The sequence below is a fragment of the Arachis hypogaea genome, chromosome 18 (genome assembly GCF_003086295.3).
Source record: "Arachis hypogaea cultivar Tifrunner chromosome 18, arahy.Tifrunner.gnm2.J5K5, whole genome shotgun sequence".
In the NCBI taxonomy this organism is placed as follows: Eukaryota; Viridiplantae; Streptophyta; class Magnoliopsida; order Fabales; family Fabaceae; genus Arachis; species Arachis hypogaea.
Window position 1 is genome coordinate 37,586,978 of NC_092053.1, and position 72,089 is coordinate 37,659,066.

Consider the following 72,089-nt stretch of genomic DNA (forward strand, 5'->3'; position numbering starts at 1 on the left):
ATGCTTTTCTCCTAAAAAAAATTCTGAAGGGAGTTTTAACGAGAGATCACAGTAAGGGCTAGAGATTATAAGAAAATCTTTAGTAGCAAACACATTCATGTAAACCCTTTCTCTCTTATTAATGATAAAGTATTTTTCTATCAGATTTTTCATTTTCAAATGCATTATTTTAAGCTCGAAAAATTGTGAAAATCATTGACCGACAAGGTCGGTAAGATGAAGCAACGAAATAAAAATTAATGTAAGAAGTTATGTAAGCAGTTCGTAAACTGACCTAAAAAATAAGTCGGACCAAAAACAAAATGTAAAAGTAACTTGGCAAAATTCCGATTACACGAAGTCGGAACTCACAAAGAGAAAAACAATACTTGTATACAAAAGTCCAGAAAGGACTGATCTACCTTGCCGATATCTTTTTTAACTTAGCAAAAAATAACATCAGAAGTTGTCAAAATAGTGAAATTTTTTTCAACTAAACAGCTGTACTAAGATATATTTCAGATGACACAATCATTCATACCAAAAACTCACTACTAAAATAATGGAGGAAGGTTCATAACAGAATATAAAAGTTGTTCAAACTACAACTAGGCCGGAAACAGAAAATGTTTAAAGCTAACTATTACAAAGGTTAAAGACCCACAAGTCAAGCCATTCAAACTATGAAAGCCAAAAGTAATCACAAAGGATTGAGCTTCTTTCCTGTGACAACATCCTCGGCTTGATCAGAAGACGTCGGGACATATTTAGACATCGGCACCACGGGAATTGGACGAGTTGGAGAAGGAAGGAGCTCCCCACTCGATTGAGGATCAGGAACTTGAGAAGTCTACCCGAGCTATGCCCCAGGTCTTAGGATCGGGCATAAGGGTATCCTCCTCATCATCATCTGGAGCAGGAATAATTTTTCTATCCACCACTATATTATCCGAGCTCATGAGGAAGAGGTTTGCCTCTGGAGCAACAACTCGAAACTAAGCCTTAAGGTTTGCAACCATCTCGTCCATATCTTCAGCCACAGACTCCTCAAGCTCTGCGTACTTTTCCCGCGCTTTAGTAACCTCATCCACCAAGTCAAGCTTTTCTCCAAAAACCCAGATATAACTCTCTTCGCCTTTCTTCTTCAAACCCTCTGACATGGCCAAAGTAGAGTCCGCCTGTTTCACTTTAGATCGAGCTTTATCAAGGTCGGAGAGTAGCGAGCCCCTCTCTTCCTCCAACTCCTTCTTGGACTCCCTCAAGGAGGCCACCTCAGGCTGCAAGGCCGTCAAGGAGCTCTGAGCGGCATTAAGGGGAGTCTTCTCCAACTCCCTGGCCAAGGACGCACAAATGCCAACCGTCCGAACTCCACCTCGGACCAGGAGCTGAAGGTGGCTTCTGATGGCTACATCATCCATGTTGATATAGCTATGTGGAAGGATGTGCTTTTCACTTCAAGCAAAGCCGTCAAAATCCTGCTCATATATACTCCCCGACTCATAGGCCTTGTGTTTTTTGGGATTCGATTCAGAGGTAGAAGGTGGAGGACGAGCTACTGGTTTAGCCGAGCTGGGAGGAGGAGGAGTCGGACGAGTGGTCGGGTCGGGAATAACCTTTAGAGAGGCTGACGTTCTCGAGTCCGATTTCGAGGGTGAGGACAGGTTGGCGGTTTCGCCAACTTCTTTCAACTGTATGCTCCATGCAACATTTTTCCTAGTAGCCGGGAGCGTCTTCATGGAAGTCGACTTAGGAGCCATCCTTTTTGCAACACCCAAATAAGAGCACATTAATCATCAACACAATTTTACAAGCAAAATCTATAAAAATAAGAGAAAACTACCTAGCTCGAACTAAAGCTGGCTCAGGTTCCCTAAATACCTTTTTATATCCAGATAAGGAGCTTGGCCCCAGAACTCCTGAAACACCCCAGCCATACCATCTTCTACCTTGTCTAAGTCATCTGAGTTATATTTCACTATCAAAAGATTTTCTTCCCAATACAAAGGAAAAAGGGGCTCATCCTCATCATTCAGAAAAAAAGGTCGGACACCCTCTAAAACTCGGACCTTAAAGAAATAATTTTTAAAGTCGTGGAAGGACTCATAAAAAATAGCGACAACTTTCCTACCCTGAATAGCATAGAAAGAGAGCAAACTTTTGTTTTTTAGAGCTAAAAGATTTGGTGAGCACGAAGAGGTAAAAAGAAGACTTTAAGAGAAGGTCGGACATCTAGTTTCTAACAAAGAAGTTGGTATATTTTCAAAAAGCTTCAAGAATTGGGATGCCATTGGGTAGGGGCAACATTGCAAAATTTAAGGACCTCGGACTCAAACTCAGAAAAAGGAAAAGGTAACCCCTAACTTCGTAAAAAAATAATCATAGACATATATATGAAATGCCATTCCGACCTCTCAAGTCAGGAAAAGCAGACCCTCTCCTCAGGGTTAGCAACCACAATCTCATAGTTTCTCTCATCCTCTCGATTTAAATATAATCTATGATATCTACAAAAGGTTTCGGCATATTCGTTACCAATCATAGGGACAGGGGTAAGAATAGTTAAATCTACCCATTTCAAGTCGGACAGAACCTTAGACGACGTGCTGTGAACTACTGAACGAGACATACAAGCTACACTTATAATACAATAAAACAAAAATCTATCAATACAAATCACACAAAATAAGGCAAGCAATTAGAAGGTTGGTTTAATTTTAAAGATCGACACTAACATCCCGAACGTAAAGCAAAAGTAACACAAGCATTCGCAAATTCAAAAGAGGTCACGTCAACGTTGCAAAACCCTCCCAGAGCACAAACAGTTATGCGATATCTCTCATATATAGAAATGAGGCTATATCCTATACAAAAATGGCATCATTTGGGGGCAACATAGAACCCACATTCAGAACCACAACAATAGTAAAAATCTTTCAACAACCAAAATCGGACTTTTAGAACGCAAAATCCCAAAGTCAAAGTTGCAATCACAAGCAACATTTTAAAACTACCATTCATTCAAACACGAATACTACCCAGAATATAGAGAAAACAACAAAAGGGGAATAAAAGCACCAACCTTGAAGGAGCGTGAAAACAAAAGGGCGATACAAACTAAAAAAACCTTAACGATCCTTTCCCAAAGTGCAAACAAAATCCTCTAAAAGTTTCAAGATGGAGAAATCTTTAATGCTGGAACAAAGTGCAAGAAAGAAGGAAGTGAAAGAGGAAAGGATGCTAACGTTTCAGAAGTGGAAAAGGAAAGAAAGAGGGAAGAATGAAGTATTTATAAGACACTAGGGGCAAAAGTGACATTCTGCACCCCTCATTAATGACATGCACGGATTCCAAGAAAACTGCAACATAACGCACGTCATGTCATTAAGCGGCACAATATTTCAAAAACTTTCAAAATACGTCGAGTACCCGACCTCTTGAAGGCGGTATACCCGACGAAGGAAACTAAAGCCACAAATGCTCGAGTCCGACCTCATAAAAGTTCAGACTCAAGTAGAGACACTGTTCATATCCTGACCCAAAAATATAAAGTCCGGCCCAATAAGAATAAAAGCCCACCCAAAAAGGTGGCCTCATCTACTTACCCGACTTTATAGAGATCGGTCACAGCAAGGATGGTTCAATCCTACTTATCTGAAGAAGCAACTACCTCCTGAAATATCTTTTACTATCCCTCTACTTTATCTAGAAGGGAGATCTCAACTAATTTCCAAGATAAAGGGAACAGTCATCTACCATCAAAGGTTGAACTACTCTAAAAGTGGTTATCTTTTTACTATAAATACACTGACAGAGTCTCAGGTATATTCAAAACCCAATCTACTAAAAACCTGCTTAAAGCTCTCGGTAACTTAAGCATCGGAGTCTCATGCAGGTACCACCCCCACCTCCTCACGAGGAACTCAGACGGCGGCATCTTGGCATCGGCATAAGTTAGACGCAGCCTCAAAAGAAGTCTGGACCTCACGTTCAGGTCTAAATTACCGTTTCAGGTAACCCTTAGAACAGGTGTCATATCATTTTATAATGTTGTTTCAGTGAGAGTGTGCATTTAGATGCTTAAGTGGTTTAGACAAATTTATGATATAAATATTTCTGCAGAAATAAAGTATTCAATTTTGTTTTCACTCTGACTCATGATCTCATAGAGTTTATTAAAGATGGACCAATTGGAAATAGACATGTATGAGATCATTTTTGCTTGTAATTTCTGAACTTTCTTATCCAAATTTGATCTATGTCATTGAGTATATTAGTATGGTGATCATCGTGGTTTCGTCGCGACACTAATGTGATAAAAGTTGCGGTAATTCTATAACTAATATATGAGATGGACCAGATTGTTAAAATAATCAGGAAAATAGCATTCAGATGCATACATAAAGTTTATAAGATGTGATTATTTCAGGAAAATATATATGGATAGTCTAAGTGAGAGATTGTTAGAAAATTATTATTTCCTAATCTAATTATGGGCAATAAATATATATTAATTATATAAACAAATTAAGCTATTTCACATTAAATAATTTATATAACGGTGATCTCATTTATTGTTATAAATGTTAATGGAATAAGTCATTATTACTTTTGATTTAGAAATAAATGAGAATAAAACCAAAGATACTATTGTATTTGGATTTTAGGGTTTAATGGATGCCACACTCAAATATAAATAGTGACTTCAGAGTTTTGGTCTCCAACACATCATAGCCACATTCGTAGCTCTTTTCCCATCAGAAGAGTTGCGATTTAGTCTTATTAGAGATACAGAAGACTTTGAATGACAAAGATAAAAAAACCAAACTTTTCTAATCATGCTCACAAATTTAAATATGCTTTTGTACTCAAATATTTTTTTTTTCTTAATAATTTAATATAAATGGTTTTAGAATTAAGAAATTCTAAAAATTTTCAACGACTACTGCTACACATATAAGTCTTTTTTGCATACAAGTTATACAAGTCACTTACATAACGCGCGCGTGAAATCACGTTGTTCTTCTTTGTATCCCGCGTTCCTCCTCCTCCTCCTCTTTCTTCTTCTTCTCCTTCTTCTTTGCATTTCTCCTTCTTTTTCGTTGCGTGTTTCATCTTTATCGTCGCTTTTTTATTACTGTTGTTGTTGCTGCATTTTTTTCCTCCTCCTCTTTCTATTGATTTTGCAACATTATGTATTTTTTTTTCTTCTTTGTTTAATTTTTTCCTCCCAATAAGAATTATGAGAATATGAAAAAAGAAGATGAAGAAAAAGTAGCAATAGATGATGAGGAGGAGGAAAAGAAAGGGTTTTGAATTATGCAGAACTTATCAGCACACATACACCGAAAATTCTTAAATAATACACTCGAATATCTTCGTGTTACACCCAAATTTGCTGCAAATACAAAAAAATATTTCCTCTAATGCTACATTTTTCTTTCTTCTTTTTTTTTTCTTTATTTCTTTCTTTCTTTTAGTTGAATGAATGTAAGTTCATCCTCTTCCAAGTAATTTTGCAGTATTATGTATTTTTTCTTCTTCTTTGTTTGAGTCTTTTAATTTTTATTCTTATTGAAAGAGTAAAATAAGAAAAAACTTAAGAATGTAAAATAAAAAAGAAAAGATGATTAAGAAAAGAAGAAGAAAAAGATAGTGATGATGATGAAAAAAAGAAGAAGCAGCAGAAGATGAGGAGGAGGAAGAGAAATAATTTTAAATTATGCAGAACTTATCAGCACATATACACCAAAAATTCTTAAATAATACACTCAAATATCTTCGTGTTACACCCAAATATCTTCATGTTACACCAAAATTTGCTACAAATACAGAAAAATATTTTCTCTAATACTGTATTTTTTTCTTTTTTTTCCTTATTTCTTTCTTTTTTTAGTTGAATAAATGTAAGTTCATCCTCTTCCAAGTAATTTTGCAGTATTATGTGTTTATTCTTCTTCTTTGTTTGATTTTTTTGTTTTTATTCTTGTTAAATGAGTAAAATAAAAAGAAACTTGAGAAGATAAAACAAGAAAAAAATATGAATAAGAAAAAAAAAGAAGATGATGATGAAAAAGAAGAAGAAGAAGCAGCAGAAGATGATGAGGAGGGAGAAGAAAAGTTTTGAATTATGCAGAATTTATCAGCACACATACACCGCAAATTCTTAAACGATACACTCGAATATCTTTGTGTTACACCCAAATTTGCTGCAAATACAGAAAAATATTTTCTTTAATGCAGAACTTTTACATTACATTCAATTCAAACCATCAATGATGAAATATTATTCACCTACAGAATCATAAACTACTAACGAAAAAATTAAGTAGAATCGAACCACACCTTAGCCACTTGATTGGATTCAAAACAATAATCAATTTTGTTCTTGTTCAATTGACAATACGGACTTGAATTATTTATTATCTTCAACAACGAAATAACTGATGATGGAGGAGAAGGAGGAGAAGAAATTCTAATGAGAAAAGAAGGAGGAAGAGGAGGAGGAGGAGGTGGTGGTGTTGGTGACGAAGATAACGAAAGAGAAAAATAACAAAGAAGAAGAAAAACGTATAGTAACGACACAAAAAAGAACATACACGCGTGAATATAAATAACTTGTATAAACTTGTATAAAAAAATAACTTTTATGTGAAGAATAATTGAATTTCTAGTTACTAGCATCACATTAAATAATTTTTTAACGATAGCATTGTTGCCTTGTAGCAGTGGAAATAATTTACAATTACCATATTTGTGCTTAAATATCGATAATACTAAAAAATAATATCTAAAATTATTTTATATAATATAATATTTATAATTTTATATACATAGTATTTATAATTATATATTTATTATATTTAAAATTATATAATTATTTTAATAAAAATTAATAAATATTAAATAAATTAATTTAAACTATTAAATTAATTTTTTATTATCTTCCATACATTATTGTAGGAAGATAAGGTGTTTCTATAAATCATTAAATTGCATTGTAGTAATATTTTTAATCATTGAAAGCTAGGATTGCATGCACATAAATAATTTTTTCAACAATAGCATTGTAGACTTGTAGTAGTGATATAACTTACAGTTACCATATTTCTGTCACAAAAAATTTACGGTTACCATATTTGTTCGCACAAACATAAGGTGTTTATATAACTGTCCAACTAGAAAAGCCAATATATCTTAGTTAATTATAATCAGTTGATAAAAATTTTTAATATAATTTTCTTTTACCACATAAACGTAAATCTAGTATGGCAAAATAGACATTAACATAAACGAATACCAGATTTTCAATGTTATTTCTTTATAATTTGGTAGCGGTAATGAATATTCTCATAATAAAATAAACTTTATATAAAACGAAAAATAATCTTCATATCAAAGGTGGGAATAGCAAATTTTGATCGTATAATAACATAAGAAACTATATAATTTTAAATTCTTATAATGTTTATATATAAGACTAATGGTTAAGAAGATTTAGAGTTTATCAAAAGCTCAACTTTTAATACTTATCTATCCTTTTTCTTTTGTTGGGAAAAAAGAAAAAGAAAAGCTAAGAAAAAGTGCATGAAGGCAAATCCCAATTCCTATCACTCCAAATTATGAGTTTGAATGTTCAAGGCTATTCAGACAATTTACCTATTGTCTCTGATGAGAAGTAAAATATCTATCCATCGAGTGTTACCCATCATTTTAATACTATTTAGAAATGAAAAATGATATTTGCATAATTATAATTATATCGTATTTTGTGTATATTAAAAATTAATTATTAAATCATCAATTGACAGTAGTATAAAATTTATATTAAAATATAAAATATATTTTAAAAATATATAAAATAATATATATTAACTAATATATATAATATTTTTGTTATTTTATACACATGTTTTGTAGTATAAAAAATATTTTATCTTTTTTTAATCCCTTACTTTTACTTAAAGTAAAAAATATGTGAAGAAACAGAGAAAAACATCATCCCAACTTTGATTTATTTTATGAAAGAACAACTAATTTTTTGTCGATTAGAAAATGATAATTTGACTTCCTAATTATTATTTTCATCAGATAAACAGACCTTTCTATTAATTTTTCTATGATCTCTTAATAGCAAAATCTTAATAGAAATTTAGAATAATCTTACCTAGTACGTTAGCAAAATCTTACCTAGTAGGGTTGTCGGTTTCTTCTGTTCTATTTAAGATGGAGATATCCAAAGATGAGAAGATTATTATTTCTGTTTAATTTTTTCTGTATCTACCAATAAAAAAGAAGGGGGAAAAAAAAAGATGAGGAAGAGAAAAATTAAAAAAGAAGAACTAACATTGTTTTAGTGAAAGAGCTATTTGTCTGAATCAATAGTTGAGCAACATATTAGTATCTAACATGCCACCTAGAATTTTATCGTTAAGATACCACAATAAAATTAGCAAAAAGGCCTACTGCTTGTCTAAAAATATGATAACTAAAAGTTAAATTGTAATTGGGTGAGTTGTCTTTTTGTGAAGTGTCAGATGGAATTTTACTAAAAAATATACATATAAATTTTCTTATAGATCTAAATGTTGTAAGTTGTAACCACATAAATCAAGGGTGGACGGACAAAGTTCCAGAACTTAGCCATATTCTTAATCGGCAAATGTTTAAAATTGTTACTACTTAAAAATATTTAAAAGGAAAATTCAAAATTAATTAATTAAAAAGAAGTGGCAATAAAAAAATTGGAACAAATTCCCTCCAAAGTGATTGGGAGGAGCAAAGCAACTCAACTCTGTCCGCCCCCCCCCCCCCCCCCTCCCCTCCTCTCATCTCTCTCTCAGCCAGCCAGGCCCTCTGTGCCCCGCCAAAAATATTATGCGCCCTCTTTCTTTCTCCTCCTATTTAAACCCATTCGGTTTCTCTCTCGCTCTCATTCTTCATTCAGAACCAACACAACAAACTCTCTCTCTCTCTCTCTCTCTCTCTCTCGCATGCGCTCAAATTTGAACCAGAGAGAACAACACCACTCGCACTTCACGAACTTCACGTCCTTCACACTTCACGAAACTTCACGCCCTTCAGGTTAGCTTTCTCACTCAATTTGGTTTCTCACTCAAATAGCGTAGCTGTAATTTTTCTGTGTTGGTATGTGATGTTATTAATTAGTAGCGACTAGTTGCTTGAATCGGAGTGTTTAGATCTGAGGATGAACCGCTATTGATTGATTTTGCTCGCCTGTTTTTGAGCATTTGAATTTGGGTGATTGTCTTGTTTTTTTATTGCTTTTCTTTTTGTTTAATTTGATTTGGTGTGATAGGTGTTGAATCAATAAGAACGATAATAAGTTCTCTGTTTAGTTGCTGAGAAAAATTCTCTATTAAACGATCTCGTTAAGTTGCTCTTTTCAGTTCGGCTCGAATGGCTCTCGTTTTCCCATGCGTGCCAAATTTTTAGTTATTTGATTTGATTTTTTTTCCTCCTTTTTTTTATATTTTAAAGATTTATCATTAGTACTGTAGTAGTTATATTTAGGTACTATGTCTATGTCCGAAGAAAAAATCCAACCGATTAGAAACACTATTGGCGCGTAATTTTAGCAGCCTTTCTACTGTGGAAATTTGGAATTCAGGAGGAAGTTATGGTCAAAACGCACTGAATTGTTTGTCAGAGATTTTTCAAGATATTTTAATGGAGTCAATGGACATAAGCAGAATGCAAGTTGCTGAAGTGCTTCTGGATTAGAAAAAAGAAGAAAGGAGCTCGTGCTGTCTCGCATCATCTCTTGGCCATAAAAAAAAAAAAAAAAAAAGAAATTATAGTTAAAGTAGGAGAAAATGGCATGGCATATTTAGGTGGTGTACGAGTGCATGACCTTTTTACTTGCTCGGTTGGAATATCTTAAGAATTTCTCTTGCTACTAGTGATGCAACCGTTTTGCGGGTTAGTGGTCCCCCTGCTAGGTGTTTGTTAGTTTTGTTTCTCTGAAAGAGCTCTACGAAAATCCCCTCATTCGTTCCGTGGGGATGCCCTTTGGCAACTTTGAACTTTAATTCAACCTGTGAAATTGGTTTCTAAAGTCCTTTGGCTCATAGTTCGCTCCCTGTCCTTTGTGTGTGTGTGGAGTGGAATGGAAATTCGGAAAGAGAAAACGTCATAAATAATGATATTATTATTAGTATTGTTATAATATATGTAAAGGCCAGGGAAAGAAGCGGTAGAATTGAATTGGGGCCATGGCTTCTTCTAAAGATAGGCTTTTCAGTTAAAGATGGTTCTCATCTCTCTCTATGTGGATCAAAGCAGCACATGTGACTCACTCAGGTACCCATGTGGTTGAGTTTGTGGATACCCGGAATAATGGACCCTGAAACTGTTTTCTCAAAGTTTCTTCTGTTCCTCTCTATACGATAGATTTGCTAGATGTAGTGAGCTTTTCTTAGGGTTCCACAAAATGTCCGGATCAATTTCCATGTGACAATGCTTATTTTACCCATCTAAGCGTAATGGGGACGCCTTTCTAGAACATAATAATTAATAGTTTAGTACGGTATGTCAACTTCAACCTTGTCATTAATTATAGGATGAAGTATAGTAATCAGAATTAGCATTCAGCATAGTCCTCCTGGGAATATGGCGAGGATGAGATAGCCATTCCCATAATTTACTATTAGCCTAATTATCTGATAACCAGAGTTAATTAAGAAGATTATGCTCCTCATTTCTAGTCTCAACGGTTTTGTTAGTGTTTTGCATGACCTAGATATGTAAGACTTGTTGACAGAAATTTGGTCCTCAATTCATTAAGTGAGCTCATTTTTAAGATTTTAGTTAAATTTATTCAATTCTAACATAATTCCAGAGCTTAGTGTATTTGATAGTGGTCATAGCTCTTTCTACATATTGTGAAATGAACTCTGCCTTTTTAGGACCCCTTTTAGTCCGTCTTTTGATTTTTTTTTTAATTTTAGTAATCGACTATACTATTGTATACCAAAATCAGTCACTAATATAATTAAAATATAAATACATATTAAAAATAAATTAAATCACTAATATAATTAAAATATAAATGCAACCACATATATTTATATATAAATACATCCATGACTGATTTTAATAACTGATTTGGTGGACGAATAACATTTTACTTAATAATTGATATTTGGTGGATAGAATACAATCAATACATGCAGAGATAAACTTTTGCGTTTTGTTTTAAATTCACGAGGGCGAGACCATTTATGAGACAATTTCTCCTATGGATTGGCGAAATTATGAAAATGTAAATTTTAATATAAATATACTACGATAATTATGATAATTATGTAAAATTTATTAAAATTAAAGTCATATTTTTTTATATTTTGATAATAGTTTTTTAAGTAATATTTTTTTTAAAAATATTATTTAATAATAAAAAATTATTTTAATTTTAACATTATGAAAATTCTATAACGACTACTCTGTCAATGTTTTGAGTTTTGAGGGATGGGAAAAATCCGCTTGTCAAATAAATTAATTGAAAAATCGGAAAATTACTTTAATATTTTGTTTGGATGGAAGATGGAAAATGAGAAGAAAGAAAATGAAAAGAAAGAAAATAGAAGAAAATAAAATAAAAAAAAGTTGATTTTCTTTTATGTTGTTTGGATGAAGAGAAAATAAATGGAAAGAAAATAGAAGAAAATTTTTCTTGTATTTAGATAAAAAAATAAAAAAAATAAATCATAACCAAATGAAATTACATTAATACCCTTTTTTATATTATATATAAATTATAATATATCAATGTATCTAAATTATTTTTTCTAATAAAAAAATTATCCAAATTATATTTCAAAATTTTAACGTATTTTTTTTATTAAAAACAATATTTTTTTGAATTTATTTTTATAAATTTATTCTTTTCTATTATCTTTTAATGTCATAAATAAAAATATAAATAAATAATCTCACAAAAAAATAATAAAAACTACTCATATTTTACCTCATTAATCTCCTCACATAAAAAGAAAACTCTGAAGTGCTTCTTCGAGTTATTTATGAAGTAAAGGACTAAAATATTGATAAAAAAAACTATATTTTAACAATAAACGATGATTAAGAGTCTTAATTCAATAATTATTGTTTTAATTATTTTTTTATATTTAAATAAATAAAATTTAAATACAAATATTTTTCAAATTATTAAAAAACAAAAAATTCAAAAATATATTTAAAAATTAAAAAGAAATTAAAAAGATTTTCTTTGACAAATTATCAACTACATACTCATCAAAATTGGTATTCATTATATAGTATATATACAAGAGAAATGTAAATGTTTTATAAAAAATATTATATAATACCTGATGGTCCTGACCTTTTCTAAATTTTTTTTCCATAATTTAGTCCAGATTATAATGCATGTATATCCGGATGAAAACTAAATAAAGGAGAGCGGAACTCTATTTTTTCCACCCTTCTTTTTGGCCGTCGTATGCGAAACTTTCTGACTTTGATTATTGTGCAAAAAACTGTCCTGCACTGGTGCTGCGACAGATGCTTGGATTAAATATATTAATTAACAATTCTCACCATGTTTCTCCTAAAAGTCAATCACATATCTTTCCCAAGGAAGCAGCCGCAGCCGCAGCCCCTCTTAATTTTGCCAGCTCACTCTTGTTCTGTTATTCATTTATATGTTGACGTCATTCTTACTTATTATTGGTGAGAGGGACTGAGGGAGCATGGTTGTAAAATTTTCCCAAGAAAACCGCTTTTTCATGCTTGGTGGATAAATCTCCACAAAACCTGTATCGAAATAGGACAGTAGTGGGATTTTATTTTTCATCGTGTGACATTCCTTTTCTTCGGCTAAGTATGCTTGTTAAATGGTTTATACTGTCTTTACCAAAAATGGAATGCTTTATCCCGTACGATGTATTTCATTTATAGTTCAGGCCTGGACACATGCTTTCTATAATTGTGGATATAGATAGCCGTATGCCCGTATATTGTTGACCCCGTTTGAAACTTGAAAGTGAGACATGCTGTCCACTGTTGCATGGGGATTTATCATGAGATATTTTCGACTGGGTAAGCTGGATTACTACACTGGTACCGTCAACACTGTCTTAATATCGATAATCCCCCTCACACCAAAAAGGCAAAAACAAAAGAAACATGAACACCCATAAACACACACCTCGTAGGTTTTCTTTAGTTCGAGTGGAATGTTGTGGAGGGATGGCACTCTCTTCAAAACTAATGTCATCCTAGGGCTGGCAACGAGTTTTTATGGGAACAGAAATATGTACTCCAGAAATACTCTCTGTCCCTATCTCCTATCACGACGGGTAATAGAAATTTCATATTCGTTGGATATTTCAATATCTACAAATATGTACGGGCTTAAAAAAAATAACAAATAAAAAAATTATAAATTATAATACAAAACCAATAACTCATAATTATGTATATTATTTTAATTTGGCATCAAACAGTATTGTAACAAATTCACAACAAACTCAATGTTATAATAAAGTCAGTAATATAACAAAGTTAGCATGATAACAAATTCAGTATTATAACAAATATTTACAATTTTACAATAAACTCAGTATTATAACCTAATATCTCAATTTCAAAGTAATAAAATTTAAACTCTAAACCTAAGTTTAATTTCACATTAACAAAATTCAAACTCTAAATTTAATTTCATAACAATTTTATAGATGAATTAAAAATCAAAATATATATTAAAATCAATTTCATCCATTAACAAAAATATCCAACTTATTGCAAGGTCGCTACGAAAAAGAGTTGTCGTTGTTAGTAGAGGTGGCGCAGAGTCGTCGTGGAGAGAGGCATCGTTGAGCAAAGTCTTGCTGGAGCACAGTTGTGGTCGAGGTTGTGGATTTGAGGCTTCGTCGTGGAGCAAAAGTGCCGTTGCCATCGTGGAGCATAGGCGTTAGTTGCTGGAGCAGAATTGAAGTCGACATTGCAGATACGAGGCTCGTCGCGGAACGGAAGTGGAGGCAATGACGAAGCTGCAGTGAGTGACGCAGCAATAAAAAAAATTGAGCCGCGGCAACAACAACGACGCAAGGGCCTACCAAAGAGGACCTGGTGAGGTAGTGAAAAGGAGGAAGGAGAGACTAGTGAGATTTTGAGAGAGTGTGTGAAGTAACTGAATAAGAGAGGCTGATGAGATCTAATTTGAGAGAATGGAAATATTTTGACATAATATATATATATATAATTATTTTTGTAATTTCATATTTACGGACATTAAACCGATACATACGCAACGAGTACTTATAATATATATATGAAATTATTTTTATAATTTCATATTCACGATTATTTTTATAATTTCATATTCACTAACATTAAACCGATACATACGCAACGAGTACTTATAATATATATATGAAACTATTTTTATAATTTCATATTCACGAACATTAAACCGATACATATGCAACGAGTACTTCTGTCTTTGTTTTCATTCCGTTTATTATACGGATATCCGGTACTTGTCACCTGCAACAAAATGCTTACCAGACTGATCTTCAACGGGTAAATTTTAGATATCCACTCCCGCTGGAGAAATGGCCATCCCAAACATTGGGAAGAAGAAAAGCTTAAATGTGGTAAATTCCATCTTTTCATCGTCAATTAATTTTGTATTCCATGTTTAGTATATTTGTCTGAAAAAAACACCACTTTTAACATAGGTTCTTAAAGATCACATGGTAAGTTAAACCTTAATATATTTATCGGTCATGCTGTGTACATGTCTTTAGGGATGGGGCCCGTGAACATTGTGACACTGGCACCGACCCTAGTTAGCTGCATGTATGACAAATTTATGGTTTTGATGAAACTCCCTGGTTATTGTGTATCTTTCATGGGTCCCAGCTTTGAAAAGTTGAATCTCACGTATCTGTCTGGCTCCAGCAATAATGTAAAAGAAAAAATATTTTAATTTTAATTTTTTTAATTATTTTATAAATAAAATCATTTTAAGTTTTTATATTTTTAAAAATATATTTTTTAATTTTTACTCATTTAGAAATTTAAAATATAACAAAAAATAAATTAAGACTCTCCATTACGCATGGAAAAAATTCCCTCGCAATTTATAAGGAGTGGAAAACAAATAACAAGGATGCAAAAGCCTTTTTATGTTAATTAGTACTAATTTTGTCGCTTTTACGTGGACTTCATTCATTTAGTCACATGCTTTATGCTTCATTATCATGGTTTTCGTATTTTTTGCCTTTATAAATCTTTTCTCTCACTAATTTTTTGGGAGTCATTTAGATAAAGATGTCAAAAATATATTTTTTTAAATAATTTTAAAAAATTAAAATTTAATACATATAATCAATTAAATTATATTATTTTTATTAAAATTAAATCAGATAAATCAGTTTAACAAAAAAAATTAATAAATTAATTTTGAATCGGTATAAATTAATATTTTTTATAAAAAATTACTATAATATTTCTATTATAAAACATAATTAAAATTTTCTTATTTTATATATATATTTTAAAAACTTTAAATTCTAACTCTATAACGATAGAGAAGAAAATGACTAAAAAAATTAATATATATAATAAGAATATTTTAGTTATTTTATATAATAGGAATATTGTAGTCATTTTTTTATAAAAAATAATATTAATTTAGATCAATTTAAAATTTGATTCACTATTTTTTAGTCAAATTAATTTATCTAATCTAATTTTGATAAAAATAACATAATTTAAATGATTATATATATTAAATTTTAATTATTAAAAAATATCTTTAAAAAAAGATGTTTTATGGATCTTGATAGTTGATAGGAACATCCTCCGATATTTATTAGTTTTTTTCTTCTTGTTATTCTTTTTTCCTTTTCCTTTTTGTTCGCTTGTTTGTTTTTTTACTATTGCTGCGAGAAAGGTTTGGTGGCTTGAGGAAAATAAATATGACTTTCATATGTGTGGAGCTTGTTTGTTGCTAAAAGACATCCAATTAAATATTGTCAAGTAATTAAAAAATATTTAATATAATCACTTAATATTTCAAAAGTCATATAATTATAAGCACATGATTGAGTGATTGACTAAGTGGCTTTTATGCTATATTATGAATTTTATAAGTTGGTGATGTAATATATTGTCTCAACTCGGTGTGTGGAGACATTTACAAATTATAAAAAAACAAAGCTTGAATATTAAGAAAACATGTAAAATAATAAAGTAAAAAGTTAACATTTTTAAAAAAGTTCTCTCTATATTAAGCTTTTTCAAAAAATATTAAAAGAAAAAAAAAAAGAAAACAATTATTCTTCTATAAATAATCCAAACAGCCACGACACCATCCACCTCCACCTCCACCAAAAGATCTTTATACCATTCTTCTTTTACTCTATTTGTTATATGTTTTTTTTTTCTTTTGTAAATTATGATTTAAAAGAGAATGTAAGTAACCAAGTTGGGTTGGTCTAGTGGTTAGCTCACTAGTCCGCTTAAGCAAGTGTCGGGGGTTCGAATCCTGCCTTGTGTATGCAGCAACCCATTGGCCAGCGGCAAACCCTTAAATGGAGCTCAGTACCGCGACGGATTAGTCCTTGACTTGTCGGGTTGGGAGATACCGTGGGAAACAAAAAAAAAAGAGTGACATCAAATCTTCAATTTTATTATTAAGAAATAATTTTACTAAAGCAAAAACTAGAGTATCAATTTTTCCTCTTATTTTTAATAAATAAATAGCCCAATCGAAAACGTGAAATTCATTTTTTTTTTGTTTTAGAACAAATAAAAAAAGTAATATTAATTTTCTGATATCCTATTTCGCTAGGTAGACAAGGGATGTGAACTACGAGCTGTACTCCAAGTCTGATAATTATGAAAAAATATCTCAACCTCATTTCACTTTTATCTTTCACTTTTTTTATTGTCTATTTTCATCCACACCAAACCTTAAACCCTATTTTCAACGTAGTCTCCCACTGTCACCTCCTCAGAAACGCAGTCCACCGTCACCGGTCAAGAAGCTGCGATGCGCCGCTGTCGCCACCTCGCCCACGCTGTTCCGTTGTTGCTCCACGCCATATTGCTGTCTTTCCTCCATGCCGCACCGCTGCCTCTCCTCCACGCCGCACCGTCGCATCTCCATCTCCCCTGAAACCTGCAAAGTGCCATCGCTAGCTTCGCCCCTGTTCCCAATGAGCGAAAAGGCTGTCCGTTGCCCCCATTGTGCTGCGCACAGCTGCACCGCCCTACTGCTTCCATGCGACGCACATTTCTGCCGAGGAAGAAGGCCGCTTGTCATACATTCGCACCGTAACGACGCAATGCGTCTCTACTTCGTCCTCGTCTTCATTCACCTAAATGACCCAAATAAATATCCACATCTTAGTGAAAAAAGCATTCACATACATAGTAAAATAAACATCTCGCGGAGCATGTGCAGGTAGAATCAAATAAATCAAGTAAAATACCAATGATATACCCAAATAAATCTCCACTTTAAAATGAAAAAAAACCATTTCATACATAGTAAAATGAACATCCGACTTAGTTGATAAGAAACAAGTAACGAGACAATAGCTGCGGGGCACCAAGGTCACGATACAGCCAAGGACGGATCCAGAAATATTATTCTGGAGGGGTCAATAACATGTATAATATTAAAAAATTATACAAAAAAATTATATAATGTAAAATGTATTACAAAAATATATCGATAGAGAACATATTTTAAAGTACAAAAAATATCTATGTACTTTTTATTAACGAAGTGGTCGATTTTTCGTATCATAAAATTTATTGATAATATAATCTGTATCAAATTTTTCAGCAATTTTCTTTTCAATATAATTAAAAGACAATTAGCAAGAAATTAACTTTTCATTTTGTTTATGAGTTATTCTTCACAATATTCATCGCTAAAAAAGATCTCTCTGTTGTAATAGTTGAAAGAGAGAGAATTAATACCAAATGAATCAAGAAAGACGCTCACAAGAAAAAAAACCCACTTTATGGGATTTGAAAAATTTTATTTAATTAAAAAATATTAGTCAGATTTTTTTAATATTGTTACTTACTTTTTTAGATATTAAAAATCATTAATATTTAGGTTAGGCTGGACTTTTATTTATATTAGACTAAATACTAAATAAATTTTAAAAAAATTAAATCATACTTAATAACTTATTATATTAATCTTTTTTTAAAAAAGTTGGGGCCGAAGCCTCCACTCGCCCCCGATATGTCCGTCCCTAGATACAGCAGCAACAACGATGGCACAGGATTGCGAGAGAATGGTTGCGACAAAAATAAAAAAGAGATTCAAAATTATGATTAAATCTAATTAATTCAAAATTTGATTTTTAAAATTAAAATTAGGTTTCTTTTTTTAATCTGTTAATTACGTTGTTTAGAAAAAGTGTTGTTCCTCTATACTTTCTCTTCTGATATTTCAAACATTCCTGTGAATGAGGACCTCACATCTCAATTCATTTATGAAAAATACTAGGAATCTATCAAAATTTATTATTTTTGGCTATTATTTAGTCATCAATTCAATTTTTTTACTCTAGTTCTTTAATCTAATAATTCAACAATATATTTTATCCCATATTTTTAAACATTGATGGCTAACTGATGATTAAAAATAATAAATTCTAATGACCCTCTAATATTTTTTTTTATTTATAGTGGTGTGAGATGTAGGTAGCCAAAGATAATAAAAAATAGTTATATACAATTTTTATCAATAACATACGAGAGACAATAAAAAATAGCTTAAATAGTCTAAAACTATCTTATTTAGTATTTATTTATTATTGTTAGAATAATTGTGCAATTTTAGATATAATAAATATATAATTACGGATGTTATATATATGAAATTATATATGTTGTTATATAAAATAACTTTAGATATTATCTCTCTAGTAATAGTATTACCAAATTTTAAACCATGAATATACGACACATTTACCACAACACACATATGACGGTTCTAATTAATGCTAATATGATAAATTTATGAAATAATATCAAATTAATTTTAAATTGATGGAGACTTTGATGTATTAAAATACCTCAATTTAGAATTGATTTCATTTAATTTTATAAACTTAAACCAATTAAAATGGTCATATGTGTACTATAGTATTACTTAACTTACCATATTAATAAACTTTGATGCAACAGCAAAAGTAATGAAAAGATTAATGTGACCAAGTTAAAATATTTAAAAAATAATAATTTTTTAAAAACGATTTTGATTATTATCTCTCTAAACCATGCTGTTGAAATTTGATATTTATTTATTTATTTATTTATTATTATTATTATTATTATTATTATTATTATTATTATTATTATTATTATTATTATTATTATTATCTTTTGCCTTTTAACTTTGATTTGATGTCCATAACGACTGGTCGAGTATCTGATTCTCAGCTTGGAGCTTTGGACATAGAAAATTTTTAAAATTTCAAATCATTTTCATGTATCGAAATGTTTACACAAAAAAGAAAATGTTGATATTAAAGATTCTGTGGTGAGAAAAAATAACTTATTCCAGCTCCATTCTCTTATATTCTATCTCCTTTTACCGATCCAAATATATCCTCCAAACAACATCAAAGAAGCATAGAATATTGCAGAAAGCAACAACACTAGCTAAAAGCAACAACAAGAACGAGAAGATAGTAGATTCAAGGAGCTGGGGACCTGAACCTCACATCCTTGGGATATGGCGTATCGCCTTGCTTTGCCCCAAAAGCTGACTCCCACCACACACAATCAGACAATCTCCTAAAGTTGGATCCTTTTCGGTATAAAGATATTTTATATTTATGCATTTAATTATATATTATCTTAATAATAATAATAATAAATATATTATAAAGTTAGTAATTTTCAAATTTTTAAATAAAATATACAATAAAATTTTAAAATTAAAACAAACATTATAGTCCCAGTTCCATTCTGAAATTTTAAACAAAGATTTTATCCCATCTATATCCCAAAGATATTTTTACCCCTATCTTCGGATATCACGATTCACGACTGATATACACGTCAAATTCTCGTTGACATCACTACCACCACTCCTGCTTCTTTCTTTCAATGCTTTTGCACTATCCATGGGTCCTCGTCAAGGTGGCGTAACAAAAGTTATTTTTGGGGTGAACACAACTATAAATAATCCAAGTTTTGATTGAACACTTAGGCGAATAACTTTTTGCGGTGTTTTTTCCCGATCTAATAATTAAGTTGTCCATTTATTTTCCTAACAAATTTAAAAAATCGATCTACCTAAATGTAATCGTAAGCTTTTAACTGGCTTCCGACCACGATCATTGTATAGTTAATTATCAAATTCAATTTTTGAAGCAAGAAGAACAATGCCCTATGACTATGAGGCTATCACGTATTCCAAAAGCACATTTAGGTGCAAAGATAGATGCCATAGATGCCGTAAGTTGTAAAGCAAGAGAATATTTTCTATACAAATTGCTGGCTACATAGACCTCCCAAACCCCATAGGAATCTGCATAAACACTGCAAAACCAGTAGTAGCACAGGCGGAATGAGAATCAAGTGAGTGGAGAAGAGGCTTTTGAAGCCGAATAACAACCATAAATAGTTAGTGTTTATATATAATAATAATAATATTATTGACTGAACGTAATGGAATGGACATAACTTTGGAGAAAAAAGTAATTCGTATCAAAATGTGGCTTGAAATTTAGAGTTATTCTTCTAAGTTTTAACTTTTAAGAATACATCTCATATCATGAGGCCAAAACTATTTTTCAGATAATTATTAATTATTATGTAACGGTCACCTTTAATGTAAGAAAATAATCCTAGCGGCTAGGCCTATGCTTGTTTGCAAATACTACTGGTTATTTGGCAATATTTTCTTTTTACGTTCAAGAAAAAAAAAATTTAATTTGAGTATTCTATTGAATGGAATAAATTAAACTAGAATATGGAGTTTACTCCATAGTATATCAACAAAAACTTTTCACATATTGTTGGAGGACATTTAATATTTATTTTAAAATAAATCGTAACTAAGTTCATTTATATTTATAAAAATTTTGAAGTCTTATACCTGAAATGAAAAAATTGAAACCTTATTTATTTAGCGAAGAGTGTTAGAATATCAACAGATTTTGTAATTTGTAGTTATTGTATTTTTAATTGTGTGAGATTATAACTAATAATATAAAATTATTTATTTTTTTATTAATTAAATACTGATCAAATTTTAATAAAAATACTAATCCTTAAATATTTTCTAATTTAATAACATGGCTAACTATTTTAAAAAAGATTGTCTTGGTCATACAAATCCCGTTATTAAAGGTCTGTCTTTCTTGCGATTTCAATAGAAAGGTTAAAAGAAGCAGGAAAAGGGTTCCAATGGAATGGAACATTATCATTCTTTTGTGTTGTGAATTCACAAAAATATTTTTATGGTGCATATTTTATATTAATCTGTACCAAAGCGAATAGTATTAATATTAAAAATAAGAATAAATTATTTGCAACAGATATGGAGAAAAAAGGCAGAGCAAAGCTATATGTGTTGGAGTTGGAGACCTTGGGGCTTGGGTTGGTTCTGGAATATTTTCAACCCTTTGTTTATGAATTTTTATTTTTAAAGTAAAATGTTTTTCTTTCTGGTTTCAACAAACTCTTGGGTGTCACCTGCATGGCAGTGAGGCCATATGTGCCTTATGAAGCTTACACGAGGATTCCACTGCTACCACTTTTTTTTCTTCTCTCACCATGATAATTCCCTGCCATTCAGATTCTGTAGATTTCCCACTCTCTCTTGGTACCCTCTTCGCTTGTATTTACTCCTCTCACCCTGACCCAGCTGGAGATTGACGTGTTGAACCACAACTGTCTCTTGCTTTCACTTTCAGCTTCTGCTGATTTCGGAGGTGTCTTGTGAGCTGGCCTGTGAACTTGTTCCTGTAATATTTTTTTTTCTTTTCTTTTTTCTCTTCTCTATTCTATTCTATTGACTTCTTGACTAATTTCAATACACCCTCTTCTTTTCTTCGCAATGTGTGTTCTTTCGTCAAACACTTCCCGTGATTTCCACTTCCTTCTCTGTTCCCATTGTTCTCAGCTTTGCTCATATTCCATTCAAATACCAGTCCCAGGGATGCTGATAATTCCATTCCGATGTATAACTTTATGAATCTGATTTTTTCCAACTCATTGGCAAATCCTGTTGCCTTTTGTAATTTTGTAGGTACTAATTTCCCTTCTGATTTTCACTGATTGGAAAATTTTCCTCCTCTTTGGTATTGGAATACTCTGTTTATTTTAACAGCGTTATACTCTGTTCTGCTTGAAACTAAATTTGTTTTTGACAGTGTGTTAATGTTGTTTGAAAACGGAATGCAGGGGAGGCAGTTCAACTGCTCGTGACATTGATTTTGAACGCCAATGGTTGGATTCCAAAGTAGTGAACACATGCCTGGGAGCAAGTGTAACGGTAATTCTAATAATTTTCCAGGTCGAGTTGAACGACTCGTCAGAGGAAGAGAGCTAAGAAAAAGTAATATTTATAATGTTAATGGCGTTGCTGAATATTTTGAGCATGACCTGCGCTTGGGAGAAGAAAATAATTACTGTGTTGAACGTTCCCTAGAAGGGGTAGCAGCATCAAAGTCTCTTTGTGAAAGGGATGATGGGAAACCTTTCAGGCAACGGCTTTTGGTTGTTGCCAACAGGCTGCCAGTCTCAGCTGTTAGGAGAGGTGAGGATTCATGGTCTTTGGAGATAAGTGCCGGTGGCCTTGTTAGCGCTCTCTTAGGTATGTGGTCATGAGGCTCCTAAGTTTTCATATTATTTGATTGAATAAGTTTGTTACCGCTTAGAATATGGTTTTATCTAACACGACTATGATCTTTGACAAAGGTGTGAAGGAATTTGAGGCAAGGTGGATAGGTTGGGCTGGAGTCAACGTGCCTGATGAGATTGGACAGAAGGCACTTACTAAAGCCTTGGCTGAAAAAGTAATGAGCTTCTCATTCACAATGTTTAAAAGAAATTGTGGATTTTATTCTCCTGTTTCTTTAGTACGTTTTATGATATATTCTTTCTCATGCTTCTGACCTGTGTTGCAGAGATGTATCCCAGTGTTTCTTGATGAAGAGATTGTTCATCAATATTATAATGGTTATTGCAATAACATCTTGTGGCCCCTTTTTCATTACCTTGGACTTCCACAAGAAGACCGCCTTGCCACCACGCGTAGTTTCCAGTCTCAATTTACAGCATATCAGAAAGCAAATCAAATGTTTGCTGATGTTGTTAATGAGCACTATGAAGAGGGTGATGTTGTTTGGTGCCATGACTACCATCTTATGTTTCTTCCACAATGCTTAAAGAAATATAATAGCAACATGAAAGTTGGCTGGTTTCTACACACCCCGTTTCCATCTTCTGAAATTCACAGGACTCTGCCATCTCGATCGGAGCTCTTGCATGCAGTTCTGGCAGCTGACCTAGTTGGGTAAGCTCAACTTAATAGTCCATTTAGGGATCACCTTTTTTTGTTTGTTTGTTCATTTATTTATTTTTTACCAGTCATCTAATTTTCCTTGCTTTACTTTTGAATATGTTTGATACAAACATGCTTAGTTATTAAAAAGATTCTCTCATGTCACCATGGGACAGTTTGGGAATGGAAATTGTGCTATGAAACTTAGATATTTGACCTCCATAAGTTGTGTTAGGCCTTCACAGCCAACATAAAACTTTGTCGAGCTGATCGCACCTAGTGGGCTTTGTTAAAGTTAAGGTTTTCTGGGTCTGGAATTCCAGTGATGAATTCACTTCTAGGCCATAGCCAAAACCACTACTTGACCAAACCAAGTGGCAGTAAATAATTTAATGCGAGCATTGATCTTGCTTTCAGAAAACAGAATACTTTATTTGAAAGAAATCAAGTTTTCTGTACTAAAGACAGGGCGTATTGCAATCCCCAAAACACATTTGTTTATCCAATAAATTTGTAAAGAATATAAGGAGTAGTATGCTTTCTTTGTTTTTACTCAATCTACCAAAGTACTTATAACTACAAAATTTTAGTAACATTCAAGAAGCTTATGTAAACAAATTCTACCAAAAATGCAATCAGTGTTAATTGTTTCATTGCTGTGGTCATATAAATGGCCAGAGTGGCCCAAAACCTTTCAGTGTAAAAAGATTGACAGATCTTGTGGTTAAATGGTGGTATGCTGCTCTTCTCTTGTTCCGTTTGACATTCTTTCTCTTCCAGTTTCTTTTAGGTTCTGTGCTATGTGATTCCCCTACTTCATGCTAAATGTTGTCCTTTCATTTTTTGAGATTGTTATTGCTTCTGACCTGGATAAGTATAACTTTTGCTGACAGCTTTCACACCTATGATTATGCACGGCATTTCGTTAGTGCATGTACACGCATCCTTGGACTTGAGGGCACTCCTGAAGGGGTTGAGTATCAAGGGAAGCTGACTCGAGTTGCTGCAGTATGTGCTCACAGAATTTGTCTATATTCACACGCTTTAAATTTTCAGTCAAAATTACTTGTTGACATTTCAACACATGAAACTATTCTTAAATATGATTACTATAAACCTTGAACTCTTTTTTACTTCTGTTTTCCTTGGATGTCAGTTCCCAATTGGTATAGACTCTCACCGATTTAAACGAGCACTTGAACTTCCTGAAGTCCAGAAGCACATCAAAGACTTAGAAGAAAGATTTAAACACAGAAAGGTACATCTTTTACTTTGTGAATCAGCTGCTTTTACTGTTTATATCATATTATATATAATTTATTATTCTTGTTGGCGCTTTTAACTCAGATTGTTTGGATTTACATTTCATACATATTACATCATTCTATAAATTGAGGATCTTAGAGTCGTATTAGTTCCTTGACACTTTTAAGTTTTAAATGTATTGGATTATTTATGTGAAATTGCCTATTATGAAATCGAGTTTCTTGGATTTTGAGGACAAGTAGTTTATCTTGTCCTCGTGCTACAAGGTGGGGTTATCTGCGGGATTAAATGTCATTGTACTCTATGTAAGAACAAAATTTCAGAAAAAAACAAAAAATTAGATCAACGTCTTGTTTAATGAACTCTGCTACACTTTTATGCGCCTTTTAATGGAAACAACAAATAGAAATAGAAGGAATAGAATGAATGACTGAAATCTGTAAGATATGCAGGAACTAACAGTAGTTTCTGAGCAAGTTTAGAGAGCTCAGTACTCGCAAGCGTGAACCTTAATTCTTTCCTGAAATGGATGAAAACACCACCCTTACATAGTTACGTCATATAACCCTAACTCGCCTTTGTTCTTTCCAAGTACTGCAGAAACTTTTGTAGTAAGTTTACAACTAGAGACTACTATGATTGGCTGAATTCCCCTAGGTTCCTATGATCATATCAGCTTTCTCTGCCATTTTTAATCTGACAACTAACCATTTTTCCATATTTATCACTGCTGTTAGTCTTCTCCGTTGTCCTCATTTGACTAAGCACCTTTGGCAGGATTCTTCTATTGATAATATATTTATCTAAAGGAATAATGATTTATGGGGATAACCACGCCTATAACAGACTTTCATTCTTGTCTTTCTTTTTCCAAAGAAAAATTTCTTTTAAAAAAGTATATAAACTATAAGAGGGTTGGAATTGTCTGCTGATAATATTTATCATTTCTTAATCAGATCCTTCTGCCAGTTTGTCACAGAGGAAGCTATCGATGTCAATCTGGCAACTATCTGTCATGATTGTGATTTAACTATGAAATTTCAACTTATGGTGCATTCTTCTAGTAATTAGGCATTAGTAAAGGACTACTGGAGTGCTATTGTTACAGAGTTGCTTTCACTATAAGTTGCATTTGTTTTGCTATGGGATGCCAGCCAGATATTCTTCTTTATCTTGTAGCGTCGTGCTTCTTTAATTTTGATCTAATCTAATTATCACTTTACCACTTTATGCCTTGACAGGTAATGTTAGGTGTTGATCGCCTTGATATGATCAAAGGAATCCCTCAAAAAATTCTGGCATTTGAAAAATTTTTAGAAGAGAATCCTGACTGGCGTGAAAAAGTTGTTCTGCTTCAAATTGCTGTCCCAACAAGAACAGATGTTCCTGAGTGTATGCTGCATAATTATTCCTTTTTTCAACTGTGTTAGTCTATGTTAGAGTAAGCCTGTTGTTTTGATAGGTTGAAGATCATTTTCCTATATCTGAAAGGTTGATCTAATTTTTGTGTGCACTATTGCTATAGCCTACAGTATTATATTGACAAATATATATTCAACATTTAAGGGTCTAGAGATCGAAATAAATAAAAGAAAAGGAAAGAAAAAAAAACTATACATGCAACATGCAACAAGTGTGCCATGTCATTAGCTTTCCATTTTATCTACTTCATGTTTTCATTGCTAGGCATGGTTTCTACTGCTCTCTCACTTTCAATTTTACATTAAGTAATAGCTCTCCTAAAACCTAAATCTGTATTTCTTATTATCTAAATAAACAGAAATGTGAAACATGCACTCATTCTTTTATTTCTTTCGTATTACCAGATCAAAAGCTTACAAGCCAGGTTCATGAAATTGTTGGTCGCATCAATGGAAGATTCGGATCATTGACTGCTGTTCCTATACATCACCTGGTGTGTTCCTTTAATATTCATCTGTTGAAAATTATATTAATGCTGATAGAGTCATCACATATCAACCAGGATTATCTTTTCGGTGAATCTTCCTAAAATCTCACTGGAGTATGTAATTCATCAGTACTGATTGCATATAATTTTCTTAGTTTCTGCCATGTGATGTGTTCATTTTACACCTTTTATTAGGATCGATGAATTTATAATTAATGTTAACTTGTTTGTCGAATTAAAGGGTAAAATATGGGAGGTTGGGCACCTTTGTTGGTTCATTTAATGCACCTGCTCATATGAAACAGTATTATGCATAAAAATTTACTTGTCAATCAATGAAAATGTTCAAACTATATCTTACTCATAGACTGATTGATTAGTAGGCGATAGAAATGTCAATAATTATTGAGATTTTCTTCTTGATGTTATAACATTAAGCTGGTTCTTTATTTTGTTTCTGGACTCTTTCTCCATGTAAGAATAGTTAAGTAGTATGTTGGAAATGTTACTTATCATGCACTCTGAATAGGTACTGCCTTTTTCTCCATTTTCTTTAGCTGTTACCAGTAACTGCCCAGAATGAACCACACATATCAAACTCCTTTTAACTTTAAAGCATTCAAATTGGTTACACTTTTTGTTATTTAACAATTATGTGTGTGTGTCTATATATATATTGTTAGTAGCTCCATATGCTAGATTTTTCTCAGATACAGTACTGTTCTGGTTCTTATTCATAGCCTTGCAAATTAGAGGAATGGCCTGCTTTTAGAGATCTGGAAGTGCTGTGTATAACAGAGTTTCAGCTACCAACCAATTAAAACATGATAAGTCCAATTGGGTAAACAACTAACTATTGGCAACAATACTAAAAGTTATGATTTTCTCATCATTGAAAAAAAATTGGCCTTGGTTAATTTAAATTTTGTACTGATTATCGTGTGCCTTACGAAGTTTGCTTATGAAGCTAACAATGGCCAAGGATAGGGCTGTATTAATTGCGATGAACTTTTAATGTCCACATATCATACCTAAATAACATCAATCATTCTTACATGTGTATTCTGATTATTGACATACATCGTATGTTTAATATTAATTACGTTGCTATAGCTGATTTAATGAATTTTCTATGCCTGCAGGATCGATCTCTTGACTTCTATGCATTATGTGCTTTGTATGCTGTTACAGGTACAATCTATGTGATTTTTTAGATTTTTTTTATTCTGAAGATTTCCTGTGAACAATTTAATGTCAAGTTGTTAGGTGGAAATAGTTAGCCTCAAGAAATGGTCATGTGTTTAGGTACACTATAAATGGAAATTTCAGTGCCCTTTTTGACATGAGTTGATATCATTTAATTGCCATCTGCAATTCCTTTCAAGCTCTTCATGAGAATTGTGTACACCTGTTTCTCTCTTTAAATATGTGTTTATGTGGTGAGAAAATGCTCTAATAAAGTTATAGTTTGAGAAGGCACACTTGCCTCCAAATCCAAAATGTGGTTTGCATATTTACCTTTTATTTTTTATTTTTTTTGCCGATATTCCATTTATTGCAGTAATTTTTTCTGCTAAATAGCATGTTCATACTCTCTCTGTTTCTTTCCCAGATGTTGCACTTGTCACATCATTGAGGGATGGAATGAATCTTGTCAGTTATGAATTTGTCGCTTGCCAAGCTAAAAAAAAAGGAGTTCTCATTCTTAGCGAAGTAATTACAGAAACTTAATGTATTTATATTTTATTATACTTCTTCTTTCCGGGATATTTTAAAGTTGAATTACTTTTTGGCGGAGAATAGATTCTAATGTGAGAAAATGGAAACATCTAGGCTTCTGTACTCTTACATTTTGGGTTATCAAACATTGGTTTCAGTTGGCTTTTAGGCTGTTGCAGATAATCTTTTAACTAGGGAGCAGAGATGATAATATTACCCTGAAAAAAATTTTCAAGCTACATGCTGTGTCCATTTCATATCTTTCCAAGGCCACTTTTTAGTCACCATTACAACTTCAAATGATCTTTAAAATTTTCTCTTATTTAATTTCCTTCTATGAAATACTTTCAATTTTCAATCAGTAGTTACTTTTCCCTGCATCTTTTGAAAAAGCTCTCAAATGGCCTTGCTTAATGAGAGGCAGGGCCATGTTACCGAACACCATTTGCTCCCAAATGCCAAATCTCTTGCAATTTGCAATTGTCTGCAATTTGGATGAACGATATACTAAGTTTCATCTTTGCTTCTTGAAAAACTTGTAGACTATTTGTTTAATCTCTGTTTGTAGAAGGATATTGATGCCTCTCATCTTGGCATTTAAAAGTTTACTTTTGCATATTTGGTGCTCTTATTTAGATGTATATGTGTAGTGGATAAGGTTCAGATTTTTTAAACATGTATGTACACTGTTGATCTAGTAACTGACTGCTGGAATTCTTCCAGTTTGCTGGTGCTGCGCAGTCTCTTGGTGCTGGGGCAATTCTGGTCAACCCCTGGAACATCACAGAAGTTGCCGCTGCAATTGACAAGGCTTTAAATATGGAACCAGTGGAAAGACAGAACAGACACAAACATAACTTTGAGCATGTAACACAGCACACTGCTCAGGAATGGGCAGAAACTTTTGTCAGGTACATTGCATTCTAAATATCTTTTTATCCTTATTATATGTTGGAAGTTTGCAATTTATAATGAGGGTGAAGTTTCTTATCGGAGTCTGTTGTTTTATGCATATTTGTTCAAAATTTAGCCTGCATTTTAGACTCTTGTGCAATAATAACAACAACAATAATATCCTATCTTTGGTTTTGTTCAAAAGCCTCTGTTACTCGGGGAAAGTTATAAAACTCTGCTGATTGGATTATACTTTCTTTTCAACCATTACTTTTCATACCATAGATGTCTGCTTTTAAATTCTGAACTAAAATAATTTAGCAAAGAATAGATGTTATGCTTGGGATTTTATGTTAGATCAAGAGTACCATAATGCACCTCATCTTTTAATATCTGCAGTGAATTGAATGATACTGTTGTTGAGGCACAGCTAAGGACAAAACAAGCTCCACCCCGACTCCCAACCAAGACTGCAATCGAACGTTATCTGCAGTCAAGTAACCGATTGCTCATTTTGGTATGTTGTCTTATGAAGCTTGTGACTTATTTGAATACTGATCTTTCAGGAACCCTTTTAGATCTTCTGGTTTAAAACCAACCATTTTAATTCTTGTTTGAATGTTTCCTTGTTGCTATTTTACAAAGACAGAAAAGCACTTGATTGCAAACTATCAATACATTTATTTTTTCTCTTGAAAACTAGGAAAGTTGCAATGGAGAATAGATCTGAAGCGTTATAACTCGAAGTGAGAATAATTTGCTGAAAAGGAAAAAATTGTGATTTCAAAACAGAAATATTTCAGCAGTTTAAAAATTAAAACCAAATAGGAAAACCAGCAAGATGCTTGGTGGATAAAGGATAACTGTTTTAGCACCTCAATAAGTCAAAACAATAGCCATCCAAATCTTCTAGGGGTTGTTTGTGAGTTAAGTTTCGGAGGGAGTCGGAGGGGAAGAGAAAGCAACAAGTCCTCCAAATCCTCCCATCCCCTCCAAACTTTTAACTCTCGAACAAAGACTAAAGGTTGTAAAGAAATGAAGAGGCAAGTTGAGGAAATAAACCATCCAGTCAAGACTAGAATTTGATTAAATGGTCTCTGGCCAAGTGTGCTGTGCTTCGATAAATTTTCTCATTTGAGGAATGTACACAATTTTTTATTAATAATAAATCATGAAAAGTTTCATTCATTTTGTATTTAAGCATGTTATCTTGACATGGTCATACCGACTGTAGGGGTTTAATGGAACTTTAACTGAACCTGTTGAGAAAAGAGGTGACCAGTTTAAAGAAATGGAGCTCACTGTTCATCCAGAACTGAAACAACCCTTGAAAGAACTTTGCAGTGACCCAAAGACCACAATTGTTGTGCTAAGTGGAAGTGGTCGAGCAGTTCTAGATCAAGTAATTCTCGTCACATTACGCCCTTTGCAAAATACTCGATCAAGTTTTAACTTATTGTTGTTACAGAACTTCAAAGAGTATGACATGTGGCTGGCAGCAGAGAATGGGATGTTTCTAAACCCTTCAAAGGGAGAATGGATGACAACAATGCCAGAACAGCTGAATATGGAATGGGTTGACAGTTTGAAGGTTCTCATTTTGAAGCTTCAATTCTTTGGAGTGTGCCTCTTCATGATATTGACTTACTCTGGTGATCCTGTGTTTCCAGCATGTTTTTTTGTACTTCAGGGAGAGAACACCGCGGTCGTGTTTCGAAGAAAGGGAAGCTTCACTTGTATGGAATTACAAACATGCAGGTTGTTTTTAGTTGTGTTTGAGGGGACCTTTTATGTTCTGTTCTGCCTCTTTTTTTTTTCACTTGCTAACTCCTCACAACCATCATAGATGTTGAGTTTGGAAGAGTTCAAGCAAGGGACATGCTGCAGCATCTTTGGACAGGCCCAATTTCTAATGCGTCAGTTGAAGTTGTTCAAGGTAGCAGATCTGTTGAGGTGCGAGCTGCTGGAGTTACAAAGGTGAATTCTTCTTTCTGTTAATTGACTTCTCTGTTATGTTTTCACCTTAAAATTCTCAAGATGATTAATCTCAAAGCTCTGTACCTATTACCTGATTAATCAGGGAGCAGCTATTGACCGCATCCTGGGTGAGATAGTCCACAGCAAATCCATGACAACACCGATTGATTATGTCCTCTGTATAGGACATTTTCTTGCAAAGGTGGGTTTGATTTTCATTATTAAGTACAATTATTTGTTTACTTCTATCAGCATATGCATGTATGTTTAATGTTGTTTACTCATATGCAAAGAAAATCTTACAAACTCTAGGTGATTTTCATTATGTATTTTTGGTTTAAAATGTGTTTCAAACCCTGTTGTTGTGATCCATTTTTCGTACTTTACAATTAACTGATGACCATTTGAAAGAAACCGCAGATAAATTCTTTACTACTGTAAATCCAAACATTATAAAAGTCACTACACATTTGTTTGGGAGCTGGGAAAAATAAGTCTGATCCGTCAATAATCCTATATATTCAATCTCTCTTACTTTAATTTTGATGAATAAACTTGCTCTTAAACTGAGTGGTGAACACAATGGTAGGAACTGAACTTAACATTACTGATTGCAGCAGGATGAAGACATATATGCGTTTTTTGAGCCCGAGCTTCCTTCTTCCGGTGCGGCTCATTCACGAAGCAAGGTAACAGATGGAATCAAGTTTCCAGGTGAGAAGATGACATCTTTGAAGATCCCTGCTAACAAAAATGGAACAAAGTCATCTCAAAATAAGGCACAACGGCCTGCTCCAAATTCTGAGAAGAAACCAACCAACCATGTCTGCCGTGCACCACGCCGGCCGGCTCCTGAAAAGATCTCTTGGAATGTGCTTGACCTGAAGAAGGAGAATTACTTCTCTTGCGCCGTTGGACGAACGCAAACGAATGCTCGGTATACACTTGGCTCTTCAGATGACGTTGTTGCATTTCTGAAGGAACTAGCTGGTGCTTCCTCAAACTCTCTATTTCAGAGTACCTGAGTTTAGATTCTGTGGTTTTTGTACATGACCTCAGAACTTGGCATATCCCTGGAACCTACTTCCTTGTCCCAGGCCCCAATGAGAAAAAGGAATGCAAAGGAAAGAAATTAAAGTCTTTCTTATGGGAGGACGAAAAGGAACATTGACATTCTCAAATTCAATAGATAAAGAATGTAGGTATCATAGTCTCAGAATTCCTTGTATATGTTCTGCTGCCTTCAATTTAGTCATGCTCATTTCTCTATTGTAGTCTTGTAGCCTTCTCAGAATCCATCTCTAACGAGTAGTTTAATAAGGGTTTACACTCTTATATATCCTAAATTCCGAACATTCAATTCTTTTCTCTTTCTTAAACATTAGGAAGATCTTTTGGAGAATGTTTTAAGTGGGTATATCATTATCGACTTATTAACAATAGTCGCCAAGTTATGACCTAATTGCTAGTCAGAGACTACTTTCTTGAATTGAAAACATGGTGCATGTTATTACCGATTGCTCTTTCCTTCACTTGACAGCTGGATTTGTCTTCAGCTTGACCTTTTTATGTAACCTTCTATTGAATAAACTAATGTAGACATAAAAATGAATATTTGTGTTTGGTGCATATTCAAAGTTGTCTTTAATGTCATTTTACACCGTTTATATCGTAGAACACTTCTGCGTAATTTGGATTAGCTATGATGTTTGATCAATAATTGAGCGTATAATTAACATATATATTATTTAACGAATGAAGGATAAAATTGCCTAAATAAGGACTTCAATCTGTTTTTATATTCTTTCCAAATCATATAATTGGATTCAAATTTCAATAGGAATTAAGTCCCGTCTATAACATCATTTTATTACAAAACACCTATATGTTTTCCGAAATTTTCAATTAGATAGATGTTTAGAGAAACATTTAGAAGGCCATATCATTATTCTTAAACAATTCCAAACTTGCATCTGATGAATCTGCTCAAAGAAAATGAAAAATCACACTTGTCATCTGAGTGATACCTAATAAATGATACCATTTTCCCCTCTAATTGTGTTCCGAAGTAACTTACCTGTATACTTTTCATATTTTGTAATATAAAAATGTTATTTAAATATAAAAATGGATAAAACCATTCACCAACCAAAAATGACGGGGGAGTGGGATTTTTTTTAAATAAATAAGAAAATATTTTATATACTAAAATATACATTTTGTAGTATTTTTATCAAAATTTATCACCTTTTTTTGTCTCGTTTACCGTTGTAAACGAAATAAGATTGCACGTAAACGAGATAAGGTACAAAACGACGTGGCCGTATCACGTTTATACACGTGCTGTGTAACGACCTTATTTCATTTACAGTGTAAACAAGTTATGTGCAATCTTATTTCGTTTACACTGTAAATGAGATAAAACTAAACCCGTTTGGATTTATTTTTCACCTATTTTTTCAACTTTTTTTCAATTTTTACCTTCTTCTAATCATATTATTGACTTACTCGATGCAGATGCACATGATTCGAACATCAACCGACTGGACAGGACATGACACATCGTGAGGACAACCGACTTCGAGGTTAGTGTTTTTTATTTCTATTTATGTTAGAGCATATATATGTAGCCATACTTAGGGTACTATTAGCCAGTGTTTGGATAGTGTCCATGTTTAATAGAGACATGGACATAGTGACACATGTACATTGTTTGTTTGTTTTTTTTTTTTTGAAACAAAAAAAGCTCAACACACTAAAGTGGAGTGACGAAATTAAACAAAAAGAACAAAGACAACACAATAAAAAATCAATCTAATATCATCTCTAGCATTGTCATCAACAACCAAAAGGATCAATACCACTCCACTCTTTGTAACTCAAAAACGCCTTTCTTTAAATGCTCTCAACACCTGTCTCTTTAATGTTGAAAATTCTGTCATTACGTTCCAACCAAATATTCTAAATCACTGCAAATGTTCCAAAGAAAATCTGACACAACCCCACAATATAACTCAACTCTTCCCACACCACTACCTTCTCATCCCGTACATGCGCCCTATATACCAAACAAAAAGCACACTTAAAATTACTTTTTGCACTATACATCGTTTGTTTATTGAGACACAAAATGTGGATGAACACAGGAGTACATAATATACATGTATTTTGTGTATCCCTTTAAAGTTATGACACATGAGACACAACCTATAAGACAAAAAATTTTACTCGTTTATCCTGATTATTTTTCAAAATTCCACCTTTGTGCTCAACCTAAACCTAATCCCTCTTACCCCTCTTTCCTTCTCCATTCTCCTGTTCCTCTTATTTTCACCCTCGTATACCTCCCTCAGCTGGTGTAAGTCCCTCCACCATCGACATTACTGCCATGGACTTCCTCCTTTGTGTGCCTCGCCATCCTCTCTTCTACTGTGTGTCTATCTGTCTTCATCACGTACTCTTCCTCCTTCACGTTTTGCCTCCTTTTGTCTTCGTCCTTCGTGTCGTGCCTCTCTCTCCCCAGTTTTACTGTCGTTGTCATTTGTCTCGTCTCTGCCTCTGTCTTTATCGGCCTCTCCTTCTTTAGATCTGTCTCATCTAAGTCGTCTCCGCATTCTTCTCCATCGTGTTTCACAGCAGGCCAAACCTTCATCGCCTCCTTCTCAGCATTTCAATCTCTTTGATTTCTGTTTTATCTTTTTTTTTCCTTTTTAGAAAAAAATTGATTAATTGATTATTGATTTTAGTTTTTTTCTTAAAAATTAATTGTTGAATTGATAATTGAATTAAAATCATTGATAATAGTATTTTAGGATGAGATTGAAAATCAGTGATGGTAATGGTGGAAAGGAATGAGAGTGGTAATGAACTGGTGATTATGGTGGTGAAGTAGTGATTACAATTTGAAAAGTAAAATTGATATTTTGTTTATACTATTGTGTCTTGTGTAACATTACCAAACATAATAAAAAAAAGTTTGTGTATCTTTGTGTCTGTGTATAATTATGTATTGAGAAAGTATTGGGAGCCAATCTAATTAGTGTACAATAGAAATATTTTTGTAATTAAAATCAAATAATAATTAAATTAATTAATTATTATTTATTTCCAATTTGAAATACAACCCAAATAAGGATTTGACAGTGAACAACACAAAACTGCATCCCTCTCCCCCGTTTGAACTAAATTGCTTCTTGCCCAGTCTCATCTTCTCTCAACGGTGCCACGCCACCACCCACAACAGCCGCTGTCGTCCATAGCTTCGAGGGACGCCACCGCGCGCACCGCGGACGACCGAGCAGCACCGTCGTGAAGGTTGCGTCGTTCGCATAACCCTGAACGTGCCAGTCGAAAAAGGAGAATGGATCCTCTCAATTGTTAAAAAAAATTGAGAGTGTAAAGTGTGATCTCTAACCCTTCATTGTTTTCTCTCTCATATTTATTTTTGATCCCACTTATAAAATTCATGGTGGGAGATCACACTTTACTCCCTCAATTGTTAAAAAAAATTGAGAGGATCCAGTCCCGTCGGAAAAGCCCCTCCCCCCAGCCGGCGACGTTTCACCCTCCGACGTCTTCATTCGTGTCACATAGGGGACATACTAGTGTGACGTTTTCATACATCCACCCTCCGCTGCCCAACCTCTTTGCGAACGTCCGATTGCGCCACACCAACTCTGGACAGCCTCTTTCACGCTGCCCACCCACCGCCGGCCGTGCAGCCTCCCCCGCAGCCAGTTTGATCATGGTTGCTTCTTTTGTTCATTCATTTCCTTCTTCTACTTCAATGGCCAGTTTAGGATGGTCATTTTAGTAGGTATGCGGATGATTATTTTAATTTCTATGTGGATGATTATTTTTATTGGATTGGGTTTAATTATATATAATTAAAATATGTTGAATGTTCAATTTATTAGGTATGAGGATGATTATTTTTATCCTTAAGTGGATGGTTATTTTTACTAAGAATGAAGTGGGATGATTATTGATGAAGGTGGGGGTGGCAGCCGGTTGAGAAAGAAGATGGTATTGAAGTGAAATGCTTTAGTAAATTAGGATTTGCGATGGTTATTTTTTTGAAATAACTAACTGGATTTTTTAAAAATTTGAAATTTGATGTGAAATAACTAAATGAGAATAGTTTTCATTATTTATTCTAATTGGACTAAATAACTAGCCCATTGTACACATTGTCAAAATTTCTCATTGTCTCCCTAGCAGAATTCCTATGTATTTGTGTATTAAGTCTAAAAGACACTAACCAAACACTACCTATAAAACTAGTGTACAACACATGTTAGGTAGATGAATGTATTATTAGAAAGCGTTATTTAGTAAATGTTATTCATTTTGTTTGCTGTGAGATTAAGTTATTAATTACATAAGTAAATATCATTATTTAAGTTAATTTATTAATTAGATGTTTAATAATTTATTTATTAATTAACTATTTAATTATTAATTATTTAAGTCAATCTTTTTATTTAAATTATTTATTATCTACATGTTTACTAATTTAGTTATTAATTAATTAAATAAATATTTTTACTTAAGTTAATTTATTAAGTAAATATTTCTATTTATTTGTTAAATTTATTTTTACTTATTTATTAATTTAGTTATTAATTAACTATATATCTATTAATTTAGTTATTAATTATTTAATACAATTCTTTATTTAAATTAATTTGGTAAATGTTCTTATTTAAGTTAATTTATTAAGTAAATGTTTCAACTTATTCATTAAATTTGTTTCTAATTATCAGCTAAATTAATTTGTCTCATGAATGTTTATTGATTTTGATAGCTTTATAGATTTCTTATTCAGTTTTTTATTTTTTATTAGAGGCCTCACCTTCTCCCTAAACGAGTGAATCACATACTTGTCCTATTGGACACCATTAACCTCCTATTTGAGGGAGGCTGGCTTCAGCGACACGGTGACTTTCAAGGACTTCGTATTTGACAACTCCCTGATCACGGCATTCGTGGAACATTGGCGTCCTGAGACGCATACTTTCCATCTGTCATAGGGTGTATAACACCCTAACTTTTAGCACCTCATTATCGTACTAAAAGTCCAAGCGTTACCAAACTCCGTTCCTTTAATTTAATACTATATTTATTTAATATTGAGCCTTCACGAATACAAATCGGATTTTAATTACAAAAAAGGAAAGTCTTTACTTTAAACCACATAATCACATACTTATATCCACATAATTATAAATACATAGACTTAATCAAAACTCCTAAAAAATACAAGTCCTACCTCTCTAAAAACCAAAACAATAGTCATCGAGGGAAAAATATAATAAACTAAACCAAATTCATAAAATACAATCACACATAATAAGCTGGTAGTTCAATCGCGGCTTCACGTTAAAGCTTCCTGAACCTGTCACTGAAAAAGAAATCTGTAGGGGAGTGAGAACATCGTCCTCGCAGGTTCTCAGTAGGGGCAAAAATACTATCAAAGAAAAGAGATACTTGAAAAAAAGAATTAGTTTCATTAAAAAGATAGTTTATCCTTGAAATAACCCTTAAAAAAATGCTTTACAGAAAGTATTAGTTTGAAAAGCCGTAAGGAAACTTCTTTAGTTTACAAAATAGTACGGTGAATAGTTTAAAATTTAAAAGGACCACAAGCGTTTCTAAAGGACTTTCTACCCAATAACTTACCCCGAAACCGGGTATAACTACAACATACATTCTCAAGCTTTTGTCCAATACTCCACTCAGCCAATCTCTTTCCATTACCACAGTCTATCAGCATATAATTCAACAATTCATTATTAAAAACTCAGTTTTCAGCAACATTCCATCATTAACATCAAGTACAACCCTCAGCATCACCACCTCCAGCATAAGGGATCTCTCGGTTGTACAAACACAAGCAATGCAGACAAGTAATACACAAGTAAATTCAAGTAAGGCAAATAGCACATAATTACATAGAATGACATATACAATTAGGCAAACCAATACAAATAAGCAATCCTAAACAAGTCCAACATATGCAAATGATGTATGCCTATCATATGGTTGATGATATCATCTTTCAGTTATATAGCCAACCCGACACGTCCTGCTAGCTAACCATGGACTGAAACACCCATTGTGGAGCAAGTGGGTTTGAGCTACAATTCCCTTGCTACTACCCGCTCAACCCAGAGCCAGTGGAATAATCGCTACTGCGGCTACTACCTAGGCGGGTGTTTAAAAGCTCAACCTGGAGCAAGTGGAATAACCACTACTACTGCTACTATCCAGGCGTCACAATCACTAACCTAGAACAAGTGGGACGAACCACCATCCTTGCTACTGCCCAGAGTCTCAAACATACATTCATTCAGTTTAAATCAAGCATCATCGTTATCAAATCTCAAACATTAATCTGGAACAAGCGGGACGAACCACAATCCTTGCTACTACCTAGGTATCACAAACATACATTCATTCAAAACTCCATAATCAAATTCATTTTTCATAATTTTTCTTCCCTATCTCATACCTGGAGCAAGTGGACATCGCCACTGCCTACTACCCGGGCAGGTGTATCACAATCAAAATCATAATCATAATCATCCTCATCATTAATCTCATCATCGATCTCATTCTCAATCTCGTATTCAATATCATCCTCAATCTCATATTCAATAGTATTTAAACTCGCTCATCATCATCCTTCATCATCATATTTAATTACCATTCATCATCACAATCACTCTCAATCTCAAGCATAATCTTCAGACTCACACTCCTAATCCCAGACCCTTGAATTTATATTCAAATTGTTGTTTTAAAGTCTTTGACTAGTTAATAAAATCTCTTTTTCGGTATTATTAAAATCAAATAAGTTAAAATCATAAATCAGCTTAAGCATAAAAATTCGATTCTCTTTCAAATCCTTTAAAACATTTAAAACTTGTCTCTCTTGGCAAATAATTCAAATCAAACTCGATTTTGAAATCATAACCGAATCAACTCCAAATTCTTAGAAAAATTTCGGCAACATCTCCCCTAAAAACCAGAGTTTGCCACCCATCACGGGTCCCCTCTTTTCAATCCTCAACAAAACCAAAACCAGCCTTTCAATTTAACAATTCCAAATCTGTTATTTAAAACCATTTATTATCAATTTCTATCTAAAATCCAAAATCGGTGCATTCAATCAATTTTTACGATAAATTCAAGAATCAATCAATTCAATAACAAATACAACATATCAATCTCATCAGAAAATCATTTATATCACAAGCATTTATCCATTTGCATTAATCTACTAAACTTATCAGGTATTCAAACTCCAAAATATTTTCTTGTTAACACAAACCCCTACCTCAAAGTCGAACCCCTTAAAGGTTAACGCGTCAAGAGTCATCTTTCTATTCTTAACTCGCGGCAGCAACCTCATTGATTCCCAAGCAATATCAACAGCGACAATCAAAGTTCACAACAACGACGACTTATCATGAGAAACGAATCAAGACAACATCGCAGCAACTTTTGTTTTAATTATACAATTTCCGAAACTCAACCCTGGGATATTAACATCGCGAAATTCTTAATAATTTATAACAGAATACTAATGCCGAGGGTTCGAAATAAAATATACTTACGGTAACAGCAGAACAGAGCAGTCGCAATCCCAAACTGACCTGGCAACAGCTCCGATAGTAGCCATAAGCTCCGGTAGCTCAACTGTAACGACCACGCAACGTCAAAAATCTTCCAGAATCCAAAAGAACAGAAACTAAACTTAAAACCCTTACCGGCAGTGTTTCTCGGTAGCGGCAGCGGCGTTTTCTAGCGGCAGAGGCTCGGCCACCCACCTCCAGCAGCAGCGACGGAGCACGCAACGGCGGCTGGGCATGGCGGCGACTCCAAATGCGACGGTGATAGCGATGGCTCGCCTACTCTCACGCACGTCAATCTCCCATTCGTCTCTCTCTCACTCTTCGCGAACTCTCTCTCTCTTCGGCTTTACTGGCGACGACGACGACCTCAGTAGTGACGGCGACGACAGGATACGACGACAGTGGCGGCTTCTACTCCTCTACGCGCGCCCTGCTTCTCCCTTCCATGGCTCTGGTTCGCGCTCCTCCTTCAACGGCAACACACGATATCGGCGACTGGTGGTGAGTTGGACGCGGCTGGGCGGTGATTCGACGGAGCATGAATGGCGAACCCACGGCCGGCGGTGGTGGCGTAACTCCTTCCTCTTCTCTTTTTTCCTCACCGATCTCCCTTCCCCTCTGCTCTCCCCGTTCCCTCTTTTCCATTTCTTTCTTTGTTTCTTTTACTAGGAGTGGGTTTCGAAGGGGGTGAGGGATTTTGTGTGTGAGGGATTTGTGGGTGGTGGCTGGGAAGGATAGTTAGGGTTAGAGTTGTGTTAAAATTAGGGTTTGTATAGAGTAAAAATATTAATAAAATAACTGGGTAGAGTAATCATTCAAATTAAAATAACTGGGTAGAGTAATAAAATAATTAGTTTGGCAACTTTTTCACCATCCCAACAAGCTATGGGTTCAACTGTTGACGGAGAAATACCATTCTTCTAAGGATGATTGTTTTAGTCGGTCTCGAGGAAGTGGATCTTATGTTTGGAAGAGTATATGTCGAGCTTGGGATATCCTAAAGGAAGGTTTTAGTTGGTGCATTGGGGATTTGGAATAGAACTTTTGGTTTTCTAAATGGAGAAGAGAGGGGCGACTGTGTCAGGAGATGGATTATGTTCACATTTCTAATTCGGATCTCAGGATCTTGGACCTTTGGTCATCTGGACAGTGGAACCTTGAGAATATCTATTCTCCTCTGAATCAGTCTCTGTAGAGCAACATTAATTCTTACAACCCAGATGTTCAAGCTGGTTCAGAGGTCGGTTGGTGTTGGACTGGTGCGGCCTCAAAGGTTTATGATGCTCATAGTGGTTATTTATGGCTCAGTAAGAAGATGTTTAGTTGGGAGGATAGGGGTAATTGGCTTTGGCTTTGGCGTCAACATGTTCCGGAAAAGCACAAATTTTTGGCCTGGCTATGTCTTCGGGAGGCTCTTCCTACTGCTGCATTTCGTTTTAGAAGGGGCATTTCGCACACGGATAGCTGTCCACGATGTTTCTCAAATCAGGAGTCGGTTTTACATTGTATTCGGGATTGTCCAAAAGCCCAACTTGTTTGGCACGCTTTAGGGATCTCCGATCAACCAGTGGATTTGATGAGTTGGTTCTTACATAATAGCAAACAGCGCCCCTTTAGATTCTTTTCTGGTCTCTGGTGGATTTGGTGTTCGAGAAACAACGAGATCTTTCATCCTCACGAGCATTGGACCACAGATAAGGTGATTGGTATGGCTTTGTCCTTAGAAAAGGAGCTCCGAAATATTTTTGAGTTGCAACGACTATCTATCCCCTCAACCATTAGTGGCTCTTGGATTCCCCCCTCAGTGGGTACCTTTAAGATTAATTGTGATGCTAGCTATCCTGGCAGTGGTGCTCGAGTTGGTTTTGCTTGTGTTAGCAGAGATTGGAAGGGAAGGTGGCAACGAGGCTGTCTGGGAACAATTGAGAGTCGTAGCATTTTGCAAGGAGAGTTGTTTGCTATTTGGAGAGGCTTTCTTTTAGCATGGGACTCGGGACAAAGAGACATTATATGTGAGACAGACTGTGTGAAGGCTTTTACTATTGTCAATAATTTACAAGATTGCTCTGGGTTTACTGATCCTTTGGTGTTAAAAATCCGAGATATCATGTCTTGGAAATGGCGTGCTGATCTTCGGTTGATCTTGAGAGATGCAAATACAGTAGCAGACATCATGGCAAAGACTGCAATGAGGACTATTTCTCCCCAAGTGGAGCTTCCATTGCCTTGGAAGGAGTTTGAGAGTAGTATTCAGCGGGACTGCCTTTCTTAAGCAGTTTCTTGTTTTTTTTTCTTTCTTAGTTTTTGTTTATTTTTCTTTTAAGTCACCAAAAAAAAATCATTCAAATTAAAAATTAAATATAAAATAATTAATTTTGAAATACCATTTTATCATCTACTTGCAAATTATTTTCAAGTATACTCTAATTCAATAATTTGAGATAACATGATTAATTCTCTTTATTCATAAAAATAAAAGCATTAAACTTCAAATCTCAATTATTTAAATCAGATCATATAAAATCTTTATTAATTTATAACTACTAACTATAATTTTAAATATAGAAAATAACTCAAATTATAAAATTATAATAAGAATCTTAATTCATTTCAAATTCAATTAATTAAAACTTGCTTTAATTATTTTTAATAAAATACTTTCTAAAATTAAAACTGTAGATAAAAATATGATTTGAAATTAGTTCATAATAAGACTTTTCAAAAATTTTGGGTCTTACAAGATGAGTGCACCATCACCCTCTAGGATGTTACGTACTACCTCGGGTTACGCATGTATGGAGAGTCAGTTGGTGGGTGCTTCCGTGATTTCCCCTTATGATACGTGACTAAGACCTGTGAGTTGGTGGAGCGACTATATGATGCCAGGCCTCCTGCAGTTCAACATCAGGGTGCACAAAGGAAAAAGGTCTTTCTCCCTTAATAAATAGCTACAACAAATATTGCAGGATGCATTCTTCTGCTAGCCTCTTGGATATACCAGTGATTTCTCCATCAGTGTCTACCCGAGCGACGGGTTTATACTTATCCCATGGCTGCGAGGTAACTATTATTTATAGTTTTTTTCATCTTCGTTTATGTAATTTGATATGATATGCAATAACTCGAGTCTTTGTTACTTACGAATGTCCACAGGTTGATAGGTATGGTGCAATAGAGCAGGGACCAACACGAGTAGAAAGTCCTATGCTAGCATCAGGAGTTGGATCCGTTACGGTTGGATGAGGTAAGTGAGCTTATTTTCTTCAGTTACCAATATATGAATTACTATCCTGTGTTAACACCTATTATTGATGATTATCTTACATATTACGTTGCAGTTCTTGTGGACGCTGTATGACGACCTTGCACTGCAAGATCTCTGCCCGCTGTGGCTGAAGGATAAGGCAGAGCAGGGACATGGATGTCTATTGTTCCCCTCGTCTGCTTCAACATAGTTGAGTTTCACCACGTAGACCGGGTTAAATATCCAGTTTAGAGGTGAGCAGCTAGTGCCAGGGGCCCTAGTTAACGTCGACAGGTTCCTGACCACCACAGGACGGGGGCGAGGACATGTGGTGGCCTACCAGGCTGTGGGAGTGGTATAATTATTTTAGGGCTTGGTTTGAGGAGGGCATCTGATCTCCATTTAGTCATTCACAGATTTTCGGCATACACAGGAGTATTAGGATTGGTACCGGCAGGCCTACCGCGTTAAACACCTGTCCGGACAGCAAGTGCTTGATGACCCCAGGTTGTTGGACTTACCAGGTGACGTCTAGCCTACTACCAGCCAGCCGAGGGACTTCCTTCACCTTCCCCAGAAAGTCTGATCGTTGTTGGCATGCTAGGGAGGTTCGGGAGGACACCCGAAGGCCTACTAGGAGAGAGATGGGTGCCAGAGAGCGCGGAGGGGGCATAGAGGGACATGGTCAAGCCTCATAGGGAGCACTTGGATGTGGAGTCTGAGGAGGAGGCTGAGTATCACCGACAGGAAGAGCACGATGATATCCCAAACAACCAGGATGACTCATCGCCTCCTCCGTCACCACTGCCCCCTCCTCCTCACCACCACCTCCACCATCAGGGTCAGGTGCACATGATGCTCAAGACGATTGGGATACTACCCCCTGGATGGCATGACGTCAGGGCATCTAGCAGTCGTCACGAGGCATCAATGGTGGAGGAGATCTAGTTTGAGGAGGCATTCCAGATTCATACCGCCAACTATCCCACGATGTAGCACATCGTGGATCAGTTCCGCACAGGAAAGGAGCAGAGCATAGGGCATGGACATTAGCCTTCATCTACTCCTATGTCTACTACAATTTGGTTGCCGTACACATCACTATGGTCTGGCACTTCATACAGCACATATGTCGACCCGGTGCCCAGTATGCAACACCGCCATCGGTGGACTATAGTTTCTTAGCACCCGCAGCCTCCTCTAGACCCACGTCCTTGTAGGCCTCACCTACAATAATAGGCACAACCTCTTCCTTGTGGCACCAGACAGCGCCTGCATTATCCAGGGGATCACCACCGATGTGTTATCAATGTTGTATTTTGTTATCTCATAGTTTATTAGTGTTGTATTTATGTTTGTATGCATGTGTTATGTAAACAGTGCTGTCTCTGGTCTTTAGTTCGTGACATACTATGTTTGTTATTTGTATGCATGTTTATGTAATTGTCTTACCTTCTTGGAATTTCGGTTTTATAATTCAAGTTCAATGCAAACGACGTAAACAAAGAAAGCAGCATTCACCTATATAAATTGACCGAACTAATGACAGATGTCTTACATCCAAGTATAATATAAACAATGTAAACAAAGAAAACAGCATCCATGCACAAAAGTGACCATACTAAAGATACATCACGTTACATTCATGTACAATTAAGGGAACTACATAAACAACAATAGAAAATAAAGACGAACAAAGATACGACACTAAGCTAAGCCTCGTTTGTAGGTTAGTTTGGACAGTCTTTTTGGGTATGCCCGGTTTGCCTACATAGAACACATCTCTTCTCTTGGCACTCTCCCTCATCTATCTAATTACAGAACCTGGTGGATACAGGTCTGTCAGTAGACTTAATGCGCATGGCTAGATTAGGACACAGTCGTGTCCTATACCACTCCAGCCAAAACTTCTCGTCTAGTATCGGTGGAAATTTCATCTTATACACCTTGAACACAGCGTCCTGCCTGTACACCGAGTGCACATAAGGACCCCATTTGACACTTGCAGGGGCACAGGTAAAGCGCATGACGACATGGAAAATGGAGTGACTGGAAAAGGCCACAGTCACACGTGCCTGCCGTCAATCGAACACAGAACAAACCTTGCGACCAACCCTCGAAAGGCTCTAACTCCTCAACCACAAATATTGAAGCCCGTCTGTCGCAGTGAGTAACGCGCATCTTCAAGATCCCCTATTTGTTCTTCTCAATAGCAGCTATCAGCCATTGGGAAATTTGATTCCCCGCCCCCAGTTGTGATTGTGCCTCCCTTCCCTTCCTGATGAACAACAGCTGCAGCCTCTTGTAGGTGCAATGCACAATGGCTGAAATTGGTAAATAACGTGTACCCTTAAGTACTGCATTCATGTACTCGGAGAGGTTCGTTGTCATGTGCCCAAATTGGTGACCACCGTTGCAGTATTGTAGCCAGATCTCTTTGTTGAACCTACTAGTCTAGTCCGCCATCTCTCGCGACAAACCTCTCAAGGCATCCATGTACCACTCGTACACAGCCTTTCTTGGACTATAAGCAGTATTTATCTATCACTTTCCCTTGGCAGACTTGAAACGCGACATGAAGTTCACTACCATGAGCCTGACACAATAAGCATGAAACACTTTAGAAGGTTGCTAACCACTACGCTCGGCTCTCAGTGCAGCCTTGACAGCCTGGGATCTATAAGAAATAATAAACAGGCCATCCTGTGGGGTCACATGTCGTCTTAGATTGGTGAGGAAGAAAGACCAAGACCCTGTGGTCTCAGACTCAACAATTATAAAGGCTACAGGAAGGATATTACTATTACCATTTTGTGCCACTACAATAAGCAAAACACCACTATATTTGCCATATAGATGGGTGCCATCGACAGAGACGAATGGCTTGCAATACTTGAAAGCCTCCACACAGGTAGGGAAGGCCCAGAATACTTTATCAAACATGCTACAGTCAAGCACCATAAGGTGCTCATCATAGTACGGTACAACCCTGAACTCACATATTGTTCCGGGATAACAACTCTGTAATGCTTGCAATAATCTCGACACGTTATTGTTTGACTCTTTTCAATCACCATATATCTATGCAATAGCTTTTTGCTTCACCATCCAGACTTTTCTGTATGAGAATTTGAAGTGATAGCTTTGCCTAACTGCACCTTGTAGAACAGGGATGCTGACGAATTGGCTGGATTGTATCAACGGCAAGATGACACTGCAGATGATACTGTTGTCCAACTCTCGGTGGTCTTGGGACATGGTAAGTGTTAAACACGTGTGCGCTCCTCCAACCCTACACACCTCCCAAACAAAATTACACATACATGGTTGGCATTTAATCCAAATTTAATAATCATAAATAAGAAAATACACCACGCATAAACTTGAACTCACCAATAACTGAGATTCTGATGGAAGGCAATACGGAGACTCCAAGGATAGCCTGCTGCATATTGTCGGCAATGCACATGGTACTTTAATCGATTTGACTCCACAACTCGGCACTCTGCACTTTTGTGAATGCTGTAATTCTTGACACCCTGCATTACTGCATCTCTACTTTTGAACATGTGGCCAACCCGAAACTCCACACCACTGCCTAAGTTGTAATCATCTTCACCTGTATCGAAAAATAGAGTTTACTCGTGCATCGCGTCCAGATCCAATGTATGATAGTGATTGGATACATCTGATAAGACTGGAATCGGGTGCGGGGTGGGCAGAAGATACCGAAATGGTGGCTTCACCGGTGTCTCTGTACAAACTCCTCCTCATCATCATCTTCAGAAGAACCATTGTCATTACTATCCACAACATACTCCTTGTCGGAGTCCTCATCTTCAACATCTATATCTTCCACCGAACTAGCAACGTGTAGCGGTGGTGGTGCGAGAGGGGGGTTGTCTTGCACAAATCCTACTGTACAGATTCACTGCCACCGGCATCACCTACCTCCACAAAAAGCTCCATCACTTATTTCGCCATGGATCCAAAACAGACGAAACTGAAAAACTCCATTTTCCATCGGTGCTAGCAACCGATACCTTACCCTTTCATTCTCTTTTCTCTTGCTATCACCAATGCTACCCAATATCAGACTCTTCATTTCTGACAAAGAACTTACTCGCTGGGTATGCAACAGAATGGGATTGTCGCTCTAGAAAATCACACCAGTATCATTGTTTCTCATATGGCAATTGGGATGCACACTTACAACCACATATCCACTACTACGAAATATTTGTGGAGAATACAAAGGGTTACACATTCTTTTATAGCTGCTAAAAATTTGTCATAACATATCTCATTTACACTGGCATATATCTCTTTTTATCTCGTTTATAGTGTAAACGAAATAATATTGTACGTATCTCATTTATACTGTAAACAAAATTTACACGGCTACCCTCTTGCACCTTATCTCGTAGTGTAAACGAGATAAGAGATGTGATAGATTTTGGTAAAAATGCTACAAAATATATATTTCGCTAAATAAAATATTTTTTTATTTATTTTAAAAAAAATCCTGGGGGAGTGGGGTAGAGAGCAGGTGATAGGTTTTGAGGGAGAGACACTATGAGCTGGATATCTAAGGATATTAATGGAAAATAATTTTAAAAAATTCTAAAAAAATAAATATAAAACAATACCAATACTATTTAACTTAATAGATAAAAGCACATAATTCATTTATTTTAAAATACAATATGAAGTTAAAATATAAGATTTTTTCTATAATTAATTGAAAAAATACATTATTTCCCAAAATAAAAACAATTAGACATTATTTATTGCAGTTTGCCTAGACATTAGGCAAACTGCAATAAACTCAAACAATTTTCCTAGTGATGCGGTGAATTGCACCTCACCCAGACTCTATAAATACGAGTGTGCGGTGAAAATTCACTCGTACCAAATCTTATCTCTTACTTTTTTTTACCTTTTTCACTTATTTCTCTTACTTTTTTAATTTTAAAATGTTTTGGACACCGTTATTAGCAATTCATTCAAATGGAAAAATTTTATTAGATTATAATATATCTGTTATGTTAAATTTTGCTCAATCGATATTTATTGACATGCCATTGGATGTGAGATGTCTAGTGACGCTGAGTAATTTTGTTTTGCATACTACCGATCAGTAACACAAAAAGTGGGTGGAAAAAATTTATTGTAGATATCCAATGAAAGTAAATGACACTTTTTATTACAAAAGATATTATTTTAATAAGTATGAATTAATTTGTAATTTTTTTGTGTTGGACTGTTTGATAGCATTATTCTGTCTTATTTAACATAGGTATTGGTTACTGATGAACGGATTTTTGCTAGTAAAGAATTCACAATAAATTCTCGTTGCAAGTATAGTTTCTAAACTAACAAAGAATCATTTCGTACAAAAACTTGTTTGTCACTAAAGCAAATCCAATAAAAATAAAAATAAATCGAAGTATTTAAACCTCGGGTCGTCTCTCAAGGAATTGCAGGGAGGTGTGTTACTTATAATTGGTTAGGAGTTTTCTGAGAAATTTTAGAGTTGGAGAATAGAAAAATAAATAATTATAAATTAAAGCAATGAAAATTAACAAGAGGTTTTATGTAATTAAAATAAAAGCCTTGACCGGGAGAAGATTAATTGGAAGTTCTATCCTTGTTGGATTTTTCCAAGTGTAATAGTAAAAGGTTGTTGTTCTACTTAGTCATCCCTTACTGAATAAAGGAAAGTCAAGTAACTAACTAACCAACTATATCTCAAGTCCTAATCCTCTCCCAAGGAAGGATTAGAGTCAGAGACTAAAGAGCCAACTAACAACTTCCAATTAAAATTAACACTTGAGTATTCCAACTCAAGGGTCTCCTTTTAATCAACTCCCAAGTCAAGTTGGGAGTTTACTCTATTGACATGAATATAAATTTCATAGAATTATAAGAAGAAGACATGATAAATTAAATAAAATAGGAACAGAAAATTAATTAATAATAAAAATAGTACTTTGCATTAATAAATCCCAAATTCATAAACATACTTATCCAAACAGGGTTAATGGGCAATAAAAGAGTAAAGGAATAAGAAAACAAACTAGAATAATGAATTTTCACGGAGGTACTGACTCTTCTCAATATCCAAAGCCAAAAGCAATAAACTCTAAAACTATGAATGTAAAGAAACCCTAGAGGAATGCATAATGTGAATGTGTGTTCAGTCTCTGTTGTCCCCTGGCTCTAATATGTGTTTCTGGGCCGAAAACTGGGTCCAAACTCAGCCCAAAATTGCCCCCAGCATTTTCTACGATTTCTGCGGATCGCGCATGGAACGCGTATGCGTCAGTCCCGCATACGCGTTGCTTGTCAACTTCGCGTGTCATGCGTACACGTCAGGCACGCGCACGCGCCACCGTGCAAACTCCAATCCACGCGTACGCGTCAGGTACGAGCACGCGTCACTGTAAATTTCTCCAAATCGCGCGCACGCATGAGCCATGCGTGCGCGTCGCTTCTCGCTGGTTGTCTCCTTTGTTTTTTGTGTTCCTTCCATTTTTGCAAGCTTCCTTTCCATCCTCTAAGCCATTCCTATCTTGTAAAGCCTGAAAATACTAAACACACAGATCACGGCATCAAATGGTATGAAAGGACATTAAAAATACACAATTTAAAGGCTTAGGAAGCAAGTTTTCAATCATAGAACATAATTAGGAAGGAATTGTAAAATCATGCAAATCATATGAATAAGTGAGTAGAGAGTTGATAAAAACCACTCAAATTAGCACAAGATAAACCATAAAATAGTAGTTTATCAAGCTCCCCACACTTAAATATTAGCATGTCCTCATGCTAAGCTCAAGGATACAAAGGGAATGAATAGGAAAAAGTAAGACTCATGAAATGCAACCTATATATGAATGCAACTATATGCTGAGATGATTCCGTCTACTTGGTTAAAAGTAAATAAGTTCTCCAAGACAAACATAATTCAGATTCTACTATTTCAAATCATTCAGTAAAGACAAGTAAACTTGTGAGAAGACAGTTCATGAAAGCAGGGAACATAAAATCAAGCACTGAACCCTCACTGGTAGTGTATATCACTCTAACTCTCAAGTGTCTGGGGTTAATCGTTCTACTCTTCTCTAGTCATGCTTTCTAACCTTTGTTCTTTATCTAACTAATCAACAAATATTTAGTATACCAATGCAAACATCATGAGGTCTTTTCAAGGTTGTAATGGGGCTAAGGTAAAGGTGAGGATATATGTATGGCCAAGTGAGCTATAATATGAATCTTTGACTAACCTAAGCTCTCACCTAACATACACACACTCTATGTAATTCTAAATTCATGCTTAGCTACCCAAAATTCTCACTTTTGTATAATTCACATACTCATGTACCAAATTTTTCTTTAACTTTATCACATATGCATTGATCTTTTATTAAACTTAACAATTGGGGTAATTTTGTCCCCTTATTCACTTATTTACTTAATTAATCAAATATTTTTGGTTTTTCTCTCTCTTTTTTTTCGAAAGCAAATATAACATATCAATGCACATGAGTTTTTAATTTTTCTAGTCTCACATGAGTAGGTACCCAAATTCCCAATATTTTGTCAATGCAACATTGTATACTTTCATCAACCCAAGTTCCCACAGTTTTTCCACACTTAATTAATACACAATCTAACTTAAGCTAACCAAAGATTCATTTGGGATAATTAATTATTTTTTCGCTTAAGGCTAGTGATTGGTAAAATATAGAATAAATGGGGATTAAAAGGCTCAAGGTGGCTAATAAAGGTGATTGAAAAGGTAGGCTATTTGGGATAAGTGAGCTACAACAAATGATGGCCTCAGTCATATGCAAGCATGTAAATACACTAAACAATGGACATATAGAATGGAACAAAGCATAGATTGCAATCATAGAGAAGAAAACACACAAGAAAGAAAAAAATATTATGGTTAAATAGTGTAACCATGCAATTAAGCTCAAGTTTCACAGGTTGTGTGTTCTTTGCTATAATTTATGTTCCAAATTATAATCCTCAGACAAGTTTAACAGAAATTTTCAATTTAAATTAGTGAAATATCATAAAACAGGGTATTGAAAGGAAACTCATTACTTTAACCAAGCAAAACATACATGCAAACAATGACTACCATGCAATCTATCCTATCTAACAAAGAAAAACTAAATATGTTGGTGTTAAGAGAGAGAAGTTACCTCCGGAAGTCAAGGACTGACCTCCCCACACTTAAGGCTTGGCACGGTCCTCCGTGCCATCAGTAAGGAGCAAGGGAGGGCTTGAAGCGTCGCCTCCAGTGTCTGGTTTGCCTTGGCTACCTATGCTATTGGATGAAGGGGGAGTCTAGGGTGTCCATTGGTTCTGGAGGTGGGTGTGTACCAAGTATGAGTTCCTTCAGGTAGTCGTATCGGCGCTTGTTACAGCGCTCCATTTGCTCCATTCACCGGTCTTGTCGGTCAAGCCTCTCAAGGATCTGAAGGAGCATCTGATGGGTAGATGGTGCTTGGGGTGTAGAAGATGGTGGAGTGGAGGAGGGAGGAGGATCGAAAGATGGATCTGCAGGCCGGCTTGTAGAGGGAACTGACGGCCTGATGTACTTTCCATTCAGGACATACTGGTCAGCTCTAGGGATCATGACCTTCGTGTCGCCTGCCTGAGAGGACACACCTGCTGCAGAGACTAAATCTGAAACCAAGGTGGGGAAAGGCAGGTTACCCGCTATCTGTACGTGTCCCATGGCAGCCTGGATGTGTCGAGGCAGGTTGAGGGGTTGCTCTGTCAGGATGCACCAGATGAGGACAGCCATGTCTGCTGTGAAGGTCGACTCGTGAGTGCTCAGAAAGACATAGTGGGACATGATTTGTACCCACACGCGAGCCTCCAGGGTGAGTGACTGGGCTGAGATACTCTTAGGTCGAGTCCTATGCTGTCCGTAGATCCACTTGCTGCCAGGTTGTGCTATGACACCAAGGATGCTATTCCAGTCGAACTGGTATGTCTGGCGCTTGAAAGAGGCCTCTTGATAGGCGTCCCATCCCTCTGGACTAGGTGAAAGGTCCAATGCTCTCTGTATGGCACTCTTGGAGACAGGGACCTGCTGCTGACGGACGAAGACAGTCTACAGAGTAGGCGAGTAGAAGTTTGAGTAGAACTCAACAACCCATGATAAGTTGGCCTCTTATGGCTATCTCCTATAAAATCTCCACTGTCTTCTCTCTATGTGGGGCTCCACAAAATCAACAACGTGTGTTGGGACAATGAGTAGATGCTCATTGTTGTAGTTTCTCTCAGCAAGGATGGAGAAAATTTGTCCGCAATAACGGTTAGTGAACTGCGTGGAGTCTTGGGCGGGAAAGGCTTTCTCGGATTCATCAACCTTAATGATCCTCTTTATCCGCTTTGTTGGTGGCTTTACACTGGTAGATGGAAGTGCTTTTGCCAGTGTTCTCTTAGTTTCTTTCCTTGCTAGTGTCTTGTTAGTGGCCTTCTCTTTCCCTTTCTTGGTACCTATGTCTAAAGAAGAAAGAAAAAGAAGAGTGTGAAATATAGATAACTAAGACCGGAAGGGAAAAAATTTCAAGTGATAATGAATGCCAAAGGAAAGATGATAGCCCAACTACATGGTAGCTACAACATGTATGTAAGACATCAATAAAGATCAAAAAGGCAATTCATAATAATCAGATGCAAGAGGGTAAAAACATGCAAATAACAGGCATGAGAAGCATAGCTCAAGCATCAGGTAATAAATGTGCCAAATAACAGAGCATTTGTAATGATGACAATTGTGAAAGATAATATCAAACACATGTAGAGTACAAGTGTTGTGAAAAAGAGGCATTCAAGTAAAAGAGTAAAAGAAATTAGGATTCAAAGTACCATAAAAGCTTTTTCACAAACACATGATGTGAAAGGTATAATAAGAATGAAAATAATGTAATCCAAATGTATAAGAGAGCCAAATAAAAATATCAATTGTCAAATCACTCTTCATAATATTCACAAGCTTTATTATAGTAAGGTAAGACCCAAATAAAATTCCAACACTAACAAAAAAATGCAAGAAGGAAGAAAAAAAAAGAAACCATAGATAATGAAAGTAAAAGAAAAAGAAGAGGGAAACATAAATTAAAGTAATAATAAAAGAGTAAAAGGGGAAGAAGAAAAGAACCTTGATGAAGAAGATGAAGAAGGAAGGGAGAAAGTAATAGAAAGTAAGAAAGAATAGGGAAGAAGAAAGAAAGAAGAAAGAAGAAATTATTAGGATTGAAAAGATTAGGATTTGAAGGGTGGAAGGTGTGAAATCAGGCGCTGAGGTGTTTTAGTTGTGCGTCACATGCGACGCGTACGCGTGCATCACGCGTATGTGTGGATCGCATTATTTTCAAGAGATGCGTACGCGTGACATGACTTGTGCAAATGGCGCGGAGGCAGCCTCGCACACACACAACTCTCTGTCCAATACGCACATTTGCCAAAACTTCAAACGACGCGTGCGCATCAGGGACGCGCACACGTGGATGGCCTGAATGGGAAAACAACGCGTACGCATGATATCTTGTGCTCCCAGCATAGTTCCAGCCCCACACCATCACAACTCACTGCCCAAATGCTCATTTACGCCGATTTCATCATCAACGTGTGCGCGTGCTGGACGCGTACGCGTGGAGTGCCAAAATTTCAAATGGCGCGCACGCGTCAGGGATGCGTACGCGTAAGTTTGTGCGCAAGGCACCCTTCCTGCGCCACTCCCGCGCGACTCTCTGTTCAACCCTTATTTGTCACGCACACACATATGAAGCGTACGCGCCAGTGACGCTTGCGCGTCGTGTGCGTTTTTTTATGCAGAATGTAGTATGCAGCTAATTTATGCAGAGATGATGAATGGATACTGAGAGAAACAAAATAAAATAAAGTTAAGAAGAAAACTGAAAGGTCGTACCATGATGGGTTGTCTCCCACCTAGCACTTTTCTTTAACATCCTTAAGTTGGACGGTTCACTAGCTCAGTCCTCTGCTGTTGGTGGATCCTCCAAGAGGAAGATCTCCATCTTCTTGTTTTTCTTCATCTTCTCACCATGATATAGCTTTAAGCGATGTCCATTGAACTTGATGAATTTGGAGCTTGAAGGATGACTCAGGTGAAAGACTCCGTATGGCTCTGCCTTCTCTACTCTGTAGGGACCTTCCCATCTGCATCTCAGCTTGCCTGGCATGAGCCTCAGTCTGGAGTTGTAAAGGAGAACTAACTCCCCAGGTCTGAACTCTCTTCTCTTGATATGCTTGTCATGCACAGCCTTCACCTTCTCCTTATATAGCCTGGAGTTGTCATATGCTTCCAGCCGAAGGGTCTCCAGTTCTGCTAGTTGCATCTTCCTTTCAGCACCAGCCTTCTCAAATCCCATGTTGATCTCTCTTACCGCCCAGAATGCTTTATGTTCTATGTCTACTGGGAGGTGACAGGTTTTTCCATAAACTAGGCGGAAGGGGCTCATCCCTATAGGTGTCTTGTATGCTGTCCGATATGCCCAAAGCGCATCTTGTAGCCTGGTGCTCCAGACCTTCCTATGAGGCTTGACTATCTTCTCCAGGATAAACTTTATCTCTCTGTTAAACACCTCTGCTTTTCCATTAGTCTGGGGATGGTAGGCTGTTGCTACCTTGTGAATAACGCCATGCTTCTTCAGTAGAGTGGTCAATCTCCTGTTGCAAAAATGGGTGCCTTGATCACTCACGATTGCTCGTGGTGATCCAAAGCGACAGATAATATGATTTCTAACAAAAGACACAACAATATTAGCATCATCAGTACAGGCAGAAATTGCTTCCACCCATTTAGAAACATAATCTACAGCTAACAATATATATAAGAAACCGCTAGAGTTTGGAAACGGACCCATGAAGTCAATGTCCCAAACATAAAAAATTTCACAGAATAGCATAATTTGCTGGGGCATCTCATCCCTCTTGGATATATTCCTAAACCTTTGGCATGGGGGACAAGATTTACAGAAGGTAGTAGCATCTTTGAAAAGAGTAGGCCACCAGAATCCACAGTCTAAAATGTTTCTAGCTGTCATTTGAGGATCAAAATGGCCACCACTCTCAAAGGAGTGGCAGGCCTCTAAAATAGACTGGAATTCTGATTGAGGCACACACCTTCTAATTATCTAGTCAGTACCATACCTCCACAAATATGGGTAATCCCATATATAATATTTGGACTCGCTTTTCAGCTTGTCCCTTTGATGTTTAGTAAAATTGGGAGGGAAGGTATGACTAACTAGGTAATTAGCTATAGGCGCATACCAAGGGACTACTTCAGATACTGCATGCAAGCTATCAAATAGAAAAGCATCATTGATAGGAGTGGAGTCACCCTTTATGTGCTCAAGGTGACTCAAGTGGTCTGCCACTAAATTCTGGGAACCACTCCTATCCTTAATTTCTAAATCAAATTCTTGCAGTAGTAGTATCCAATGTATTAGCCTTGGTTTGGACTCTTTTTTAGCTAATAAATACTTTAGAGCTGCATGGTCTGAGTACACTGCCACCTTAGTACCAAGTAAGTAGGCTCGGAATTTATCCAGAGTAAAAACAATAGCTAGAAGCTCTTTTTCAGTGGTAGTGTAATTAGACTGTGCAGCGTCTAAGGTCTTTGAAGCATATGCAATTACAAAAGGATCATTACCTGTGCGCTGGGCCAGCGCCGCTCCTACAGCATGGTTGGAGGCATCACACATAATCTCAAAAGGCTGGCTCCAGTCTGGTCCTCTCACGATTGGAGCTTGAGTCAAGGCGATCTTCAGCTTATCAAACGCTTCTATACAATTTTCACTCAGCTCAAATTCAACATCCTTCTACAGCAGTCTGGATAAAGGTAGTGCTACCTTACTGAAGTCCTTGATGAATGATAAACCCATATTTCATGAATTCTTTTGTGCTTAATTAGAGTGATTTATTCAACTCTTCACCTACTTATTCACATTAATTGCATGGTTTTACTTTCTCTTCCTTATTATGTCATATTGTGAAAAACATGTTTCCTAAGCTTTAAAATCAATTAATTTAATTACCTTTATTTCCATTCAATGCCGTGATTAGTGTGTTGAGTAGATTCAGATTTTCTAAGGCAGAATGACTTAAAGGATGAAAAAGGAAACATACTAAAATGGAAGGAGGAAGCAAAACGGAGCTTTAAGGAAACTGGTATCCACGCGATCGCATGGATGACGCGATCGCGTGCCAAGCACGAATCAGCAGCGACGCGGCCGCATGACTGACGCGACCGCGCGCCTTAAGCAGAACGCATATGACGTGGTCGCATGACTGATGCGACCGCGTGGCAAGGAAAGTCTCCAAATGACGCGACCGCGTGACCCATGCAGACGCGTGACAGGGGCCACGTATCAGAATTTACAAAATGCGCCCCCAGCGAATTCTGAAGCCCTTTTTGGCCCAAATCCAAGTACAGACAGCATAGACCAGAGGTTATAAAGTGTGGGAATGCATCCATTCAAAGGAGAGCTCGCATATTTTACTTTTCAATGATTTAGATTTAGTTAAGAGGGAGATCTTCTCTCTCTCTCTTTTAGGATTTAGGATTTCTTCTTGTTTTAAGAGTAACTCTGGATCCCAGGTTTAATGTTCTTTTATTTTTAGTTTTATTTATTTCAACATTTGAATTGATTATTATAATTTGATTTATGAATTATTCCATGTCACAGATTGTTCTTTGAATTAATGATAATTGAGGAATTTTCAGTTTATGATTGTTCTCTTTGATTTAAGTTACCATTGCTTCCCATCCAAGGATATTTTTATTATTCTATCAATTTTACTTTTTCCCCTTTTGGTTCTGGTTAAGGATTCAGTAACTCAACAGTTATTAAACTCAACATAATTGATAATCGTTATCTTGCTAATTGAGCTGAACTTAAATAATCCCAACCTTTTCTTAGGAAATAAATAGGATTCAAAGGCCAGATTAATTAGTCCATTGACTTTCCTTTGCCCTAGTAAAGGTTGACCAAGTGGAGTCTAGATTCAACCTTCATTATAGTTGAGAGAGATAACTACGTTGGACCTCCAACTTCTCTTACCTTGCCAAAAGTTGTTTTACAGTTATTATTTATTTTTAATTGCCATTTAATTCACTCGTCATTTAAATTACTTGCCTCTCACCTTCTAAACCTCGATTACAACCTTTATAACCAATAATAAGAACATACTTCCCCGCAGTTCCTTGAGAAGACGACCCGAGGTTTAAATACTCGGTTATCAATTTTAAAAAGGGATTTGTTACTTGTGACAACCAAAACGTTTGTATGAAAGGACTTTGAAGGTTTAGAAACTATACTTGCAATGAGGATTTATCCGCAAATTTCTAGACCATGCAAAAGTTCTCTCATCAAAATGGCGCCGTTGCCGGGGAACTGCTAACGTGTGCCTTATTATTGGTTATTGTAAATATTTTTCTTTTGCTTGTTTATTTATTTTTGTTTTTCCTTTTTATCTTTATTTGCTACTATGAACTCTCATCCCTTCGCTTTGAGTTTGGTTCTAATATTGTTAAAGGAAATAGAAGTTACAGCAGGAATGTGCATCAAGGTCAGACCAATCAAGGATGGATGGAACCAAGAAGATCTAATCAACCCTTTTGGCAGCAACACCCTCCGAGATATCCTGGACAAAGACCATTCTACCGTGCATACCCAGCTGAAAGACATGGTGGACAACCTTGTAACTACCAACAAGCCCCACCCCGTGCATATGAACCATCCTTTCAACATAACCTCGAACCACCACACTCACAAGGTTCTCTTCACCATTCGCCATCATATGATCCTTCCTTACCCCAATACCAATCCAATCGTTCCCAATCATCACCATTTTCCTTTGTATCATGTCCAAGTCCGGCAAACCGCGAAGCAAAGGATTGCCTAAAAGAAACAGTAATTAAATTTCAAACAACCATTCAACAACTGGAGCAAGCACTAATTCAATGGGCCACTAGGCGCTCAAATATACAAGGATCAACCACAGCTCCATGTGGACAGCCCGATGAAGAGCGTAGCATGAAAGAAATACTAGAGACTCCAGTGGACAAGACAAAGAATGAATTCGTACTAGAACAAGTGGAAGAAGCTGTCATTGTTCAAGAAGAAGAGTTGGTTGAAGATCTAGGAGATGCTGAACTTCCTTGGGAATCCAGAATTGAGGAAAACTCCGTCCAAGATGCTACAGTTAATGCTAAGGAGGATACCGTACAATCTCCAAGGCAAATCGTTTACGAAGAATCAGACAGAATAATCCAAGAAGCAATTTTCCTTGATGATGATAGTCACAAGTCTAGTTTTCCTAGTGATGAACTTGTGTCCGCAAGTGAATTCTCTGAAATCGAAGAATCTTCCCCAAGTGAATATGGAGATGATGCGGAGGTAGATTTCTCTCAACCTCCAATCTACGACTCAAGTGATGAGGAAGACACCGAAGACTTTGACCAGGACACAGATACAATTGAAGATCTTTGCAAAGAAGTGGAAGAATTCACAGAAGAGCACAAGGAAACGGAACTTGCAGAACCACCAAAAACACCTATCCCAAGGCCATTACCACCTAATACAAGCTTCAAGTGGGTACAATCCTTAACTTATAATTTTACTTATTCACTTGAATATGGTTTGCTCGAAACAGATGGCCAACTTAGAGCTCTCTGCGGCTTTACGAGTAAGAGGGAATTGGCTCGTACTCAGAGCTGGTGCACCAGGTTCAATAAGGTTCCACGCTTCACCTCGAAGTACACGGATTGGTATCATGCTCAATTGCATGGATCACGGAAAATGTTTGGTCACCATGGTGAGATTCTACTTTTTAACCTGCCCGAATGGAAACTTACAAATCAAAACGGAGGCGGATCTAAAAACAAAGCTTGGGATCATGGATTATATTCTGACATTCGTCATTCCGGGAGGCTGAATATCTGTTTGAAGTTGCTCAGAAGCTTTACATGCCTAGTTTGGGACCCCGGAGGCTATTGGCATTCCAAGCACTGGTGGAAATTTTTGGACGAATTTAAACATAAGCCACCATAACAGGATACTCTTCCAATGTCCAACTTAAGGACTTTAACTAAAAGTGCTAGGTGGGAGACAACCCACCATGGTATGGTCGCTTCTTTCTCAATCTATTTCTTGTTTATTATTTTCAATTTACCTTTTTTTATTTTATTTTAACATTAAACCTGGAATCATGCATAGCATTCATGTTAATCACTGCATCCTGCATTTTTCAGTTTAAAGAAAAAGGTTGCACGACGCGACCGCATACCTCATGCGATCGCGTCATATTGCAAAAAACACCACCCATGCGACCGCGTCACCCACGCGGCCGCGTGATATATATACCGGCGTAAGGATCCAACGAACAGAAAGTTGGGCTGGAATCGTGCGGCTCTTGTGCGTTTCGCACAAATTAGCCCACGTGATCGCATGCCTCATGCGATCGCGTCACTTACCCAATACCAATCCCACACGACCGTGTGAGCGACGCGATCGCGTCGCATGGATTGCATATCACCCCAAAAGGAGACAGAGAGTTGCGCTGAAACGGCGCTGGAGTCGTGCGTTTAGCACGAATTCCAGCGACGCGATCGTGCGACCCACGCGATCGCGTCACCCCTCTTTCCCCCCTCTCATGCGATCGCGCGACCCACGCGATCGCGTTCCCCCCATTTTCACTCCAACCACGCGACCGCGTGCCCCACGCGGCTGCGTGGATTCGAAAATATAACCCCCAGCCCACGAACCCTATCAGTCGCGCAGCCCCCCTTCACCCCCAACCCTCTTCTCTCTCTCTGTTCTTCCTCCCCCAGCCACCGCCGGCCAGCCACCACGCCACCACCCCGACGCCGCCGCCGCCCAGACGTCACCGCCGTACCACCCCCTCCCCTTCTCTCTTCTTCCTTCTTCCTCTCTCCTCCCCTCTCCACCACAGCCACCTCCGCGAGCACCGCCCAACCACCGCCGGCCATCCAGCCGTAACCCCCTCTCCGCCACCCACCCCCTTCAGCCAGCAACAACCACCGCCCTCCCTTCCCCTATCCTCTTCCTCTCTCACTAACCCTAATACCTCCCTCCACCACTGCCCCCTCAGCCGCCACCGCGACGCCGTGCACCACCACCGCGCCGGACGCCGCCGCAGCCACCTTCTTCCCTGTTCCACCCCTTCCGCTTACCAGGTTCCACAACACGCAATCCTTTTTATCCGTTCGTCACTTTTCTGTATTTTTTATTCCGTTTATGTTCATGATTAGGATAGCTAGACTTGCATGTTGTAGTGGATTTTTAGGTTGTTAGGTAGCTTAGGCTGTGGTTAGTGGATCTAGGTCTGTTTACTTGCACTGTTCTTACTTCTGTTTTATCCTATGTGCAAATATGTTGCTGCTATAATCATGTTTCATATGCTGCTTTCTTGTATGTTGCTGCTGTTTACATTGAGTTTTTATGTTTATTTTATATCTATGTACATGCAGCTTGATTTTTTTTAATTCATATGAACTGATATGATTGCTGTTTATTTTCCGGGACAATCCAATTTTAGCCGGAATGCTGCCCAATTTTTTTTTTAAATTGTTTTCATTCATGTTTTGGTTTGGCATTTCTGAAATCTGTTTTACTCTGCTTTACCCAAACCATTGCATGAATGCTATGGCAGACTTTCTTATCCTCTTTGATTTCCTCGTTCATAACCTGCATTTGTGATTCACTGATTCCAATTTCTGATTTCTTTATTTCTATTCGAATCAGCATCACCCTGTTTTCTTTATTCGATTATGAGTACTTCTATTTTTACCTGTGAATCCTTGTTATATGGAATTTTTTCTATGCCACTTACTTTCCTAACTCACTAATTTTAATTTACTAATTTCTTTTTACCATACTAACCCTCTTGATCTCTTTTCTGATTACTTTTACTTCCTCTAACTTTCTCACTATGGCATATTGATTTTTTCTTTCCATTTAACATTAATTCAATCACATTTCAATTGCTCATTTTCCTTATTCTATTTCTCCCTTACCGCTTTGAGTTTCCTTTGTTTAATTGCCTATTTGCTTTCCTATTTTTTTATCCATTCCTGGTTTTCTGTTTTTCAGGATGTCTGCCTCACAGAGGAAAGGCAAAGGCAAGGCTACTGGCAAGCGCAAGAGAGGAGATTCCTCCCAGTCCATCATTGCTCTAATGCACGATTCCTCATGGCGGGAGAAGAACTTTACACAGCAGGAAAAAGCTGACCAGCTGCTCCCTTCGACTGATCCTATAAAATTTGCAAACCGGTACTGTGAGCTGAAGTACCCGACTTTTGCAAATCCCAGAAATCTATACCTGGAACGTACCTTGAAGATTCCAGAAGCCCTCCAGCAATACACTACTGAGGTCAATGCATCTTGGGTCCGGGAATTCTATTGCAACTACTACCTTACTACCCTAGATGCAGTGAACCTGAGGGGAAAGCAAAATTCTGGTCACTGAGGAGGCCATAGAGACCATTCTCCAGCTCCCAGCCAAGTCCGATCAGCCAGATGGTTTTGCACAGGCTGAGGAGGACATGGGCCAGATGCAGTTTGACTGGGACACCGTGAAGGCACGGATAGCTCTCGACCCTGCTATTCCTTGAAAGATGGGTCAGAATACCACTATGCCTAGAGGGATCAAGAGAGTGTACTTGAATGATGAGGCTCGACTATGGCATCAGATCTTGAGTAATTTTGTGATGCCGAGTACTCACGAGACGGAGATCCCAGCTACCATGATCACCCTCCTTTGGTGTGTGCTGGAGGGTAAGGACCTTTATCTGCCACGTTTCATTCGGCACTATATGGCCAGGGTCCACGTCTGCGGCACCCTCCCTTTTCCGTATCTGATTACACAGCTAGGCCATCGAGCTGACGTGCCATGGGAGGATGCCGATGAGAGACCACCAGCGGCGGATTGCAGGAAGATCATTCCTCACAGCAGGAACTTCCTTGCTTTGGGCTACAGACCACCACCTGTCACTGCTACTGATGAGACAGCCCCTCCGTCTGCTGGACCCTCTTCATCTACAGCTGCCACAGCTGCCCCTGCTGCCACCACTGCACCTCTACCCACCTCTGAGCCGGTTTATCGCCTCGTGCACCGTCTATTCCGCCAGCTTGATCAGATGGAGCGCCGTAACAGGTGCCGGTATGAGAGATTGGAGCGCCGCAGCAGGCGACACTATTCCCATCTGAAGCTGATGATCAGACAGGGCGCCGACATCCCCTCCGAGCCCGACACACCATCAGAGCCATCAGAGGAGGAGGAGGATGAGCACGAGGAGGAGCCTCATTCCCAGGCGGAGACTCATCAGCAGGCAGGCACAGAGCACGCCACACCACAGCAGGAGGCCCCTGGTGCACGAAATTGTGATCTCTGGTAATGGCTCCAAAAACTTGGTGCTCTAATCTCAATTCATAATTTGTCACAACTTCGATACAACTAACCAGCAAGTGCACTGGGTCGTCCAAGTAATACCTTACGTGAGTAAGGGTCGAATCCCACGGAGATTGTTGGTATGAAGCAAGCTATGGTCACCTTGTAAATCTCAGTCAGGCGGATATAAAATAGTTATGAAGTTTTCGAAATGTAGTAATAAAAGAAGGATAGAAATACTTATGTAAATCACTGGTGAGAATTTCAGATAAGCGTGTAGAGATGCTTTCGTTCCTCTGAATCTCTGCTTTTCTGCTGTCTTCATCCAATCAGTCTAACTCCTTTCCATGGCTGGCTTTATGCAAGGGCATCACCGTTGTTAGTGGCTACATCCCCTCCTCTTGTGAAAATGGTCCAAGATGCCCTGTCACGGCACGACTAATCATCTGAGGTTCCCGATCATGCTGGAATAGGATTCACCCTCCTTTTGCGTCTGTCACTACGCCCAGCACTCGCGAGTTTGAAGATCGTCACAGTCATTTAATCATTGAATCCTACTCGGAATACCACAGACAAGGTTTAGACTTTCCGGATTCTCTTGAATGCCGCCATCATTCTAGCTTACACCACGAAGATTCCGATTAAGAGATCTAAGAGACACTCATTCAATCTAAGGTAGAACGGAAGTGGTTGTCAGGCACGCGTTCATAAGGAATGATGATGACTGTCACGTTCATCACATTCAGGTTGAAGTGCGAATGAATATCTTAGAAGCAAAATAAGATGAATTGAATAGAAAACAGTAGTACTTTGCATTAATCTTTGAGGAACAGCAGAGCTCCACACCTTAATCTATGGAGTGTAGAAACTCTACCGTTAAAAATACATAAGTGAAAGGTCCAGGCATGGCCGAATGGCCAGCCCCCTAAAACGTGATCACAGGATTAGAATACAATCCAGGATGTCTAATACAATAGTAAAAGGTCCTATTTATAATAAACTAGCTACTAGGGTTTACAGAAGTAAGTAATTGATGCATAAATCCACTTCCGGGGCCCACTTGGTGTGTGCTTGGGCTGAGCTTGAAGTCTACACGTGGAGAGGTCATTCTTGGAGTTGAACGCCAGCTTTTGTGCCAGTTTGGGCGTTGAACTCCACTTTGCAACTTGTTTCTGGCGCTGGACGCCAGAATTGGGCAGAGAGCTGGCGTTGAACGCCAGTTTGCGTCATCTAAACTTGCGCAAAGTATGGACTATTATATATTGCTGAAAAGCCCTGGATGTCTACTTTCCAATGCAATTAGAAGCGCGCCATGTTGAGTTCTGTAGCTCTAGAAAATATATTTTGAGTGCAGGGAGGTCAGAATCCAACAGCATCAGCAGTCCTTCTTCAACCTCTGAATCTGATTTTTGCTCAAGTCCCTCAATTTCAGCCAGAAAATACCTGAAATCACAGAAAAACACACAAACTCATAGTAAAGTCCGGAAATATGAATTTAACATAAAAACTAATGAAAACATCCCTAAAAGTAACTAGATTCTACTAAAAATATACTAAAAATAATGCCAAAAAGTGTATAAATTATCCGCTCATCACAACACCAAACTTAAATTGTTGCTTGTCCCCAAGCAACTGAAAATCAAATAGGATAAAAAGAAGAGAATATACTATAAATTCCAAACTATCAATGAAACATAGCTCCAATCAAATGAGCGGGACTTATAGCTTTTTGCCTCTTGAATAGTTTTGGCATCTCACTTTATCCATTGAGGTTCAGAATGATTGGCATCTATAGGAACTCAGAGTTCAGATAGTGTTATTGATTCTCCTAGTTCAGTATGATGATTCTTGAACACAGCTTCTTTATGAGTCTTGGCCGTGGCCCTAAGCACTTTGTTTTCCAGTATTACCACCGGATACATAAATGCCACAGACACATAATTGGGTGAACCTTTTCAGATTGTGACTCAGCTTTGCTAAAGTCCCCAATTAGAGGTGTCCAGGGTTCTTAAGCACACTCATTTTTTGCTTTGGACCTTGACTTTAACCTCTCAGTCTCAAGTTTTCACTTGACACCTTCACGCCACAAGCACATGGTTAGGGACAGCTTGGTTTAGCCGCTTAGGCCAGGATTTTATTCCTTTAGGCCCTCCTATCCACTGATGCTCAAAGCCTTGGGATCCTTTTTATTTACCCTTGCCTTTTGGTTTTAAGGGTTATTGGCTTTTTGCTCTTGCCTCTTGGTTTTAAGAGCTTTTGGCTTTTTCTGCTTGCTTTTTCTTTTTCTTTCTATTTTTTTTGCCTATTTTTTTTCTTCTGCAAGCTTTGTTCTTTGCTGCTTTTTCTTGCTTCAAGAATCATTTTTATGATTTTTCAGATTATCAAATAACATGTCTCCTTGTCATCATTCTTTCAAGAGCCAACATATTTAACATTCTTAAACAACAACTTCAAAAGACATATGCACTGTTCAAGCATACATTCAGAAAACAAGAAGCATTGTCACCACATCAATATAATTAAACTAAGTTCAAGGATAAATTCGAAACTCATGTACTTCTTGTTCTTTTGAATTAAAACATTTTTTTATTTAAGAGAGGTGATGGATTCATAGGACATTCATAACTTTTAAGACATGGTTACTAACAAATAATGATCATGTAATGAAGACACAAACATGGATAAACACTTAACATAGAAAACGAAAAACAGAGAAAGTAAGAACAAGGAATGAGTCCACCTTAGTGATGATGGCATTTCCTTCTTGAGGAACCAATGATGTTCTTGAGCTCTTCTATGTCTCTTCCTTGCCTTTGTGGCTTGATTCCTAGTGATTTTTGGTATTTCTATCCTCAGTTGCTTCCAATAACTATGTGGAGGGAAGTGCATCCCCTGAGGTATCTCAGGGATCTCTTGATTTGCAGCCACATGTTCTACCACTGAGCTATAGATCCTTTACATAATTATTTTACCACACCAAACTTAGAATGTTGCTCGCCCTCGAGCAAAAGAAGAAGGAATAGATGAAGAAGAAGATGTGGAAAAAAAAAACTAGGATTATGAGGAAGGAAGGTGGGGATCCTGTGGGGTCCACAGATCCTGAGATGATCCTGTGAGGTCCACAGATCTTGAGGTGTCAAGGCATTTACATCCCTGCACCAATTTAGGCATGAAAAATGCCCTTGCACACAACTCTGGGCGTTCAGCACCAGGTTGGTGCCCATTTTGGGCGTTCAACGCCCATTTGTTGCCCATTTCTGGCGTTGAACGCCAGAACCATGCTTGTTCTGGGTGTTCAGCGCCAGCTCTTCTCCAGGGTGCAATTCTAGCGTTCAGCGCCCAGATGCTGCCCATTTTGGGCGTTCAGCGCCAGAACCATGCTCTGTTCTGGCGTTGAACGCCAGACAGGTGCTTCCTCCAGGGTGTGATTTTTCTTCCGCTGTTTTTGATTCTGTTTCTAAATTTTTCGTTTATTTTGTGACTCCACATGATCATGAACCTAAGAAAACATGAAAAACAAAAATAAAATTAGAGAAATAAACATTGGGTTGCCTCCCAACAAGCGCTTCTTTAATGTCAATAGCTTGACAGTGGGCTCTCATGGAGCCTCACAGATGTGTAGAGCTTTGTTGAGACCTCCCAACACCAAACTTAGAGTTTGGATATGGGGGTTTGACACCAAACTTAGAGTTTGGTTGTGGCCTCCCAACACCAAACTTAGATTTTGACTGTGGGGGCTTTGGTTGACTCTGCTTTGAGAGAAGCTTTTTCTACTTCCTCTCCATGGATGCAGGGAGAGATCCTTGAGTTGTAAACACAAGGTTGTCCTTATTTAATTGAAGGATCAATTCTCCTCTGTCCACATCAATCACAGTTTTTGCTGTGGCTAGGAAAGGTCTTCCTAGGATGATGGATTCATCCTCTTCCTTTCCAGTATCCAGGACTATGAAATCAGCAGGGATGTAAAGGCTTTCAACCTTTACTAACACGTCCTCTACTTGTCCATAAGCCTGTTTTCTTGAATTGTCTGCCATCTCTAATGAGATTTTAGCAGCTTGCACCCCATAGATTCCCAGTTTCTCTATTACAGAGAGGGGCATGAGGTTTATTCCTGAACCAAGGTCACACAGAGCCTTAAAGATCATGGTGCCTATGGTACAAGGTATTATGAACTTTCCAGGATCCTGTCTCTTCTGAGGCAATGTCAGTTGATCCAGATCACTTAGTTCATTGGTGAACAAGGGAGGTTTATCTTCCCAAGTCTCAATACCAAATAATTTGGCATTTAGCTTCATGATTGCACCAAGGAACTTGGCAGCTTGCTCTTCAGTAACATCCTCATTCTCTTCAGAAGAGGAATACTCATCAGAGCTCATGAATGGCATAAGGAGGTTCAATGGAATCTCTATGGTCTCTAGATGAGCCTCAGAGTCCTTTGGTTCCTCAGAGGGAAGCTCCTTATTGATCACTGGACGTCCCAGGGGGTCTTCCTCCTTGGGATTCACGTCCTCTCCTTCCCTTACAGGTTCGGCCATGGTGATCAATTCAATGGCCTTGCACTCTCCTTTTGGATTCTCTTCTGTATTGCTTGGGAGAGTACTAAGAGGAATTTCAGTGATCCTTTTACTCAGCTGGCCCACTTGTGCTTCCAAATTTCTAATGGAGGACCTTGTTTCATTCATGAAACTCACAGTGGCCTTAGATAGATCAGAGACTAAATTTGCTAAGCTAGATGGATTCTGCTCAGAATTCTCTGTCTATTGCTGAGTGGATGATGGAAAAGGCTTGCTATTGCTAAACCTGTTTCTTCCACCATTATTAAAGCCTTGTTGAGGCTTTTGATCCTTCCATGAGAGATTTGGGTGATTTCTCCATGATAGATTGTAGGTGTTTCCATATGGTTCACCCATGTAATTTAACTCTGCTATTGCAGGGTTCTCAGGATCATAAGCTTCTTCTTCAGAAGATGCCTCTTGAGTACTGTTGGATGCAGCTTGCATTCCATTCAGACTCTGAGAAATCATATTGACTTGCTGAGTCAATATTTTGTTCTGAGCCAATATGGCATTCAGAGTATCAATTTCAAGAACTCCCTTCTTCATAGGCGTCCCAGTACTCACAGGGTTCCTCTCAGAAGCGTACATGAACTGGTTATTAGTAACCATGTCAATGAGTTCTTGAGCTTCTGCAGGCGTTTTCTTTAGGTGAATGGATCCACCTGCAGAAGTATCCAATGACATCTTTGATAGCTCAGATAAACCATCATAGAATATATCCAGGATGGTCCATTCTGAAAGCATGTCAGAAGGACACTTTTTGGTCAGCTGCTTGTATCTTTCCCAAGCTTCATAGAGGGATTCACCTTCTTTCTGTCTGAAGGTTTGAACATCAGCTCTAAGCTTGCTCAGCTTTTGAGGAGGAAAGAACTTGGCTAAGAAAGCTGTGACCAGCTTATCCCAAGAGTTCAGGCTGTTTTTGGGTTGAGAGTCCAACCATATTCTAGCTCTGTCTCTTACAGCAAAAGGGAAAAGCATGAGCCTGTAGACTTCAGGATCTACTCCATTAGTCTTAACAGTATCATAGATCTGCAAGAATTCAGTTAAGAACTGAAAAGGATCTTCAGATGGAAGTCCATGAAACTTGTAGTTCTGCTGCATCAGAGAAACTAGCTGAGGTTTCAGCTCAAAATTGTTTGCTCCAATGGTAGGAATGGAGATGCTTCTTCCATGTAAATTGGAATTAGGTGCAGTAAAGTCACCAAGCATTCTCCTTGCATTATTGTTGTTGGGTTCGGCTGCCATCTACTTTACTTGTTCGAAATTTTCAATAAGGTTGTCTCTGGATTGTTGTAATTTAGCTTCTCTTAGTTTTCTCTTCAGAGTCCTTTCAGGTTCTGGATCAGCTTCAACAAGAATGCCTTTTTCTTTGTCCCTGCTCATAAGAAAGAGAAGAGAAAAAGAAAAGAAGGGGAATCCTCTATTTCACAGTAAAGAGGTTCCTTATTGTTAGTAGAAAAAGAACAGAAGAAAAAAAATTCGAACACAGATAGAAGAGGGGGTTCGAATTTGGTGAGTGATGTGAGGAAGAGATGTTAGTAGATGAATAAATAAATAGACTAAGATGAGAGAGGAAGAGAATTTTCGAAAATTATTTTTAAAAAGAGTTAGTGATTTTCGAAAATAGTTTTTGAAAAAGGTTAGTAATTTTCAAAAATTAAAATAAAAAATTAAAATAATTAGTTAATTAAAAGAAATTTTGAAAAAGAGGGGAGATATTTTCGAAAATTAGAGAGAGAGAGTTAGTTAGGTAGTTTTGAAAAAGATAGGAAACAAACAAAAAGTTAGTTAGGTAGTTGAAACAAATTTTGAAAATCAATTTTGAAAGGATAAGAAGATAGGAAGTTAGAAAAGATATTTTGAAATCAAATTTTTGAAAAAGATAAGATAAGAAGATATTTTTGAAAAGATATGATTGAAATTAGTTTTGAAAAAGATTTGATTTTTAAAATCATAATTAATGACTTGATTCACAAGAAATCACAAGATATGATTCTAGAACTCAAAGTTTGAATCTTTCTTAACAAGCAAGTAACAAACTTGAAATTTTTGAATCAAAACATTAATTGATGATGTTATTTTCGAAAATTATGAGATAAAATTAAGAAAAAGATTTTTGAAAAATATTTTTATAATTTCGAAAATAACTAAAAAAAAAATGAAAAAGATTTGATTTTTGAAAAAGATTTTGAAAAAGATAAGATTTTTAAATTGAAAATTTGATTTGACTCATAAAAACAACTAGATTTTAAAAATTTTTGAAAAAGTCAAATCTAATTTTCGAAATTTTAAGAGAGAAAAAGGGAAAGATATTTTTTGATTTTTGAATTTTTTTGATGAGAGAGAAAAACAAGAAAAATTATGCAATGCATGAAAGTTATGGATCAAAACAATGAATGCATGCAAGAATGCTATGAATGTCAAGATGAACACCAAGAACACTATGAAGATCATGATGAACATCAAGAACACATTTTTGAGAAATTTTTTAATGCAAGGAAAACATGCAAGACACCAAACTTAGAAATCTTTAATGCTTAGGCACTAAGAATTCAAGAATGCATATGAAAAACAAGAAAAGACACAAAACATGCAAATGCACAGATCAAACAAGAAGACTTACCAAGAACAACTTGAAGATCATAAAGAACACTATGAATGCATGAATTTTTTCGAAAAATGCAAGATGAGTATGCAATTGACGCCAAACTTATAACATGACACATGACTCAAACAAGAAACACAAAAAATATTTTTTTTGATTTTTATGATTTTATGATTTTTTTTGTATTTTCTTTTAATTTTTTCGAAAATCATTTTGAAAAAGAAAAATAAGGATTCCAAAATTTTTAATATGAATTCCAGGAATGTCATGCTCTTTAGTCTAAAGCTCTAATCAAAGGGTCAGACATGGCTTAATAGCCAGCCAAGCTTTAGTATGTAACTCAGACATGACACGCCTAACATGCCCTACAGTCGTGGCTTTACAGCCAACCAGGCTTCAACATGCTTTATGAAACACTAGAATTCATTCTTAAAAATTCTGAAGAAAAATATATTTTTTAAAAACATTTTTTTTTGAAAACTGATGAGAAATTTTTGAAAGATTTTTGAAAAATTTTTGAAAATAAAATAAAAAGAAAATTACCTAATCTGAGCAACAAGATGAACCGTCAGTTGTTCGAACTCGAACAATCCCCGGCAACGGCGCCAAAAACTTGGTGCACAAAATTGTGATCTCTGGTAATGGCTCCAAAAACTTGGTGCTCTAATCTCAATTCATAATTTGTCACAACTTCGATACAACTAACCAGCAAGTGCACTGGGTCGTCCAAGTAATACCTTACGTGAGTAAGGGTCGAATCCCACGGAGATTGTTGGTATGAAGCAAGCTATGGTCACCTTGTAAATCTCAGTCAGGCGGATATAAAATAGTTATGTAGTTTTCGAAATGTAGTAATAAAAGAAGGATAGAAATACTTATGTAAATCATTGGTGAGAATTTCAGATAAGCGTGTAGAGATGCTTTCGTTCCTCTGAATCTCTGCTTTCCTACTGTCTTCATCCAATCAGTCTTACTCCTTTCCATGGCTGGCTTTATACAAGGGCATCACCGTTGTCAGTGGCTACATCCCCTCCTCTTGTGAAAATGGTCCAAGATGCCCTGTCACGGCACGGCTAATCATCTGAGGTTCCCGATCATGCTGGAATAGGATTCACCCTCCTTTTGCGTCTGTCACTACGCCCAACACTCGCGAGTTTGAAGATCGTCACAGTCATTCAATCATTGAATCCTACTCGGAATACCACAGACAAGGTTTAGACTTTCCGGATTCTCTTGAATGCCGCCATCATTCTAGCTTACACCACGAAGATTCCGATTAAGAGATATAAGAGATACTCATTCAATCTAAGGTAGAACGGAAGTGGTTGTCAGGCACGCGTTCATAAGGAATGATGATGATTGTCACGTTCATCACATTCAGGTTGAAGTGCGAATGAATATCTTAGAGGCGAAATAAGATGAATTGAATAGAAAACAGTAGTACTTTGCATTAATCTTTGAGGAACAGCAGAGCTCCACACCTTAATCTATGGAGTGTAGAAACTCTACCGTTAAAAATACATAAGTGAAAGGTCCAGGCATGGCCGAATGGCCAGCCCCCTAAAACGTGATCACAAGATCAGAATACAATCCAGGATGTCTAATACAATAGTAAAAGGTCCTATTTATAATAAACTAGCTACTAGGGTTTACAGAAGTAAGTAATTGATGCATAAATCCACTTTCGGGGCCCACTTGGTGTGTGCTTGGGCTGAGCTTGAAGTCTACACGTGGAGAGGTCATTCTTGGAGTTGAACGCCAGCTTTTGTGCCAGTTTGGGCGTTGAACTCCACTTTGCAACTTGTTTCTGGCGCTGGACGCCAGAATTGGGCAGAGAGCTGGCGTTGAACGCCAGTTTGCATCGTCTAAACTTGGGCAAAGTATGGACTATTATATATTGCTGGAAAGCCCTGGATGTCTACTTTCCAATTCAATTGGAAGAGCGCCATTTTGAGTTCTGTAGATCCAGAAAATCCATTTTGAGTGCAGGGAGATCAGAATCCAACAGCATCAGCAGTCCTTCTTCAACCTTTGAATCTGATTTTTGCTCAAGTCCCTCAATTTCAGCCAGAAAATACCTGAAATCACAGAAAAATACACAAACTCATAGTAAAGTCCGGAAATATGAATTTAACATAAAAACTAATGAAAATATCCCTAAAAGTAACTAGATTCTACTAAAAACATACTAAAAATAATGCCAAAAAGCGTATAAATTATCCGCTCATCAGCCCCACATCAGCTTGAGGTTGCAGATTCGGAGATCCTGCTCCAGTCAGTCCCTCCTCTACA

The 72,089-nt window shown here is 36.6% G+C and overlaps 1 protein-coding gene, 1 long non-coding RNA gene and 1 other non-coding gene across 18 annotated transcripts; 2 read left to right on the forward strand and 1 right to left on the reverse strand.

Moving 5' to 3' along the window:
* Positions 1-8,573: 8,573 nt before the first annotated feature.
* On the forward strand, positions 8,574-32,909 carry LOC112772403 (alpha,alpha-trehalose-phosphate synthase [UDP-forming] 1). 15 transcript variants are annotated; one of them, XM_072226150.1, is made up of 19 exons: positions 8,757-9,060; positions 19,626-19,814; positions 22,414-22,825; positions 22,930-23,027; positions 23,139-23,527; positions 24,409-24,523; positions 24,672-24,773; positions 26,023-26,173; positions 26,608-26,696; positions 27,833-27,881; positions 28,303-28,403; positions 29,133-29,320; positions 29,703-29,820; positions 30,538-30,705; positions 30,772-30,894; positions 30,974-31,061; positions 31,150-31,280; positions 31,384-31,482; positions 31,898-32,909. In XM_072226150.1, exons 3-19 carry the CDS (start codon positions 22,456-22,458, stop codon positions 32,303-32,305), a joined length of 2,787 nt encoding a protein of 928 aa, XP_072082251.1. In that variant the 5' UTR covers positions 8,757-9,060; positions 19,626-19,814; positions 22,414-22,455; the 3' UTR covers positions 32,306-32,909. The 15 variants fall into 15 exon arrangements, with proteins under 15 accessions (XP_025673128.1, XP_025673132.1, XP_072082251.1 ...); XM_072226153.1 differs by lacking the exon at positions 19,626-19,814 and adding an exon at positions 21,546-22,258 and having other exon boundaries at positions 8,911-9,060; positions 31,901-32,909; XM_025817341.3 differs by lacking the exons at positions 8,757-9,060; positions 19,626-19,814 and adding exons at positions 21,546-21,974; positions 22,133-22,258.
* A 4,474-nt stretch (positions 32,910-37,383) lies between these two features.
* On the reverse strand, positions 37,384-40,676 carry LOC140181570 (uncharacterized). 2 transcript variants are annotated; one of them, XR_011876399.1, is made up of 4 exons: positions 40,055-40,676; positions 39,902-39,983; positions 39,622-39,821; positions 37,384-37,696 (listed from the first exon to the last, which is right to left on the reverse strand). It is a non-coding gene; the product is annotated as an uncharacterized lncRNA (long non-coding RNA). The 2 variants fall into 2 exon arrangements; XR_011876398.1 differs by lacking the exon at positions 39,622-39,821.
* Positions 40,677-67,930: 27,254 nt separating this feature from the next.
* Positions 67,931-68,038, forward strand: LOC112773918 (small nucleolar RNA R71). The gene has a single exon (XR_003188440.1). It is a non-coding gene; the product is annotated as a small nucleolar RNA R71 (small nucleolar RNA).
* The last annotated feature ends 4,051 nt before the right edge of the window (positions 68,039-72,089 follow it).

Excerpts from the sequence above, each read along its gene's own strand:
- LOC112772403 (XM_025817343.3), top strand. The coding sequence starts at position 22,456 with ATGGTTGGATTCCAAAGTAGTGAACACATGCCTGGGAGCAAGTGTAAC. Across the intron at positions 30,706-30,771 it reads GTCGAGCAGTTCTAGATCAA|AACTTCAAAGAGTATGACAT; the intron begins GTAATTCTCGTC and ends TTGTTGTTACAG. Across the intron at positions 31,281-31,383 it reads GAGCTGCTGGAGTTACAAAG|GGAGCAGCTATTGACCGCAT; the intron begins GTGAATTCTTCT and ends CTGATTAATCAG.